Source organism: Saimiri boliviensis, chromosome 10 (assembly GCF_048565385.1).
Source record: "Saimiri boliviensis isolate mSaiBol1 chromosome 10, mSaiBol1.pri, whole genome shotgun sequence".
Classification (NCBI taxonomy): Eukaryota; Metazoa; Chordata; class Mammalia; order Primates; family Cebidae; genus Saimiri; species Saimiri boliviensis.
The window spans coordinates 8,561,463-8,617,913 of NC_133458.1; the positions used below are offsets into that span (position 1 = coordinate 8,561,463).

Consider the following 56,451-nt stretch of genomic DNA (forward strand, 5'->3'; position numbering starts at 1 on the left):
GCTAGAAACTGCTAGCAACTGCACTTCTTCTGCTTAAAGAAAAAAAGAATCCAGTTTCAGTTCAGCAAGCATCTGCTACAGAGCAGGGACGGTGGTCACCCAGCACGGAGCAAAGCCTGAGTCACAAGAATGGTGTTGAGCCCAGAGGAGGAGGAGCAGCATCCCAGGGGGCCTGTCCGGCCTGCTCCGTGAGGCCTGGTCACTCAGCCGAGCTGCGGGTCACCACCCAAAAGAGGCCCACAAAAGCAGCCAGGGAAGTATCCGAGAAGAATCTGAGGTCAGTCAGCCAGTCTACCCTATTCATTTCATGTATCAGAAACTGAACCTCAAGATGGTAAAGACCCTGGCCAAAAACACATGGTCAGACCAGACCCAACCCTTGACCTGTGAATTCGACCCTTGTCCCTTGCTTCCAGTGGAGAGGGACTTCAGAGCAGTTGGTGAAGGCCACCAGCACTTAGGTCCTTTGGCCTGGCCTCTCACCAAGGAAATGGTCACCTGCAGTCCATTCATTCATTAGCAACTCACTGAAGGCCCACAGGTAACCAGTGTCACACAGTGTCACAAAGAAAGGGACGGACCACGATCTACTGTGTGCAAGATGCTTTCAGCTTCTGTTCTTCAAAGACCTTGCCTTAAAGTGGGAATCCTAGAAGCAGAGCCTGAGACAAGGATTCTTGTTCAGGCAGGGAGGGTGAGAATTGTCAGGGAAGGGCTCTAGAGAGGGAAAAGTGACCAGAAGCAGGATGGGGCAGAGGAAGAAGCCAGTGATGTCCCCCCAGGAGAGCAACTTCAGTTTGATCCCCTTGTGTGGTCAGTCATTTGCCAGGGGGCAACCCCCAGGCTAGGCAGCTGTGGGCCATCAACAGCCCGCACTCACGACAGCTGGAAAGTGGATGGGCTGGGGCACTGAGAGCATTGCAGCAGGTGTCTCCACTGTGGGCATGACGGGAAGGTGTGGCTCAGACATTAAGGAGGGCTGGGCGAGGTGGTTCACGCCTGTAATCCCAGCACTTTGAGAGGCCGAGGTGAGTGTATCACCTGAAGTCAGGAATTCAAGATCAGCCTGGCCAACATGGCGAAACTCCATCTCTACCAAAAATACAAAAATTAGCCAGATGTGGTGGTGGGCACCTGTAATCCCAGCTACTCAGGAGACTGAGGTAAGAGAATCGCTTGAACCCAGGAGGCACAGGTTGCAGTGAGCCGAGATAGCACCACTGCACTCCAGCCTGGCTGACAGAATAAGACTCCATCTCAAAAACAAAAAAGATTAAGGAGGCCCTAAGGAGGGTGGAGACAGGAACCAGGGGAGGGTACCCAGACAGCGGGTGGAGGAGCCACGCTGGGCAAGCCGCCTGCTTCTGTGCCCGGGGCTGGCCCTTCCCTTGGTGTTGCCCTCCTGCACTCTGTACTCCGGGAAATTCCTATACAGCCAGGCTGGGCAGGCCCGGTCAGAATAGGCCCCACTGTTGTGTGTGCCAGTCCTGGAGAGTAGGGGTGGCAATGGCTGGTATCTGGGCCCCGGGGAAGGCAGCAGCCTCTTGTCTCTATACCCCACGAGCTTGCCTAAGAGGAAACCCACCTCACTGTCCTCCCTGCAATGGAGGACTCCATGGAATGTCTGAGTCAAAGGCCCTCCTTGGAGAGCAATGGCAAAGTGACCAGGTCTGACAGCAGATGCAGACTGCCTAGGATCTCTGGCTCCTGCAGTTTCTGAATGGAGTCTGGGGTGGGAATTGCAATTGTGCGTTAATACAACTCCCAGGGGACGCCAATGCTCCTGGCCGCCCCTTCCCCCCACCCCCGCCCCTCCACCCCACACTACCTCCACCCGTCCCCATAGCGAGCGTGTGGGGCTTCTGCCTGGAGTCCATTCACCTGTCTTCCCATCTCTGGTTCCCTCTGCTGAGCAAAACCTTTCCGCTCTCAGCATGTGGATTCCAGGCGCAGCTTAGCCCCTCGGCCCTGGGTGTGCACGTGACCGGGCCTTTCAGAACCCTGCACTCCCCGGCCACTGAGACAGGTCTAGTAACAGGCACTGACCTGATTCAGGCCCGCAAAAATAGGACCCTCCACTGTCTCAGATCTGTTAGAGAAAGGACCGGATGCTGCCAGGCAGAGGGCTGAGCTGCCAGCTTCTTCCTGCCCTATAGCCAGAGCCTGGCTGGGTCCGTGTGACCATCGAGCCACTGCACTTTTCATTTACACGAGCTCATCTTTTCCTTTTTTGAAATCTGAGTTGAAGACAGAGCCTGCCTCGCTCCCAGCATCGCCCACCCCCGATGGAGCCACGTTTCAAAGGCACAGTCCCTGAGCTCCTTACACGCAGGACCCTCCTGGCTGACAGAGGCCATGGCAGAAGTCTGAGTCAGGCCACACAGCACAGGGTGGGTCACGGTGCTGAGGCCAGCCCGCCGCACTGCAGCCAGGCCTCCCATTGACAGGAGGGAAGTACCTTACCCGGGTCCCACGGCCACGCGGTGGTGGGCAGGACAGAGGGTCAGGTGTCCAGGGCGCTCTGCGAAAGGCAATCTGCAGTCAGGTCCCGCTGAGGGGAGGCAGGAAGGGGAGCCTCTGTGCCACACTATGCACCTGCATCGTTTACACACCTACTTGTTCGCTTCTCATGACACCATGAGGAAGAGGAGTAGGGAGGGTGACTAACCTCAGGAGAGGCGTGTGCCTGGCCGAGATCTCCCATTGGAGATGGACCATCATGGGGGTCCGATCTCTGACTGGAGCACTCTTAGCAGCCCACTGCTCGGGCACTGAGGGAACACTCTTGAAGCTTCTTGGCAAGTCTGGCCGCACCATGGGCTGAGCAGGCAACAGGGACTGCAGCCTCTATATCTGTTAGTCAGATGCAAAGAGCAGTCACTGCAGAGGCCAGAAGCCAACATTAGCTCATCACTGTGGCTTTGACGTATGTCTTCTAGGCTCTTTGGCCACCAGGTAACCTTGAAGCATAATTCTTCAAGAGATGATGGAGGCAGAAATAGAGGCCACCACCCTGCTCCCCACTAAGCCCCAAATGACCACTCCTTATACCAGCTGATGTCGGGAACATTTATTCAACTCGGTCAGCTCCCGCAGGTGTCAGCAACCTATAGAAACATCCAGTCTGGACCACCACTTCCGTGCAGTCCTGCAGAGGGGGTCCCCGCTGCTCCCACCGCCCCAAGGAGGTAAGAGCTTGAGGCCTCCGACATCCACTTTTGTCTCAGGGGAGCCAGCCCACAGCCCAGTAAAAGGCACCCTCGAGTGAACTCACACAGCCTCTCGCCACACGAACTGCCCATTACCGTCCTCCCCACGAGCTCCAGTGCTTGAGGCACTAGTCAGCTGACAAGTGTTTCCTGAGAGTTAGGAGCCCAGCCATGTGCTAGACTTTGATAGGGCTCAAGAGGAAATGACAGTCCCTTGCCCTCAGGGAGCTCACTGTCTCATTGGGGACTCAAGACACACACAGAGACTGGAGCGTCCGGTGGCGCAGCACGCAGCTGGGAGGTGGGGGCTCACACAGGACCTGTTCGACAGGGAAGGAGGAATATGGGCTGCGTGGTTTGGGAAGCCAGGCCCTGTGGATCAGAAGGGCTTAGTGGGGTACAGGAGGGGAAAGGGGCCACGTCAGAGCAATATAGGGAAGGCACAGAGGCAGGAAAGAGCGCAGCACAGTGACGGGCAGAGGGGGACACAAACTGCACCATTAGCAGAGAAGGGGTGTGTGGAGGCTTCCTCTAGGTTGGCCAAGGATCAGAGCCAGAGTGGAAGCTGCTGGGGCTGGGAGCACCTTCTCATCCTGGGATCCCTCCGCCAAGCCTTGCGCTGTCCCAGGGCGAGCCATACAGTAGGAGGTAAGAACACGTGACCCAAAGTGCATCGAAGACAGCAGGACTCCAGGGCAGGAATCCAAAGGCTGCCCTCCAACCACCCTGACCCAAACCCACCCCAGCCCTGGTCAGTTTCGCCTTTTTGGGGGAAGCAGGTGAGAACTTGTGGGTTCCCTAGGAGGCGGAGGTTGTGGTGAGCTGAGATCGCGCCATTGCACTCCAGCCTGGGCAACAAGAGCATAACTCCATCTCAAAAAAAAAAAAAAAAAAGGAGAACCGTGGATTCCAGGCTGACCGGTTCAGGTGTAAAGATGGGAGGAGTCCTTGCCCTGCTGCCAGCCTGGGCCCTGTTCCCTTCAACTGCACTGCTGCACACTCAGAGAACACACAGAAAGCTCCTCCACTGACCTCTCCCCCTGCCCAGAGCTACAGGGACCAGGATCGAGGCCCCCATCCTCTTCCTCCCCAGCCCACTGGGCTGAACACTTGGCGAGCTGGGAGGCACCACTGACTGGGCTTGGCTGGTAGAAGCAGGATTCTTTCTCCCTGGGACAGACTCAGACCAAACTCGGGTTCCCACAGGTGTCCACAGCAGTCTAGCTTCCCCTGAGACCACACGGTGAAATCAGAGCCCAGCAAGGAGCAAAGGGCTCCTTTGTGGAAGCCAGTGACTAGTCAGGCAGAACAAGAAACACAAAATCAGAGAAAAAAATCTAGCCCAGGGGACCTCAGCCAACGTCTGTGGAAGGGAAATGAGGTTCCAGAAACCTGATGCATTACTCATTAGGTCGGGGAGAAGGGACTGACTAAAAAGGTCCCCTCCTTGGAATTCTTTATTCCCGAACAAAGGAAGGAGGCTTGGCCAGGGGAGGGAGGGGCACTACCTGTACAGTGGCCTTGACTCGGGGCTCAGTGTGTGACAGGTAGCGAATGGGCAGCAGGTGAAGCCCCCGGGGCTGAGGGTCTTAGCCTGGAGTCCAGGGGTGGGTTTCATTCAGGAAGTCCAGTGGCTCCTGAAATTGCTTAGGGTTTTTGAGTCTGCATGAGTTGTCTGTTTTCCTAGAGAAGGTCCGTAACCTTCATCAGATTTTCCAAGGGCTTCGTGTTCCCAGAGTGCTAAGAAGCCCTGCTCAGAAAGGAAAAGGAAGCTGCAGGTTTCATTTACATGTGGCAGAAGGTTTTGCCTCTAGAACCAGGTCTGCCACCAACTTGCTGTGTCAGCTTAGACCAGTCACTTCCTGTCTCTGAACTCTAGCCAAGCGGTGGGCCAGGCAGGAGCAGAGAAGCCAGCTCTCCACACAGGCATCGAACTACCACCAGTGGCAGAGAGTGGCCTATGTCCAGGCAGCCAGGATGAGGTCTGCCCCAGCTGTGGCCCCCACCAGGCCTGGGCAGTTTGTCCACCAGAGCTTGGTATCTGCCTCCAATGCCAGGCTCCAACCAGTCACCTCCACTGGTCACCACGGGGCATCTCTCCAGGAAGGTCTTCGTAGTGGACGTGTCCTCATGCCAGGGTGCAGTGCCAGCCAGGCCCCCGTGGAACCCCATTCCTGGTCTCCACATCCAGATGGGCCCTGCACCTATCGGTCATAAGATCCTCCCACTCCGAATCTGTCCACAGAAACAAAGACATCAGGATCAGGTGTGCTGCCATCACGTGGCCCTGCCCAGCCACCCCTCTGGGGCTAGGAGGGAGTGATCAGCTGGCCTACCCCGAGTCTGTCCTAGGGTTTGAATGAATCCTCTTTGTCTGCTGCTAAGCACTGCAAGGATTATTAATCCCATTTACAGATGAGATACCTTGGGTTCAGGGCATTTTGGTGACTGACTCCAGGTGTCCCAAGCCCCTGTTTAATTTCTTCATCTTTGCCATCAGTGCTAGTCTGCAGCACCTGGAAGTGGTAGGCAGAGGACAGACAGCCTCTGAGGAGCCACAGCCACACAGCACTGAGGAAGCGCAGAGGGGGTAGTAGGGAGGGACCAGTCTCCAGCACTCAGTACAGGACTGAACATGGGGAAGGCTCTGGGGGTGCAGGCCCCCCGAAGTCCCAGCTCCTTTCCTCCCAAACCACTCCCAAGAATGCCATGTCCCCTCCAAACACCCATATCACCCCCAAACCCCCTGTCCCAGCTCCTATCACATGGCCCCACATCCTCCCAGCTCCATTGCCCATGTTTCAGCAGTGGAGCTAAAAGGTCCTAGGATCCAGAATCCAAAACAAAGCCCTGGCTTCCACCCACTGTACAACTAAGTACCGACTGTGGTGTAGGCAAGCTTGGCAAATCTGCTTCCTCATCTGCCAAAAGGCTGAAGAGACCCGTGCCTCTGAGCGCCAGCTTGGAATCAGAGGTCCTGGAGCAGAGTCCTGGCCGCCCCCTTTCTCACTGCCAGACCGTGGCCAGGCCTCTTAGCTGGGAGCCTCATGTTCTCTTGCCCAGATGACCCAAGCACCTCGAGGCTCTAGCTCTTCCCACGTCAGTCTGCCCTCACAATGCCTCTGGTTCTCCTTCTAAAACATAAGTCTGAGATCAGAACACTCATCTCACTAAAAATCTCTGTGTCAGCCGGGCACGGTGGCTCACGCCTAATCCCAGCACTTTGGGAGGCCGAGGTGGGTGGATCACGAGGTCAAGACATCGAGACCATCCTGGTCAACATGGTGAAACCCTGACTCTACTAAAAATACAAAAATTAGCTAGGCATGGTGGTATGTGCCTGTAGTTCCAGCTACTCGGGAGGCTGAGGCAGGAGAATTGCTTGAACTCAGGAGGCGGAGGTTGCAGTGAGCCAAGATCGTGCCATTGCACTCCAGCCTGGGTAACAAGAGCGAAACTCCGTCTCAAACAAACAAAAAAAAAAATCTCAGTGTCCCGGGCCAGGCGCATCTGTAATCCCAGCACTTTGGGAGGCCAAGGTGGGCAGATCACGAGGTTAGGAGTTTGACGCCAGCCTGGCCAGTATGGTGAAACCCCATCTCTACTAAAACTACAAAAATTAGCCAGGAGTGATGGCACACCCCTGTAGTCCCAGCTACTTGGGAGGCTGAGGCAGGAGAATTGCTTGAACCCAGGAGGTGGAGGTTGCAGTGAGGCAAGATCGTGCCACTGCACTCCAGCCTGGGCGACAAAGCAAGACTCCATCTCAAAAAATGAAAGAACAAGAAAAAAACAAAACAAAAAAAACTCAGAATTCTTGCCCCCTGACCGTGAAGTGGGGCAAACCTCCCCTTAGGACACCTGGAGTCAGTCACCAAACTATCAGGACCCCCCTGCAAAAAACACCCTTCTACACAATTGCTCTTCCTAGAACAATTTTATTGTCCCCATGACTGGTTCAAAGCCATCAAACTCCCCTGGGTGACACAGAGAAGCCAGTCACCCTCCTCAGTCTCATCCCAGAGCGCTTTGTAGGCTGGCCCCAACTATCGTCCACATCACACACCAAGTATGAGCAGCCAGTGACACGGCCTGCAGTCCTCATCTGTGTCTCTGGGAGAGCCCAGCGAGGGGCAGTCAGTGGCACATGGGGTGGCAGAATCCACTTAGGCTCTGTGCAGCAGTGACCTCATCCTCTCTCATCCAGTAGCTGCAGTTACAGTCCTAACATCCCAGCGAAGAGGCGCCCCTCATCTATATCCGCACCTTACAGATGAGCAAACTGAGACATGAAGTGAAATGACACTCAAGGACAGCAGAGAGTGTGTACAGGAGCCAGGAGGCCTGGGGGCTGAGGTTGGGCGTGGGGATTGTGGAAAGTGGCCCTCTCCGAGTCTCCTTAGACTCTGACATTCTGGGGATACAGGTCCGGTAAGCCGCTCATTACAGAGAGACCTTCAGACCGGTACCCCCATAACCCCACCTGCCCTCAAGGATCAACACCACCCCACCGCACCACCCGCAGCCCTGAGAGGGACTCTGGCCAGCCCCGCAGGTCTCACCTGCTCTAGGCCGGATGGGCCAGGGAAGGAGCACCGTGGCAGGAGGCCAAAGCAGCTGAGTGCAGCCAGCCGGAGGGTCCAGAGGGAGGAATGCAAGGGGGCGGCCCACACCTTCAAGAGCCCAAGCCAGCCCTGCCCCTCGGCCAGGATCCCATCCAGAGAGGGGGCTGCAGCCCAGGGCCATCTCCAGGGGTCGGGGAGGCACGTGCGGGACAGGAAGCAGCCGTCCGCAGCAGGCCCTGGGCGCATCATAGCACACGGCCTAAGTGGGCGGCCTGGCCCTCCGGCCCGTGGCCGTGGCTGCGCTGGTGGGTCTTGAGCGAGCCCTCGCGCGCGAAGCTCTTGCCGCAGCGGGGGCAGAAGTAGGGCCGCCGCTCCCCGAAGACGCCGGGGCGACGTGGGTGCGGCGCGGGCATGCGCGCGTGGGTGCGCTGGTGGTTGAGCAGGAAGCGCGGCTCGCGGAAGCAGCGGCCGCACTGGGCGCACTGGTGCGGCTTCTCGCCGCTGTGGATGCGCTGGTGCGTGAGCAGGTTCTGCTTGAGGCTGAAGCAGCGGCCGCACTCGGGGCAGGGGAAGGGCCGCTCCCCGGTGTGCGTGCGCTGGTGCACCTCGAGGTTGTGCTTGACGCTGAAGGCCTTGCCGCACTCGGGGCACACGAAGGCGGCCGCGCGGCCCGCCCCGGCGTGCGCCTTCTGGTGCCGCACTAGGCTGGGCTGCTGCGAGAAGGTCTGGCCGCACAGCGGACAGCTGTAGGGCTGCTCCTCCGCCGGGTGGTGGATGACCAGGCCTCGCTCGTCCCCTAGACCCTCCTCCCCGTCCCCGGCAGGGGACCCGCCCCCGGAGGACGCCAGCTCGGTCATGGGCACTTCCAGCTGCAATCACCAGTCCCTAGGGAGACAGAAGCGGAGAGAGGGGTTGAGGGACCCGAGGGTTAGCCAACCCCCAGCCTGGCGGGGGACACTTGCCTCCCACAACCTCACCTTTTGCCCCGTTTTGTTCAAGCTCAAGTTCCCCTGCTGGGAATCGGTGTTGCTTCCTCCATTGCCCTTTACTCACGGCCTATACTCCTTCCAGGCCCTTCTCAAGGGCACCTCCTCCTGGAAGCCTTCCCCAACCCTTCCACCCCAGTCTTACACCGTGTGACACAACCCTGTGGTCCTCACTCATCCGCTGCACGAGAGTCAGTCATGTCACCTTTGTCCCTCAACTCCTAACACCTTAAGGACAGAGCTGCCTTCTTTTAACCCCAGCACCAAGCACCATGTCAGCCACACAAGACACTGGATAGATGCCGATGCATAATATTCGGGGACTCCTAGGATTTTCAGTTACCTTCATCTAAATATGTCCTATCCTTCAACCAGATTCTCAAGGACAGGGGGAGGTAGGGTGGTGCACCCCAAACTTGGAGAGAAGGGTAGGATTATCTGTGACTTAAAGATATGTTTGCAAAGCTTCAAACAAGAAACAAAAACAAAACCCTGTACACCTGAAAGTGACCTCAGTTAAACATTAAAGGCAGCAGCTCTTTGTTTATCAAAACGAGGCATGTGTTCAAAAGGTTTCCAAGTCACTGAACCAGGGTGTGAGCTCCCAGGGGGACTGGTCTCAGCGTGATTCCTCCTGGTATCCTCACAGCAAAGCCAGGCCCAGACCTGGGCAGCACACTCAGTGCCCAGCCAGCCCCCAAACCTGGCTCACTTCATGCTGTTTCTCCTAAGATTCCTCTTAAATTGTTTCCCACTGTCCTCATAAAAGCCCCGAGGAAGGGGCAGAACAGAGTTATGGATCCCCACTTGAAGATGGGGAAACTGAGGCTCAGTGAGGTCAACATACTTGCCAAGGTCACAGAGCAAGGTGAGCCTGGACTAGGCCTTAAGTCTCCTCCCTCACTGTCGAAAGCTCTTTTCAATGTACTAGCTGCTCAACAACTAAACACTCCCCAAAACACACACACACACACACACACACACACACCCCACTGCCACCATCCCAGGTCACAGAGCCATGCATTCCAAAGGGCCACATCTCCTGTGGGAGCCAGGAATCTACTGCTACCACTCCCATGACCCCCCGAAAAATTGGGCTCCTGCAGGGCCCTGAGGCCTGCTTCATCCATTCTCCCCAACCCCATCAGGGAGGCCTGGCTGGATGTTCCACTGGACCTCCCTGAAGGCCTCCCTTCACTTCCAGCCTCAGTCAACCTATCAGCAGAGTGGAGTCTCGGGGCCACCTCCTCTGTCTTCCCTACCCTCGAGGCCAGGGTGGAACTGACACCCTGGGGAAGGAGACAAGTCCTACTTGCAAGAGACCCCACCCACAAATCTTTTCCACAGGCAGCTGCACTGACATCTGCAAAGACAGATCATCAAAGTCCCCTTGGCCAATCTCAGCCTGGCCCTGTCACTGGGCAGCCTCCTCACTCTCCCCTGCCATACCCCTGACTGAGGCCCCGCCTGCACGCCGAGAGGCCCCTCGTCTCTCCCCCAAGTTCTTCCATCCCATGCCACACTCACAGCCCAGCTGAGCCCCTGCTCCTCCGGTCTCCGGTGGCAGCTCTTTGCTCTACAGTCTGCGCTGCTCAACGCAAATACGGTAACTCTCCCGCAGCGACTCCCGCGCCCCTTCTCCCCGCCCCCATAAAGACGGCAAGCCTCCCGAGACGTTGCTCTTATCAGATAACTGCATTAATCGCAAAAGCTGACCCCCACCCCACCTGACCCTACGCACAACCTTGCCAACTTCGGCGGCCGCAGCAACCCCAAAGAAATATGGTAAACTCTGCGTCGCAACCCCACCCCCACGAAAATACGTAGGCCTCCACCCTGCTGCCGCAACCCACCCTGCCAGGCTGCAAGCCCTAGCTCCCAGAGGGAATGAATGCAGCCCACCCACCACCCGTGGCCGCAGCGCCCCCCGCGGAACCACGCAATCCGGGATAAAATACGTAATTAAGTCGCGGCGCTTGCACTCCCGGAAAGGACCTGCGCGGCTCCAGACAAATACGGTAGCGCGCCCGCAGTGACCCGCCCCCGAGGGTCCGCCTCCGGCCTCGGTAAATACGGTAACCTCCAGCCGCGGCCCCAGCGCGGCCCCGCGTGGACTCACATGGCGCCGCCTCCCCAGCCCTCCGTCTCCGCCGCAGCGCCGCAGTCGCCGGCGTCGTCGCAGCCGCACAGCAGCCCCGTGAGGCTGGGAGGTCTAACTCGCCTGCAGCCCGGCTGGCGGAAAAGGGGGCTGCGAGCGCTGCGCCCGCCCGGGCCGGAGCGGCGACTGCGCGGGGGCCGGTTCCGGGTCCTGAATATCCCACGGGTGGGTCTCCCAAAGCCCCGAGATCCGCCGACCCAGACAGACATTTCTCGTTTCAGGATTTCCCGAGGCCCACATTCGGCCGTTATAGCACCCTCCCTATTTCCCTAATCCCAAGGCCAGGCGCACAAACCGCCCACAGCGACCAGAAAGAGGGTCGGTCGGAGGCGCTGGCCTTCCCCTGGGTGACGTGGGAAGAGCGCAGGAGCCGGCGGCGGAGCGGCGCTGGGCGAGGGTTGCAGGGCTGGAGACAACAGTCAAAGGGGCCCGAATCCGGGAGCTGCCCTCGCTGACAGTTTTCCCAGAGTCCGCCTAACTATGTGGTCTCGGTTTTATCACTAGGGTGACCAGAGGGAAAGGAAGAAGACATCGGGCCCTGATTGTTCCCATCTCCTCAGAACGGAGGCCACAGTCAAGACAAAGATATCCCATAAAAGAGCAGCTTGTACCGTCTGGAGTAGCAGCTGGCATGAGAGGGCAGAGCCAAATTATAGCTTCCAGCTGCCATTTAATGATAATGCCCCCTACTCGGACATGACTTTGCCTTTTACAAAGCCCTTTTCCATGTATGATCTCGTGGGAACCTTCCAATAAGCAGGTGCAGTCTAGCTGGTGCAGGTATTATTAATATCCCATTTTATAGATGGGAAAATGAAATGGAAACAGAGTGGTTTCCTCAACACCCACAGCTCTAAGTAGCAGAGCCCAGATGGGGACACGCGTCGTGACCCAGCTTGCACCACTCTGGGACTGAGACCCTCAGACATAAATAGGGTGTGACAACAAGGAAATAAAAACCTGTGAGAAAGTGCCTGGGGGCGTACATTTGACAGACAAAGAAACGGGGGCCTGAAACGAAAAGTGATTTTAAAAGTCACAACAGGTAGAAGAACATTAAATAGGCTTTTTTCTCTGTGGCCTCTCTGTGGCTACCAGGTGGAGAAATGAGATTCTCTCCCCAAGGCCCAGGCAGGGATCCTTGTAGCAGACAGTGGATGTGGCAGCTGGGGCAGCACTGTCCCTGATGGAGGGCGTTGGGAGACTCAGGCCTCCCGATATCATGAGGGTACCCCCCGCAGCTCTGCAGGTGCCCACTGTGCCTTCTGGAGCCTGGGAACTGAAGAATTCCAGCGGGGAGCCCCTACACTGTAAAATCAGTCCCTTCCTCCCAACACCAGGCCTGGAGGCTGGGCCTGCCTGCTTTCACAGCTCACTCGGAGGACCAGTCCGTTCCAGCAGGCCCCACCCGGCTCACCCATGGCATCTGGGGAAACCACTCCTACCCCAGTCCCCACCCCATCCCTTCACTGCCCCTCGAGACACTCGATGCTGGATGTGGGACTTGAGGATTTCCACATCCCAAGAAAATTGGTATTTTTAAATAGAGACCACAGGAAGGGAATACTGGGAAGACAAAGAAACGAGTCCACAGGACAGACATTGAGTTCCCCTGCATCAAGACCAGCACTCCAGGCACTGATGACCACCCCACTCGTGCCTCCACTCTCCAACCCCTGCCATCACCTGCCAGGGCACCCAGAGTTCACCTCCTCTGCAGACCGTAAGAGAAATGGGGACACTTGGTGAAGACCATGTTTTCAAAAGCAAAATCAATAATATGCCTGAGGATGTCTCCCATATTTTTAGCAGCATTTTCTAGGTAAGATGAACCAAAATAGAAAGGAAAAGAACATAGCTAGGGGGTGGGGGTGCCCACAGACACAGGCAGTACCACCTCAAGCCTGCCCTGCCTCAGCGGGGAAGCCAAGGCCCAGGGGCTCACGGAGGCTATTGTCTGCTCTGCCACAGTGGTTTGGGCTTCACTTCTCTAGTTTTGTGCACATACACCCCTGCCCTGTCTCCCCTAAGGTCCCCCCCTCACCCCATTTTTAGGTGCTGCAGTGAGCACGATAGAATACCAGTGTGGAAACACCTGCAAACACAGCCATGCTTCATGCTTCCTCATACGAGCAGTGCAGTGGCTGGCACAGGAATCACCACTGTCCTGACATGTCCATGTGGCAGCTGGACTCTGGACCCTAACAAAGGCCTGGACTGCCCATTACCCAGGCGTCCTGGAGAACAGCAGACCATGGCTCCCGTGTGGGTAGACGTGTAGCTCAGGTGAACCCTGTCCAGACCCTGCACTGTAGTTACCCTGAACAGGGGGACAAACAGATCACCCCCTGGGCCTCCTTGGGGCAGCTCCAGACCCTGGTCCCCACATCCTCCGGCACCTCCTGTGGGGCTGACCTACAACATCAATTCAAACACCCTTACACTCGCAGCAGGCCTGCTTCACACTGGAGTTGGTGAATGCTTTATGTGGGTTAAGCTAAACAAGGGAAAACCCTTTTTTTCCCCTTTCCATGGTCACAATTGCTCTGCAAGGAGCCACTCAAGTTTGTTAAAACAACAATAGCTACCATTTATTGAGTGCTTGCTGCGTGCCAGGCACTATACCATATGCTTTACATAAGTTACTTATCCAAGGACCTCTGGTTTAAATGACAAAGCCAGAACTGAACCCCAGAACTATCTGGCTCTTGCGGGGATGGAGAGCAGAGGGAAGAAAGTGAAGGGAAAAGAAACAATGTTTCTAGCTTCTTATCAATAGGAGCATCATCCTATCACCCCTAGGGCTGTGCTGTTCAGTAGTCCTGTGAGACTATTTAATTTAATTAAAATTGAATAAAGTTCAGTTCCTCAGCCCCACCAGCCACATTTAAATACTCAATAGCCACATGTGGCTAATGGCTATGGAATGGACAGCACAGATATGGAGTGCTGTCATCATCAGGAAATGTTCTCTGTTGAACAGCCTGCCTAGGACACCTCCTTCAAACCCAAGCAAAGGCTGTTTTCGTTTTAGCCTAAGGGATAACCTAAGGGAATTCATTCATTTCCCTCTCTCAGTGCCCCTGCCATGATCCAGGAAGACCAGAACACACTATTTTTGGCCCCAACACTCCTCCTCCTGCCAAAAGGTCAAAGATGTTTCTTTACCAAATTCAAACCATTTAAAATAATAACAAAAGGTTTCAGGGGCATCCCCTACTCCCGACAGTTTCTCTCTGCCAAGTCCCCGAGGGGCCTGCCCTCTCCCTCGGCCTGTGCTATCTCGGGGCTGAGTGGTGGCTTCTAGTCACTGCAGTCTACCCTCCGTCAGGCAGCTCCCCTGGGGCTGGGCAGTGGGACACCAAACCCTCCCAGCGAGTTTGCTACTTAGAGCTGTGGGTGTTGGAGGAAGCCACTGTTTCCATTTTATTTTCCCATCTATAAAATGGGATATTAATGAAGCTGACAGCCTTACCGGACAACTTGAAGCTCCTGTCCCTTGCCAAAAAACAACCATTTTTCTTAGCTCCAGCCTTGCTCCTAACAAAGAAATACAAGGATGATGCAGGCAGTTCCAGAAGCCCCAAAACCACCAAGCTCACCTGGCTCCCCATGCCAGCCACTGCACCGACCGAACAAAGCAGAATGACTGCGTCTGCGGGATGTTTCCACATCTGTGGCCACGTGGCCACAGATCCCCACTGCAGAGCTGCACTTACCTGGCCTTGGACAGGATTCAAAGGTCAGCACTTACCTGGCCATAGACCCCATATCAATCTTTAAAGTCTTGATATACTCATGGCTGTTTTCTGTTCCCTTTGCATGCTCCAGAGTGTTTTGGATTGTAAACCACTAAGATAACAAATCTGACCGCCTTGTCTTGGACTTAATGACAATGCCTCTTCTGAAACATTCTTTGACCCAGGTTTATCATTTTTAAATGAAAGAAAATGAAAACAGGTTGACAGTGCCACCCCATCCTTGCAGAAGGCTGCCATGTGACAGTAGAAGCAGCTTGGGCTAACAGGAAGCCTGAGATCTGCTGTCAATTTGCAACAGGACCTCGTGGACAAGTCACATTATCCCCACTCCCACCCTCCTTTCCCATGTGTTACGGCCCTGCCTGACTCATGGTGAGATTAAATGAGATAATGAATTAGAAAGCCTTGCTAAGAGAACTGGGGATGGGAACCATTTTTTTAAAGAGTTGAACATACAGGTGGTCCCAAGCCCATCTATATGTGCATCAAAATGATTTTCCATGGAAGTGCTTGAGCTCCTCAAAAGTAAGGGTTGTCTTGGGCAGGATCCCAGCATGATGCCTGACCCACAGCAGGCTTGTAGTGAATCAGCCAGGTAGTCCCGACCTGGTCAGTGGGTCATACATTCTCTGCTCTGAGGGATTTGACCGTGTTCCCTTGGTGACCCAAAGCAACCATTTGTGGGAGTCTCAGTTACCTGGGGTCAGTGAGCAGACATTCTCATGAATTGATGCTGGAGAAAAAAGCTGCAATTAGGCCTCATTTTTTAACCCCAAGTCCTACCAGCACAGCTGTTTGACTGATTTGATCATCAAACAGGCCACTTACGGAAAATAACACGTTCTGTTGTAAAGATGCTCCTGCAGGACTGATCTCGTCAGCATCTGCCAGCCCTGCACCCTCAGGCACCTGAATCACAGGACCCAGTGTTTCCACAGATCTGTCCTTGCAGGCAGTATCCCTCTAACCCAGGAATGAAAGATGGGACTCAGTGAGGCCTAAAGTGGATGGGCTTGCTCAACTTGATTTCAGAATGTGGCAAAGGCACTCGGCACTCCCTGGGGCAGTGCAAGATGGAACAGCAGTTCCAGGAGAGTGGCAGGAGTCAGGGGAGCACCTAGGGCTGGTGTCCGGTGGAGAGTGCCCAGGAAACCAAAGCCTGGTTTGGTTTCCTGTGGTCCTAAGCACTGAATGCTCAAGTAGGTGGTAGCAACCCAGAAGCCAGGCTGAACTGTGGCAGCTCCCAGGTTAACACTTCTCTGCATACAGAGAAGGATCTGGGCCTGGGAGAAGTGGGTAAGTGCACGTCTTCCTTTTCCAGAGCCACGTTGGGGTCCTTTCTTCCTCCTACCTCCCAGCTACCCAACCCTGGCACCCCAACACCCATCCCTCCACCCTCTCCAGTTCCCTCCTCTCCTATTGAGGTCACAGCCTAGCCTAGAGCCGTGGGTTCTTCTTCAGCACCAGGGACGCAGCCAACCCCGCTTTGGAAGGGCATGACGGGTGCCCTCTTGGGGGCAGGAGGCTGAGGAGCATATGTGGGAAGAGACAGTAAATTGACTTGAAGGAGAGGGAAAGAGAGAAAACACCCCCAGCAAGAACTGAGCATGGGGAGTGTGTGCTCCTAGCCTGGGGCAAATCGATCTCTGAGCACACACAGACCCAGGCTTCAGCGAAGGTGGTTCGGAAAGGACAGTGAGACCACATGGAATATTCCATCCATGTTCTCTTCTGCAACGCCAGACTGACAAGGATCCAAGCCAGTCAAGTCAGCCAGCCCATTTCAGACATGCCCCAGACAGGAGTAGGAGCAGTGCTTGGCTCTCTCCTACACAGCTACCTCCTCAGGTAGCCAAGCCTCAGTGGAGCCCACCCTGCTCGTGCCCATCTGACCATCACAAACACACCAGTGAGAAGGACATCAAACCACTCACTCCTTCCAAAAATATTTATTGGATGACTACGACGTGCCAGCACTGGCTCTGGTGCTGGGAATACGCTTGGCTCTCCCTTGCCGCGGCCTCTGGCTTCCATCCTTGGTATCACGGAGTCTGTGGCGATTCTCCCACAGGGGCAACCCCCGGCCATCCTGCAGCCTGGGTGGGGCGGTGCCACAGGTGACCAGTCCAGACCCGGGCCACTTCACACCAGGAGCCTCTCCCAGTGTCCCCAACAGACCCCTCACTCGGTGCTTGAAGCCTGAAGTCCAACCTCTGAAGAGGGTGGTCACATCCAGGCCTGCGATGGGAAACTCGATCTTCCCTCCTCCTTAAACCCACGCTGGGACCTTTCCCGGCACCCTCTGGGATGCTTCTGGAACTGTTATCAGGCCTTGAGAGCTTTGAGGAATTCACCAGTCCCTCTGTGGCATCCCCCGCTGCCACCGCCACCACAGGTCCACGGGGGTTCCGCCCACTAGCGCGCCTCTTCCTTGGCGCCGGGCGCAGGGGCCGCGCGGTGCACGCGCTGGTGCTTGACCAGGTGCTGCTTCTGGCTGAAGCCGCGGCCGCAGGCGGGACACAGATAGGGCCGCTCGCCTGTGTGGTTACGCCGGTGCCGCGTCAGGTTGGGCTTCTGGCTGAAGCGGCGGCCGCACTCGGGGCACGGGTAGGGCCGCTCACCTGTGTGGATGCGCTGGTGGATGGTGAGCGCCGACCACCACGAGAAGCTCTTGCCGCACTCGTTGCAGATGAACTGGCGCGGCTCGCCAGGCCTGGCCAGGCCTGCGCGTCCCCGGCCCCACAGTGCGTCTCGGGCCCCCGGGGGCCGTTGGGGGCTCCGCGGCCGCGCGGCCAAGCCCGGAATGACCTTGGCTTGCGGCTGGTCGCCAGGTTTCTCGGCTGGGACGGTGGGCTGGGCGGCGGCATGGGCGCGCTGGTGGGCGCGCAGCGCGGCGCGGCTGCGGCAGCTCTTACCGCAGCTGGGGCAGGGCGCTGCCTGGGCGCCTGGCAGGTGCGTGCGCAGGTGCTTGAGCAGGTGCTGCTTCTGGCGGAAGCCACGGCCGCAGTGCGGGCAGGGGTGCGGACGCTCGCCCGTGTGGTTGCGCAGGTGCCGCGTCAGGTTGGGCTTCTGGCTGAAGCAGCGGCCGCACTCTGGGCACGCGTAAGGTCGCTCCCCCGTGTGGATGCGCTGGTGGATGTTCAGCGACGACCACCAGGTGAAGCTCTTGCCACACTCGTTGCAGATGAACTGGCGCTGCTCGCCCGGCCCCGAGGGGCGGGAGACGGCGGTCCGGGCCCCGGGCTGGCCCCACCAGCCCTGGCAGAGTCCTAGCCAGGCCCACTCGGGGCGCCCCCGCGGCGGCGGCCCAGGCCGCAGGCGACAGGCCCGGCGCGACGCCGCATCCCGGAGCAGCTCGTGCAGGCCGGCGCGGGCACCCTGGCGGTCCCGGGCGTGCGCGCGCTGGTGGATGCGGAGGCCCACCTGGTGGCGGAAGCAGCGCTCGCACTCGGGGCACGAGTGGGTGGCCGGCCGGGAGTGGGTCTTCTGGTGCTTGAGCAGGTGCTGCTTCTGGCTGAAGCGCCGCGCGCACTCGGGGCAGCAGAAGGGCCGCTCGCCCGTGTGGTGCCGCTGGTGGCGCGCCAGGTTTGGCTTCTGGCTGAAGCTCTTGCCGCACTTGCCGCAGAGGTACGGCTTCTCCCCGGTGTGGGTGCGCTGGTGGATCTTCAGGGACGACCACCAGCTGAACCTCTTCCCGCAGTCTAGGCACACGAAATGACCCTCGCTGGCAGAAAGCGCCGGGCACAGGGGGCCAGAGGCTGCCCCGGGAGCCCGGCCTGCCAGCCCCACATCCTGCTCAGCGGGAGGGGCCCACCTGGGACTCCCAGACTCCTCCTGTGCCCCTAGGGCTCGAGACCAACCCAAGGCCTGGCGTGGAGGGAGGCCCGGGTGCTGCTGGAAGATGTTCTCCTTGTCCTTCTCCGCAAGCATGGCCTGCGGCACCAGCGTCTGCAGCAGCCGCTCCGGCTTCTCCTGCTTGACCTTCATCACCAGCCCGGCTCCTGCCAGAGGCAAGCGGGAGAGAGGTCACCACTGCTCCGCGCGCTTGTCGTATGGAGAGAAGGAGTCAGAGAGAGGGAAGTGGTGTAGGAGGGCAGAGAAGGGATGAAAAGCGGGCACGACAAAAGGTAGAAGGAAAAAATTTTTAAATAAACAGAAGAAAACAGGGTCAAAAGAAGAAAAAAGGGTAGGGCAGGCAGAAAGGACAAGGGCAGCTTAAGATATGGAAAGAGAAGTGAAGGAGAAAAACACAAGAAAGAAACCATAAGTGAATCACGTGGCTGCCGAGGCCACAGGATCCCCAAGGCACAGGCTGCCCTGCCTTCTCCACCCTGAGGCCCAGGAAATGCAGCGAAGGTTAAAGAAACCAATCCAGTGAAATTCTCTGGCCCAGTGGACAGGGAGAAAGTGGCCAAGCTGCAAAATACACCATTCTTTTTCTAAGAGGATCGACGTGCTGGGAGCTTTCTAAGTAAAGGCATGCCCAGTCCCTCAGTGGTCAGAGAGACCAAACCCTGGGTCACTGCAGCACCGTCCATACTGGCGGGTCCCCTGCTCCAAGGCAGAAGCCATCGTGGCAGAACACTTCGCCTGCTGGGATCTTGGCTGTTTGGCAACTCAGCTTCCTTCAACAAAACCAAGGACGAGAAAGTAGGCCGGAAAGGCCACAGCACCCAAAAGAGGTGTTGCCTCGCCTAACCCACTTTACTCATGAGCGTCCCACACCTACTGCTCCCAGCCCACACCTTGTGCCATACACAAGTCTACAGAGGCACTTTGTTCTCCCAGCTCACAGAATAGAAGCCATAATAGAAACCATCTGCCACAGACACTGAAGAATGCATACTGTGTGATTCCATTTATGTGAAGAGGAGAAGCTGGCAAAACCCATGAGTTAGAAGTCAGGATACTGGCCCTATTACAGAGGGCACTGTGGGTGGAAGGCGGCATGGGGTCCGAGGTTCTGGTCATGTTTTCCATTGATGTGGGTGCTGGTTACAGGGGAATGTTTGCTTTATAAGAATTTATAGAGCCTGTGATCTATGCACCTTTCCAAAAACGTTTACATGTAATAAAAAGTAGGTGGAATAAAACAGCTGTGAACAAAGAAAAGAGAAAAATCTTTAAACAGATGTCAACATTACAAAGACAACAAAATAAACCCAAAGGAAGAAGAAGAAGAAGGGTACTAATAAAGATAAAAACAGATTATAGATAAGGGACGTGTAGCTGCAAAAATGACTCTGAAAATCCCCAAATACTGTATATGGACTTCATATACATAAATTGAAAATCCATATAAAATAGAAAATTTTACATAAAAATGTAAATTAAAACTGACCCAAGAACAGGTAGAAAATCTGACTACATAAACAACTAAAAGAAATGAAAAGAACATCTCAGAAATGAGTGACAGGCCATATAACTGTACAAACAGGTGCCACTAAAACCTCAAGGGAAGGACTATTTCCACCTTATATAAACCATTGCAGTGAATAGGAGCAAAGGGAAAGAGCAGTCTACAAGGTTAGCATAACTCCAGTATCAAAACAAGAATGGAGGTGGGCAAAAGGTTTATTGTTCTTTGAACACAGACACAAACACAAAGCAAGTTCAGTGGTATTAAAACAATAACACACCCTAACCTTGCTGAGATTTTCCCCAGGAAAGCAAAGATGGCCCAATACAATTTATAACATTACCTCATTAAAAGTGAAAAAACTCACAATAGATGTGAAAAAGTCCTATGATAAAATTCAACATTATTTCTGGAGGGAGGGATCAAAGGAATGAGAAGGGAGGAAAGGAGGAAGAAGGAAGGGAGGGAGGGAGAGAGAGAAGAAATCTCCTAGCAAACTAAGAATAGAGAAAGGAAGTGCGCAAAGAATGTACTGGAGAAATTACAGCAAACATTGTAACCAAAGCAAAAGATTAGAAGCCCATTACAATTAGCAACAAAATGCGATGCCCACAATCCCTAAAACCAGTCAGCTATCCTGCCGAACTAGCCAAGACATAGGGGAAAACAAAGAAAAACGCATGAACATTGGAAAGGAGAGGAAGCTGCCATTTGCTTATGATTATTAACCACCTGGAATGTGCAAGGGAATCCACTGATAAATATAAATAAGAACTCAGCAACATTGCCCAGTACAAAAACATACAAAAATAATATTTTAAAAGACGGCAATACAAGTAACTAGGAACATACCTAATGAACATGCAAAACTTACATAAAGAAAACTATTAAACCTTACTAAAGAGATAAAACTAAATAAAAGGACCAATGTACCATATTCTTAGATGAGGAGCCAAAGATGTTCTTCACTCTGAAATAACATTGAAATTCAGTGTCATCCTATTTAAGTAAATTTTAAAATGTATCATGTATACAAATTACCCAGAAAAATCCTAAAAATGAACAAAGAAGAATTTGGCTTATATGACATTAAAAGCAAAAATGCTACCACCATACACAAACGAATGGCTAGAATCGGCTGGGAGTGGTGGCTCACGCCTGTAATCCCAGCACTTTGGGAGGCCAAGGCAGGTGGATCAACTGAGGTTAGGAGTACGAAACCAGCAGGGCCAACAGGGTGAAACCCCGTCTCTACTAAAAATACAAAAAAATCTGCCAGGCATGGTGGCAGGCACCTGTAATCCCAGCTACTAGGAGGCTGAGGCAGAAGAATCGCTTAAACTCAGGAGGGGTAGATTTCAGCAAGCCAAGATCACAGCATTACACTCTAGACTGGGCAACAAGAGCAAAACTCCGTCTCAAAAAAAAAAAAGAAAGAAAGAAAGAAAAAAAGAGCGAGTGGCTAGAATCCAGATGTCTGGCATGAGCACACAGTGAGGCTGAGCAGCAACGGGGGCTCTTTCCTTGCTGGTGGAAATGCGAAGTGGTGCCACCACTCTGGAAGGCGGTTCAGCAGTTTCTTACAAAGCTAAATATAGGCTTGCCATCCAATCCAGCAGTCACTCGACTAGGTATTTACCCAAAAGAGTTGAAAACCTTTGTCACACAAAAAAACACACATGGAATTTTATAGCTTTATTCCCAACTGCCAGAATTTGGCAGCAAACAAGACGTTCTTCAGTGGGTGAATGGATAACTCTGCATGATGGAATATTAAGTCAGCCATAAAAAGAAATAAGCTATGAAGCCACAAAAAGCCATGGAGGTACCTTACATGCAAACTTCTGGGTGAAAGATACCTACATAAAAGGCTACACACTGTATGACTCCAACTATATGACATTCTGAAAAGGGCAAAACTACAGAGATAACTGAAGGTAGCTGCCAGGAGTTGGGGGGTAGGGGGAGATAAAGAGGTGGAGCACAGGGATTTGGGGGGCAGTGAAATATTCTGTATGATACAGTAATAGTGATACTGGACATTATGCCTTTGTCAAAACCCAGACAAGGTACAAGACCAAGAGAGAACCCTAATGTCAATTATAGACTTTAGGTAATAAAAATGTATCTATATTGGTTCATCAATTATAACAAACGTACCACATGAATGCAAAATGTTAATAATAAAAGAAACTGGAGCTGAGGTATAGGGGACCTCTGCTTTCGTCACAATTTTTCTGTAAACCTACAACTGCTGTAAAATATAAAGTCTAGGTCAGGCACAGTGGCTCATGCCCGTAATCCCAGCACTTTGGGAGGCTAAGGTAGGAGGACTGTTTGCCCACGAGTTGAAGACCAGCCTAAGCAACAGAGCAACACCCTGTCTGTATAAAAAAATATTTTTAATTAGCTGGGTGTGGTGGTGCACACCTGCAGTCCCAGCTACTCTGGAGGTTGAGGTGAGAGGACTGCTTAAGCCCACTACATTCCAGCCTAGGTTAGAGAGTGTGACTGTGTCGAGAGAGAGAGAAAGAAAGAGAGAAAGAGAGAGAGAGAGAGATTCATTTGGGGGAAAAAAGAAAATAAAATCCAACTCTTGACTGACACAGTTGTTTTTGTTATTGGCATGGCTTTCCATGGTGGGCCTGGTGATATAAGCCTGCAAGTCAGATTCCCTTTCACAAAATAGATAAATACATAAATAAAAGTAAAAAAGCTAAATACAATTATTACAATTATGTACAGTACACATAATGGATAGGCCAATGGAACAGAATCATTTAAAACATGATACAAGAGACATTTCAAGTCAATGGAAAAAGGCTATTCATCAACTTAGAACCAACTCTCTCTTTGGGGAAAATATTTAAGTTAGATTCCTAGTGCAAACTGTTTATAAAAATCAGTTCCAGATGGACTTAAGCACCAGCTTTAAAAATGAAAATGGAAGTATTAGAAGAATTAAGAGAATCTGCTTAGAATCCAGAGGTAATTAAAAGCCCTCTTAAATAAGAAACAAAAGATAAAAACTAAATCTAAAACATCTGTATGACAAAAGATACTATAAACACAAGTCCAATAGAAATGGGAATTTAGGCCAGGTGCAGTGGCTCACACCAGTAATCCCAGCACTTTGGGAGGCCAAAACGAGAGGATCACCTGAGGTCAGGAGTTCAAGACCAGCCTGGCCAACATGGTGAAACCCTGTCTCTACTAAAAATACAAAAAAATTAGCCAGGCGTGGTGGCACATGCCTGCAATCCCAGCTACTCAGAGGCTGAGGTAGGAGAATCACTTCAACCAGGGAGTCAGAGGTTACAGTGAGCCAACATCATACCACTAATATCCAGCCTGGGCAACAAAAGCAAAAACAAGAAAAGTGGGGAGGGGAGGGGAGAAGGGAGGGGAGAAGGGAGGGGAGGGGAGGGGAGATTTAGAGGGAATTTAGAGCAGCATTTTCCCACAGAACTTTCTGCAATAGTGGAAACAGTTTACATCTGAGCTCTCGAGCCGCATATGGTTACTGAACACTTGAAATATGACTAGTACAATTAAGAAATGACATTTTTAATTGTGTTTAAGAAATTAATTTTTATTTATTTATTTTTGAGACAGAGTCTCTCTCAGTCACCCAGGCTGGAGTACACTGGCACAATCTCAGCTCACTGTAGCCTCTGCCTCCGGGGTTCAAGTAATTCTCCTGCCTCAGCCTCACGAGTAGCTAGAATTATAGGCACCTGCCACCACATCCAGCTAATTTTGTATTTTTAGTAGAGATGGGGTTTCACCATGTTGGCCAGGCTAGTCTCAAACTCCTGACCTCAGGTGATCCTCCCACCTCAGCCTCCCAAAGCGCTGGGATTACAAGCATGAGCCACCTCGCCTGGCCATACTTTAACTTAAACCTAAACTTAAAGTAGAAGAGTCCTATGTGGCTAGACCACATGCTGGACAGTGCAGGTCTAGGAAAAAATATGTGCAGATATAGAATAGGCCAACGCTTAGTAACCAGACTATAAAACAGACTCCTATACATATGATAAAAAGAGGTTCAACCCCACTAGTCCTCAACAAAATGCAAACCAAAAGTGTAGCATCTTAAAACCCCTCATACGAGCAAAAATTTTAAAAATCAGTAATATCTCTACAATATGTGTGGATACTACACAGGAGAACAGGTATATACATGGGTATTCTGAGAGCATAAACTGAGGCAGAATTTTTGTAGAACAATCTCACAGTGTTTATTAAAGCTAGAAGTGTAGACAGCCTCTGGCCCTTTCCAGCCAGCAATTCCATTCCACATGTTCACCTAAGAAATATTGACATAGGAGTATAAAGAGAAATGGTCCAAGAATGTTCGCTGAAGTGCTCTTTGTAATTAGGACACAATGGAAAATAATTTAATTATCCCAAAATAGTTTAAGAAAAGGATCACTCCCTTCATAATATGGAATACTATGCATCAAATAAAAAGAATGGAAAAGAACTATGTATGCCAATATGAAAAGATTCTCAACACATTTTAAGAGAAAACAAAAATAAACTGAAAAACTGTGTGAATCATCTGATTAAATTCATTAAAAATTTTATGTCTCTCTATATATAGACATGCATGATGCAGGATGAGTCACACCAATGGTTGTGCCATGTCCATCAGGTGGCTGATGGCTGTTCTCCCTCAGCCCTCCCAGCCAGAAAGATGACTATAGGCCAGAAAGCCCCAGGATGCCTGGACAGTGTTGTCACATCCACCTGCCAAAAGGCACCTGGTGGACATACATGACTGGGTTGGGCAGGGTGCGGAGCCCAGCGCTGGTGTCCCTGGAGGCCCAGGAGTTGAGGTGGAGTGTGCCGGAGCTCCAGCAGCCCCAGGCACACTCCCATTTTTTGAGCTCCCGTAGCCTCTGTCATTGTTCCATTCTTTGACATGGCTGTCCCAGCCCTGATCCCCCTCCCTGAAATTCTGCATCAATGGGATGTACTAGTTACTGGCTAAAGACACTGGCTCACGCCTGGCTTCAGAAAAGATAAAGGCATGCAGCCCGAGCAGAGGAGACCCTGGCTCCATATGAGAAGCGCAGGCCACTGGCCGCCCGTGGAGAGTCCTGAAATAACGGCTCCGCTCCTCAGTCATCATGAAAAGGATCGTGTTTTAGGTTTTAATCGTTCAGATAAAATTAAAAGGTGCAAAGTACAGATTATTGCTTAATGAGTGCAGTTTCCCAGGTGATGAAAATGTTCTGGAAATAGATGGCGGTGATGGCTACACAACACTGTGAATGTACTGAGGCCACTGAAGCATACGCTTAAAAATGGTTACAATGGTAAATGTTCTGTTATGTATATTTTGCCACAATAAAAAAACACAAATAAAAATTAAAAGTTGCTTAAAAGAGGTAAGCTGTCAATTGCCTGAAAAATGGGGACCTCCAGATGAGTGGTTCCCTTAGTCTAGCCAGAGGCCAGTCCCACGTGCCTCCATGTCTCCAGGAATCTCGGCTAGAGAGTTTTTCACACTCTTCCCTAAAACCACAGGGTTCCCCAGAAGCTGCCATAGGGAGGAGAGAGGGCCCCAGCAGACCCCACAGCTGACATCAACCAGAGCTACCTCACAGTAACTCAGGATCCTAGGTATGAGTCTATCTGGGGAAAGGGCCTCTGTAACATGCTGTGCGCGTGCACTCTAGGTTCCACTGGAATTTCCAAAACACACACGCAGCTAGAGTGCTTCTGTCACCCCCCTGGCTCCTTGGACGGGGGTGCAGCTACACGACTAGGCTCCCTGAGGGTGTGCGTCCACACACCACACGCCGTGCTTTGCACTGGCCACGTTTCTCTTTCACCCCGCTGCCTGGTTTTTGTCTCAGTCTTGGATCTGCTGATAGGATTTTCCTGGGAGGGGAGCCGGCTCTTCCCCAACGGCAATGAGGCAGGGGCCATGGGGTCTATGGGGCAACTCCCCTGGGAGGGGAGAGGGTGGTAAAGAAACCCGAGTCACACTGTGCTGAAGGTCGGACTCCCAAGGGTGCAGGGCATATTCTGGACTCAACTCTACCGAGGGGCCTAGAGTCCTTTTGCAGCCAGGCCATGGGCCACATGCCACTTACGCCAGGTGCGCCAGGAAGGGCTGCAAGTGCTGCTTCCGGACACCAGGGGCCGCTCCACCCCAGGCTCAGGGATGCTGGGCAGGGGCTCCAGCCAAGAGCACATGATCATGCCGGGAAACTGTCCACTGGCAGCCAGTATTTCATCACAACCAGCTCTAAGCGGCTTAGCCAATAAGGACCCTGAACTTTGAGTGACCCCAGAAAGCGTTACTGGACTGAACTGAAGACAGTGTCCTGACGGATGAGCCACGGGGTTTGTTCCAACCAACTGTTCTACCTAGAGTGCCAGTTTTCCATGTCTAATTAATATGACCCCACAAACTCCCCATTCCAGCACATAAATAACCCTGTTTCCTCAAGGCATGGGTGCCCATGTGTCCCCTTGCCGAACAAGTTAAGGGACCAGGCTTTGCCATTTTTGAGCTCCCATAGCCTCTGCCCCTGTTCCATTCTTTGACATGGCTGTTCAAGCCCTGGTCCCCATCCTGAAATTCTGCATTGGTGGGATGTACTAGCTACCGCTGAAGGCACTGGCTCGCACCTGGCTTCCGAAAAGGTAAAGGCACGCGGCCTGGGCGGAGGCAACCCCTGCTGCCCTGCCTTCTCCCTTCTCCCTTACCTGTGCCGTCGCCAGCCAGGCCACTCTCCATCCCTGGAGGCCTCCGAGCATCAGCGCCGGCTGTGTCCCTTCCCTGCCATCTGCCAGAAAGAAAAGCAGAAGAAAGAGAATGTGCCTGTCGGACAAGGACAAAACTCAGGGTCCCCAGCCCCCCTCCCATCCCAGAGAACACTCTCTTGTCCAAAGAACTTTGCTATCCGTGGCCACATTGGAAATGGGCAGGGGCTCTTTATGTGCGCATACCTGCTGAGAGCCATAATTCCCATTTTACCAAACAGGAAACTGAAGGCACAGAGGGCCCCTGATGTGCCCCGAGTCATGGAGGTGATGAATAGCAGAGTTGGACAAAAACCCAGGGCTAACTCCCACACCAAAGCCTCACACCCCACACCCTCAACATCCGCAGGGCAGCGAGTGACCGACGCCACACCTGAGAAGCAGGAGCCTCGAGTAAGGTTAGAGACACGTCTGTGACACCGCGGTCAGGAATGCACCTGGAGGGCAGAACGGCCCTACACGTTTCCTCAGTCACCGCGCCCGCTTTCAAAGCCCCCATCCATGTTCTAGCACAAACCGTTCCAGAGAGCTTGGGGGCCGGCGTCTCCATACAAGAGCCCATGCCCAGTTCAATTATCTTTTTTTTGTTTTTATGCCCAAGTCTTCTGAGTTTTTCCTGACATGCCTGGAATATGAGCGGGATTGATCACACTGCTATGTGGATGCCCCAGGCCTTTGCCCTGGCTGTCCCCTTGTCCCAGATCCCCGTCTGGCTTACTGGCTCACCCCCTGGCTTCTGTCGGCTCCCGGCTTAAATGTTCCCTTCTCAGAGTGGGAATCCCTGGCACCTTCTTCTTCTTCTTTTTTGAGACGGAGTCTTGCTCTGTCGCCAGGTTGGAGTGCAGTGGTGCAATCTTGGCTCACTGCAACCTCCACCTCCTAGGTTCAAGTGATTCTCCTACCTCAGCTTCCCACGTAGCTGGGACTACAGGCATGCACCACCACACCTAGCTAATTTTTGTATTTTTAGTAGAGACGGGTTTCACCGTATTGGCCACGCTGATCTCAAACTCCTGACCTTGTAATCCACCCACCTCAGCCTCCCAAAGTGCTGGGATTACAGGCATGAGCCACTGCACCTGGCCCCTGGCTTACCAGCGTAACCACCTCCCATTTCCTCTGGAACATTTTTGCCACCTGACATGGCTTGTCTGTTCCCCACCATGGCAAGGCCAGGAGCTCTTCATGCTTGCTGCTGGATCCCCAGGGCCCAGAGCAGAGCCGGGCACACAGAGGGCCAGTAACAAACATGGGTGGCAGGAGTATGCTGCCCCGACTGGTCAGGAGCTTGCAGCCTGAAGACTCAGCTCATCCTCACTGGGGGTGCCCATCTCCTAAGGACAAGGATGTGGCCCCACGCGCCTGTACCCGCTAGCAGAGGAAAAACGTGGCTGCCCACGTAGGTACATGGCTCACGCTTCCTGCTGCCTCAAGGGAGGGGCTCTTCCAGGTTTTAGTCAGCCCATCCTCCCAGGTACCATGGCTCGGCCACCCTCACAGAAACACCCACCCCAGGCACTGAGAGCCTCACAGAGACCCAGCCTCCCTCTCCCACATCTCCTTCAGAGCCCAGACACTGGGGGCACACAAGCAGACTGGGAATCTGGACCCTGACAAGAGAGGTAGGGAAGGAGTGAATATGAGTCTAGAAAACACAAAAAGTCATTATTCCTGGTGCAAAGAGGGGAAGAGAAGAAACACCACCTTTTTTCCAGAGCATTTTGTTTAGAAACTTCTAATTAGTAAGCTCTATCTCTGTCTTTTTGAGATGTATGTAAATCTTCTTTTTTTATTTTTATAGTAAATGTTCCTCAAGTAGAAATAAATGTTTTCAAAAGCTAAATAAGGCCAGGCAAGGTGGGTAATCCCAGCACTTCAGGAGGCTAAGTGGGTAGATCACCTGACATCAGGAATTCGAGACCAGCCTGGCCAACATGGGGAAACCCTGTCTCTACTAAAAATATAAAAAGTAGCCAGGCGTGGTGGCACACACCTGTAATTACAGCTACTCGGGAGGCTGAGGCAGGATAATCACTGGAACCTGGGAGGTGGAGGTTGCAGTCAGCCAAGACTGGGACAGAGTGAGACTCTGTCTCCAAAAAAAAGCAGCAAAATAAGCCTCTGCCAGCGTTACAACTCAGGACTGTCCCACGGTCCTAGGGGCCATTTCTTTGAAATTTAAACATTAAGGAAGATACCGCCCCTACTTCCCAGTCTCCACAGGAGGGTAGGGGCCTAACTTCAGCAGGCACCTGGCTCCAAATCACAAACCTATCTCCTGTCATAAAAATACAAGAAGTTTATTTTTCCTGTGGGTAAAGGCAATTAGCTAACACAGACGGTCACGCCAATTACCAGGTGAATTTAGGACGACCTGCGTGTGATAAACGGTGCTTTCCAGTCCTCTTGCTGGAGGCTGGTTGCTGTTCATCCTGAGAGCGTGTCTGAGTGAGCCACACCTGCCTGGCTCTAGCAGGCAGAGACGCTGGTCTTTGATCTCTCAGGGGATTGTCTGTGATACGCATCACATTCCAGTTTCACACACATTCAATTTTTTAAAAGCTTTTTTTCTCTTCTACTTTTGCAAAGAGCTTTTCTGGGTTGGCAAGAGATTTTGTTTTCAATTCTATTTCCCCAACAGGGGTCTGTAGGCACGCCTACTATGGTTTCTTACAGACACTCTAACCTGGTTGTGGTGCAGAGAAAATGTGAGCAATGGAGAAGGAGGTGCAGGGGGGCCTGGTGGAGCTCTGACAGGTGCTGGGGGGTTCTCCCTCCACGCCACCCTCCTCCTTCTGGGCCACTCTGTGAGCTTCTGCATGTCACGCCTTGGGAAACCTCTCACCAACTGGACTTAACGTCTACCTAAAAAGGCACAGAGGGGCTGGCGGACAGAGAAGCCACCTTGATGAAAGGATAGACTGAGGGTGGCAGAGCCCAGGCCAGAAATCCAGGACAGAGGGATGGGCCTTGGTTTACACAACGTGGGACCCCCAAGCCAAATCAAAGACAGTCCTACTGCACCCACCCTGCCTCCCAAGAGGTATTAGGACCTAACAGCTAACCCACAGTAGCAGGGCTTCCACTGTCCAGCTCTTCCCTCGAGCCTCGGGGCCTGCCTCGGGCCACACCAGGGCTCGAGGGGAAGCAGCCTGTGATTTATGTAAGAACAGAAGCAGAGACGGAAGGAAGAGGACCCCTGAGGGCCCAAGAGGAAGGAGTGTGAAATTCAAGGGGGAGACACAGAGGACAGCAGTAAGGGGGAGCCAAGTCTTTGGGGACTTGCCTCTACTGGTGTGTTCAGGCGGGCTATGTCTGGGAAACGGCACAGGTTTCCTACAGACAAAATCCAGGAAAGCCCTTCATGTGACACATTCCAGCCTGGCCCACCCTAAGCTTCTCTCCTATTCTGCCTCTCACTCTGCTCTGCCCATGGCGGTCCCCTCCTAACCCACCATCGTAACATATCCTCGGCCACCTGGTGACACCCAGGAGCCAGGTGAGCAGGCTGCCCAGCAAAGCGCCCTGGCCAGAAGACACGCGTCAAGGGGCAGATGTGCCATCTGCCACCAGTGCCCACATTGAGTCTTGGAAGGCCACTTCATCCATCCTACAAGTAGACCCCCGACCCCTCCTGGACCACCTTTCCTCTCCACGGTCCCTTGGGCTCTGAGGGGAGCAGGACACACAGAGGTCCCCTTTCCACGCCTGGATCTGGCCCGGCCCTCCCTGCATGGGGTCAGGCTGCAGTTCAGTAAGAGCCCCCCTGGGCAGGCCTCAGCCTGTGCCCAGCTGCCATGACAACTGCGGACCAACCACACAAAGAGGGGATTGAGCTAGCAGCAGGTGGAGAGGCCAGGGCAGGGGAAGGCCACAAAGGAGCTTTGCTTGTGGCAGAAACTTGGGGGTGGGGAGGCCAGGCAGCAGCCGGGGTAGGAGGAAGGCCACAAGCCAGAAAGAGGCATCTCGGGGACCTGTCCTGCTCTCCACGTCAGGAGAGGCCTCCCCATCTCCGCCCTGGAACCTCCCACCAGCCCAGCACAGCTCTCACAGACCCAGCGCCCCAGGTCAGGCAGTCAGCAGCAGACCATGCCGGAGATATCACCCGCTGCCAGTGGAGAGGAAGCAGGATCCGCCACTAGGCGCTAAGGCTTTTTGGGGGCAGCTCCCCAAACCCCAGCCAAAGGCCCAGCATCAGGCCCTCTCAGCCCTGAGTTCCCAGCAGGTCCTCACTTGCTGGGCACTGCTCAGCTGCTCTTCTGTAGGAGAACCTCACAGAAACTGGGCTCCCCAGGCCTGGCCCATGCCCAGCCAATGCCTCCCTGCCCATGCTGCCCCTCTCTGCAGCCTCATCCTTCCCAACTCCACCTGGTCCCCAGAGCCATCCGGCCCTCTCCCCTGGCCCACACCTGACTGCTATGTCCTCAACTAGTTCTGTCTCCCTGTGAGACCCCTCATTCAGGTTAGCCCCAGGGAGCGGGGACTTGCTCCCATGCCTGTCCGCCCCTCACAGGCAGAAGGTAAGTAGTGAGCATTGAATGAATGAGTGAATGAAACAATGGAGGACTCAAGAGGTGGCTCCTCAGGCTCCAGTCTTCTGTCATTAACAACAAATCCCTCAGGACTAGCCAATGGTATTCTCTGCCTCTGATTTCAGTTAATAGCAGTAGATGTTTTTAAATTAAATATATGATCATAGGGACATGAGAAAGTGATGTAAACGCTAAGCCACACACAAACACACCCAGACACAATCATATCAAAATACTGCCAAGTAAACAAAAGTTCAAAGACACAAAATTACATGAGAACACCTGCAAACCTGTCTATGCAAATACAAATAATGTGAGATAGTTTTTTAAACTCACAGACACACCTACAGATCCACAGACACACAAATGTGCCACTGTGAACCAGGTCAGCACAAATCACTGCACAGCACACTTAGGAACACAGAAACACAAAGCCACCCATGACACAAGTATCCTTGCACACCAATGGCCATCCCATCGGGCCCACTTGCTCCAAGGGAAAGAACTCAGAGAGGTAAAAACAGAAGCAACATACGCTCATCGAGCCAGGAAGCTGGGGGCCATGAGTCACTGTTGGATGACCTGCACTGGGGTGGCATAGGTCAGCAGGAGCTGCAGCTGGCTGAAGAGAAGGTAGACCAAGACAGAAAGCCCTAGAAAGAAAATGAGCCTGTGTCCAGCAAGCCTGGTGCAGCCTGAGATCCTCCAGGGCCTGGCCTGTGTGCTCTGGCCCAAGGGGATGCAGCGGGCCTCCCCTCTTCAGCCAGCGTTGGGTGACCCTGGGCCGACACCTGGCTGGCTCCTTGCCCTAGTCTCCCCCTAGAAGCCTACTGCGTGAGGCTGGCACGGATGTCCTTCTCAAGGCCACCCTTCCTGGTCCCTCCCCTCAGGACCCTGTGTCTTAATCAGGAGCCCCAAATCCCAGCCCACCTGTCACTCACCTGCTGCTACCCACTGGCTAGTCTCTGCAGCGCTTTGGGCTCAGGTTCCTGATGGCCCAGGTGAACAGCTACCTGCTCCCAGGGTTTGGGAACACCGCCAGCGGCACGCCTAAGCCCGACGTGCCAGGCATTGTCTGTATAAGCCTCTGCCAGTGGCCCTGCTGCTGCTCACTCTTTCTAAGCCATCAGTCCTTCCAGCCACTTGGGAATCTCAGAGGCCCCAGCGCCACACAGGAGTCTCCATACTCCACCTCGCAGGAGAAGTAGGGTTTGCCACGGCTCTGGTTGTGGCACTGTCTGCAGAGGCCTCCACTTACCAGGGCAGTTCTGCCCGCCCCTCCCAGAGCTCCCAGCCCAGACCAGGTGGGCATCTCCTCCTGGACCTGGAGGCCTCCATCCCTACACCCAGCATCAGGCACCCCGCACCCTCCCACAACGCCCCGCTCCGACCCCATAACCCACCCTGTTCCTCTCCAACTTCCCAGATCCCCCTCAGCACAAGACCACCCCCACTGTGACCTGTTTCCCAGCCCTGACCCTTCCCCTCTTCCTAGCCACCATCTTCAGACCTCAGTCTTCCAAACACCCCAGTCCTCAATCTGGGGAGGGAGCAGGGGAAGGGAGGCAGGGGTAAGGGCAGGACACTGTCCCACCCAAAGAGCAGGCCACAGTGGAAAAAGCTGTCGAGAGGCCCCAGACAGAGACTGGGATTGGGTTTGCTTCTGGTTAGCCACTTGATCCCAGGCAAACCACTTTCCTTCTCTGGCCCTCAGTTACCCCACCTGCAAATGGAAATAACACTTGTGCGTGGTATAGAATTGTTGTATCGAGGGGTGGGGACAAGAACCATGTGAGAGGACTCTGAGAGACATTCCCAAAGTAGAAGACAAATTCTATTTAGGTCACTGCTGTTGCCATCACCTGCTCCCCACGCAGGGTTATGAGAACTGTACGTCAGAGGATGAAGAGCCAGCCCCGTTGCAAGGCTGCAGTTTGCTCCCACCAACATTCCCACACCTGATCCAAATCCAGCCAGGTCACTTGCCTTACCTCCCAGAGGTCCCCAGTTCCACCCCAGCCATGATCCTGAGGTACCTCCTTCCAAGACTTCCTTCACCGGCCGGAGGTGCATACCCTTGCTGGAACCGTCCACCCGCACCTCCCATGCCCCATACCCGTGGCCCCCTCCTTGAAGCCTCTGCTTACCCACCTTCAGAGGTGAGAGCTGTCCTAGGCCCGAAGTCTAACACTCAGGAACCTGTCAGGGGCCAGATCAGAGCTGAAGGCCGAGGACAAACCCAGCTACTAACAATCTTTAATCAGGTGTCACATTTTAATTAATAAACACTTTTCCGTCCCTTGCTGCCTTCAAAGGACTTTGGGAAAGGAAAGTGAGGTGGAGCAGGGACCCCTTCAGGGACCTGCTGCACCCTCTGAATCATGAAAATAAAGGAAAATCTTGAGTTCTCTCCAGGGAAATTCCAGGCACCTAGCTGGTCCTGAGAAGGAAAGGAGCAACCTGATAAGGTAATCATAGTGAAAACAGCAAGGAAGTTAGATCATAGGAGACGTGTGGTTGCCTGTAGAAACTAAAGATAACATCTCAGCATACGGCCCTGAATTGTTTTTCAGAAACCCAGACCCCCACCAAATGGACGTGCTGGCACACAGACCTCAGATAAGGGAGAACAGAGAACTCAGCTCTGCTGATCGCTCCCCACTGCACCCTGACACGCCCATCCTCTCACAGCTCCTGAAGGTGCCATGTTCTGGCACCCTGTGACCAATCTTGGAAGACCCTTGCTCAACTCTCCCCTTCCCAGCCCAGATCAGGGATCGCTTTGACCAGGAAGCCTTTTTGGACACACCAGTCTCGGCCAGGAACCTCTTCTCTGTTTCACCTGTTGCACCCAGGACCATCAACACGGAATCATCATTGTCAGCAATATTTTGTCAGTCTGCAACAAGAAGACTACAGGCACCTTAACACAGGGTCCTTCTCTCTCCCCTGCACCCAGTACAGGACCCACACACAGTAATCCATTAATAAAAACTGTCATAAGGGAACATTTAAATAAAAGAAATTTCAGCACAAAAAAGGTTTGAAGCTCAGAAGCATGAAACCTTCAAGCTGAAAGGAGACAACTGCCATCCAATCTCTTCATTTTATGGATGAACATGGCAACAGTTAGCTGTGAAGCCTCGGGCTGTCTTCCACCTTTAGCCCCACACCCAGCCCCAGCTCAGATCAACTCGCTCATAGGGCTGAAGGAGGCCCCATTTCCCCGCCTTCCACAGGTAGACATCCTCTACATTCTTCACAGAGGGGATGCCCCCACCCCACCCCACTGAGTTCGCGGTTGCTGTGCCCATCTTCCTGGAGAGTTCTCCACCACAATCTACACGCACACACTTCGAACTTCTGCGGTGCTTCCCTCTCACTCACCTCCATCCCCAACCCTTATCCCCGCTCGTTTAATTACACATTTATTGAGCACCTACTATGTGTCTGTCACTCTGCAGCGAGCACTGGGGTTCCTGCCCCCAGAAGCTGATCTATCAGGGAGGCTGACAGGGACAGGGAACTCGGAACAACGGGACAGCCCAGGAGGGGCCGCGCGCGGGCGACCCTCTATTCGTCACCGCGTCCTCCCTCCGTCCTCACTAGCCACCCTCCTGAGCTCGCTGCCTTGGCCTGGGGCCCTCCCCACCCCCGGCCGCGCCCCCTTCCCCTCCACTGTGTGGGGGCAGGGGGGACGCTTGAGACCCGGGGCTCGGGGGTCGCGCGGGCTCGAAGGGGGCGCGCGGGGCTCCGGGCAGCCCAGGCCCCCCGCCCCATCCCTCCGCCCCAGCCCAGGCTGGGCGGAGGCATTACGGGAGGAGCGGGGCCGGGCGCTGGTCCTTCCCTCGCACCGCCCTTCCCCGCCCAAAATGCAGAGGGACTCCGAGGGAGGCGACGGGGAAATAAATACCTTTGACTTTGTGGCTAAGGTTAACGGGAACTGCCACCCCGAGGGCGACTTGGGCACCGGGCTCCAGGCCCTGGCCATTCCCGGGACAGGCGGGGCGGGCACGAGTGTCTGATTGGCTGGCGGGCCTGGCCGTCCCTGGGGCCGCCCAGCCATCCCATTGGCTGCGCCGCTCAGATGACCCTCCCGGCCCTATCGGAGCAGCCCGCGGGGCGGCCCCTTTGTTCTCTGGAGCCAATAGCCGAAGTAGGAGGGCTGACCTCGCCCCCGCGGGCGAGCAAGGCCCGGCCGCTGTGAACGCGCTCGCGGCCGGCCGCGGGGCCGCTGGGAGGAGACCTGGAGAGTCAGGGCCCCGGATGGCCGATGGGATCCCGGCACCCCTACCAGGCCCGCGCGCCCATTGTTACGCCCGCACTAAGCGCACGCTCGCCGAGCTCCACGGCGCGTCGGGGGCTGTTTCTCGCTGCTGCAGACCCGTCAGGGCCCCGACAGAAACCCCGGCTGAGTGTGTGGCTGTCCTCAAGCCGCGACAGCCCCACCGTGGGATGCGATAACTTTTAGGGTTCACTGCGAGGGACCTTAGAAATCGCTACACTCGACCTCTTCGTTTTCTGTGTCGGGGAGGGGGGTCTCACTCTGTCCCCAGTGGCGCGATCATGGCTTAGTGCAGCCTTGAACCCCTGGCTCAAGCAATCCTCCCGCCCAGCTTTTAATTTTTTGTAGAGACGGGGGTCTCGAACTCTTAGGCTTAAGTGACCCTCCCGCCTCGGGTCTCCCAAAGTGTTGGGATTACAGGCCCGTGCCCGGCCCAATCGCTTTGTTTTCTAGCCGAGGAACCGCTGTGAGGTTACGTTACTAGGTCGGGTTACTAGGTAGGGCTCCCAGGAGCGGAATCATCCCCGTCCAGCTGCTAACCCGGTCCAGACTGCCAAGGAGAGACCTTCAGGAAGGAGTCTCTTCTCAACTACCCACCCCGATTGTTAAGGAAATGCCTCACGCTTCTCCCTCAAAGGGGGCGCAGCTGGGTCAACTCCCGCTGGCAGGATCCTCTCCAGGGCTGCTAGAAGCTTCGTTGGGGGCATGAGGAAGATACAGACAGAAGATGGGCCTCTGGGACTTTCTACAAACCGTTGCCGTTTGGCAACCGTTTTCTTCCGTCAACAGCTGATTAAACATTTGCCACAGGCCCGTCTGCGATTTAGCCTCAGTAGCACAGCAGGAACTGGGGACTGAGATTCGATTTTGTCACTAACTTCATGTGTACTTTTTATAAAAGATACTTTTCTGTTTCTGGACTTTGACTTATTCATCTATAAAGCAAGGTTAATAATTTTCTAGTTGCCTGCGTACCTTACTGAGTTGTTACCGTTAATTTGGTTATATTAGCTATAGAAGGATTTGTAAAATACAAAATCATACACATCCTATAAAGAGACCACACATCACTAGCTATCAACACTTTAGAGTCTCATTCTCTTCTTTATTTTTTTTAGTCACCCATTCAATGCACGAAAATAAAGAAACACTTGAGTCCCTTCAAGGGAAATTCCAGGCACCTAGCAAGCCCTGCAACCAGCAATTAGGGAAGTGAATGCATGACCTGCTAAGCAAGAAAGTAATAATAGCTTAAACAATAGTCACCCAATAATAGTCACCAATGTTAGCGTCCTCACAGAAACTGAAGATAACATCTTGACATATGTCCTTGAGTTGTTTTTCAGAAATCAGGACCCCCACCAGTGGGCATCACTTCCACTCTCTGGGCCTGTTTCCTCCTTACAGGGGAGACTTCCTCCCGACTGGCATCCCATGACCAAGGGTATTTCCGAGGTAGAAAAAATGGAGAACCGCTGGGATCCTATCCATTAAGCAAAAAGGGAGGTGGGGCAGGGAGGCTGCATATGCATGTTTTCAAATACGCAGGAAAAAATGTTAGAATACTCCTCAAACTCTTCATGGTGTAAGCAGAAAGGATTTGGGGGGTAGGATGGGGGATGAAGGGAGACTTTCACGTTAAATAGATCTGAATTATTTACTTTTAAAGATAATGTAATACTTTTGTAGTTACAGAAGAAAACAAATAAAAACTGTGGATTCTTCAGAACAGAAGGGCAGCTCCTGCCAGCAGACCCCTCCAACCCAGGCAGTCCTCCCTAGGGACTGCTGTGGCGATGAACCAGGCAGAGCAAAGGCCCAAGAACCACTGGGCCACCCATCAAGGGACTCGGGAAGGAACTCGAACAAGTCCACTCTGTTCCTGCTTTACCAGCCCTCTCAAGGCCACTCGTGTGACCTTTCTGTCCTTTGGACCTCTTTCCCATCCCCTCAACAAGCAGTGGGCAGTGAAGCACTGAGGACACCCACACCCCACTCTCCCCATACCCTAGACTATTTCCTTTAAACAGGATTTTCCAAAAGGTAAGGACCCCTAGTCAGATCCGCTCTCACTCTCATCCTTGCCTCCAGTGCCTCTAATACTAACCTAGTTGCCCATGCAAGGACCTGCCCTGCTCCCTGACCATCATTCCCAGACATCCACCTACTCTTTCCTGGCCATCTCCCCTTCCCTGGAAAACCTGTGTTCCCTTTAAGAGAAAAAAATGTGACCGGGGCTTTGAGACCACGCCCTCTGCTTCCAGGCTTTGACAGATAATTTGCCATCAATGACACAGGTTTTTAAGTGGCCCCATAACCTCACAAACCAAAATGAAGCTTGGAAGCTGTTCTTTCCATCCTATACACTTTAAGCCCCACCCACACAGTTAGCATTTAATATTTTCTTAACCAAGAACAGCAGCACACAGCATTCATCTACTAAACACACAGCAGTCGCCAAGAGCACAGGTTTCAGGAGTTTGGATTTGAATCTGCCTCTGGTGATTGCCAGTTACATGACCGTGCCTCCCGCACAAGGACACATGAGATAATTTAGGTCAATTTCATCAGGTGCCACGCATGTAAACAAACTGTGGTTATTCTATGTGCTCTGTGCTAAATGCTGCACATACATGCAGAAATTACTAAGCAGCAAGAAAAGAGCTTATTCATGCCTGGTAAAAATAGGCACTCAAATTTATATGAAACTACCAACTCAGGGGCGTGTACATAGTGACTGCTCACAGAGAATGGGGGTCCTGCAGGAGGCCAGCCAGGAGGCACTGCGGGACAGAATCAAATCAGCCCCCCTTTCCTGCCTAGTAAATGGCACCTGAAAAGTCTGGCATGACCCTGAGATGGAGCAGAGACCCCTCTTAGGAGCCTGCTGGGTTCTGCCCCCACTTGAAAATCATGAGAATAAACAAAAATGTGAGTCCCTTCAAGGGAAATTCTAGGCACCTAGCTAGCTCAACCAGCAATTGGGGATATCAGTGAATAACCGCTAAGCAAGAAAGTAATAATAGCTTAAACAAGTCACTCAAGTAAGAGCCACAGAATGTTAGCTTCTGCATAGAAACTAAAGATAACATCTTGACATATGTCCTTGTTTTTCAGAAGTCTGGACCCCCACCAGATGGACAATGCCAGCACATAGACCTCAGACAGACTGGAACCAGAAAATGAATAAGGAAGTTCCAGAAATTCCTCAGCCCCTAACTCACTTTGAAACAACCCCACCCCTGCCTTAAATACCCTTGCTTATAAGCCATCAGAGTGTTTGAGCCTTAGCGGCCCATTCTCCTCACCTGGCATGCGCTACAGAAACACCTTGCTTTCTCTGGCAGCAAATCTCTCTGTTGACATTAGGCTTTGCAAACACTGGGCAAGTGGACCCAGGTTGGGTTTGACAACAACTTCAAAGAAGGCTGACTCCCTGGGGTGTGAAGTGTGGAAGCTGAGTGCTGTGTTAGCTGCTCGGAACTGCCTTCCCTCCCAGAGGCTCCTTCATCTGTCCAGCCTCTGAAGGGCTACTGGAGGCAGAGTCCAGGTATAACCGAAGTCTATTTAACACCCAGCACCTCTCAAAAGAGCTCATAGTGCTAGCTGGAGTTTCATGAAGGCCCAGATGATTAGGTGTCCCTCAGACCACCTAAGAGGTCAAGTGGCCAGGAAGAGAAATCTTGGTACCAAGCTGAGCACCTCCCACCCACCACAGTTCTCTACAGCCTCGGCCCACCACCCAGAGAATTAGCCCACCTGCCTGGGTGTGCTCAAGGAAGAGCTAAGGCAGGGTGCCAGAGCTCAGCAAACTGGGCATGAGGCCTGTGGCCAGAGCCCCACCCACGGCCCCCTGTCCTTCTAGGGAGGAGAGCATGCTGCTCCTCACATGTCACAGCTCCCCAGGAAAAAGGAACACTCCCCAGCCACCAGTTCTAAAACCAAATCTTTATTCTCTAGTTTGAAAAGGGGGGTAAATGTTTTTTATTCTAAAACCAAATCTTTATTCTCTAGTTTGAAAAGGGGGGTAAACGGTTGTTCTGTTTAGTTCCAGAGAACAGAACAAGGCCCAATAGGTAGAAATTATAGGAAGGCGGAATTCATTCATTATCAGGAAGAATTTCTAACAATTAGAAAGTCTAACAATTAGAATCATCCAGGGCCTTAGGAGGTGGGGAAGTCCCTGTGACCTAAGTGCTCAAGCAGAGCCCAGGTGTCCATATGCTAGAAATGGTGAAAGGGAAATTCATCGGTAACTTCCCTTCAGCTGGCCCTCCACCACCAATGGGGCAGTCCTTTCCACATGCTGAGCTCTGGAAGGAGTGGAGGGGCTGGGGTGTTCAGACACGAGCCGGAGCCTGGACACAGCGCCACAGACAGCCAGGGGACGGTCTCAGCGCTGGGAGGGGCGACAGACATAGCAAGACAGACCAAGGAGGAAAGGCCTTGGCGTTTTGCTCTTTGGGAAGGAAGAGGATGGGAGTGCTAACAGCAGATGGTGCTCTCCAAGTCTGAGTGCCTATGCAGGGGGCAGGAGGGAGCGGATGGGAGAGGTAAGAGTGGCTCGGCTTCACTTCTTGCTGCTGGCAAAGGCCCAAGTGCTGTCTAACAAGGCCAGCAGGTTTTCCAAGCTGTATGTAGCCCAGAGCATTCATATACAGGACTGTACCACGCCTACTTCCAAAAATGATCTGAAGTAACTTACAGAAAAGACAGGGAAATTAAGGCGTTAACACCAGAGGATGGAGGGTCTTCCTTTCCACTGGGGGCTCCTCTAGCCAGAGGGCTCTAAGGGGCAGATGCTATTGCTACTTTTCCAGGGCACAGGGCAGTCAGGAAGGAACCTTAGCGCACACACACACCAGATGGAGGCCGGCATCCCTGAACTTGGAAGTGGGTTCCCTGGCTGCCAGGATTGACGTCTCTGGCTAACAGGGCCCACCCAGCTCACTCCTCGCCTCTTCTATCCCCTCTGGGATTCCCACTGTACCCTAACCCAGCACGAGGCAGGCAACCCCAGCCCACTTTGACTCCCGCCACGAGGAACCCCAGGCCTGTCTCGGCCTCCCCGGCCCCGCCCACCGTCTCAGACATCGTGCTTCTTCTGGTGGGCCAGGAGCCTCTCCTCTTCGTCGAAGGTCTGGCCACAGATGGCACAGCAGAAGGCGCCGTCCCGGATGTGGCTCTTGCGGTGGGTGATGAGGTTGGACTTCTGGCTGAAGCTGCGGTCGCAGTCGGGGCAGGCGTAGGGCCGCTCGCCCGTGTGGATTCGCCGGTGCGACACCAGGTTGGACTTCTGGCTGAAGGCTTTGCCACAGTCGGGGCAGACGTAAGGCTTCTCGCCGGTGTGGATGCGCCGGTGCGCCGCCAGGTAGGGCTTGTGGCGGAAGGCCTTGCCGCAGTCGGGGCACACGAAGGGCCGGTCGGGGGCGTGGTCGCGCCGGTGCGCCGCCAGGTGGCTGCCCTGGGAGAAGCGGCGGCCGCACTCCTCGCAGGCGAAGGGCCGCTCGCCCGAGTGCACGCGCGAGTGCGCCACCAGGTGTGTCTTCTTGCCGAAGTTCTTCCCGCACTCGGCGCAGGCGAAGGGCCGCTCCCCCGTGTGCTGCCGCTGGTGGGCCCGCAGGAAGCGCTCCAGCCGGAAGCTCCTGCCGCAGTCGTCACAGCTGTAGAGGGACGGGGCCGCCTCGGCCCGGTCCTGCGCGGGCTCTCCCGGGGCGGCAGGCGGCGCCTCCTGGGCGGGTTTCAGCGATGCCGCCGGGGTGGGCTCGGCTGCGCACTCCTGGGGGCCGGCTGACCGCTGGGGGCTCCCCGGGCCGGTGGCGGCCTGAGCCGACCCCTCGGATCGCCTGTGAATCTTGCTGTGAGACAGCAGGTTGGGTTTGTGCCGGAAGCGGCGGCCGCACTCCTTGCACGGGTAGGGCTTCTCGCCGGTGTGGATGCGTCGGTGCGAAGTCAGGTAGGGCTTATTGGTGAAGCGCTTCCCGCACTCGGGGCACTGGTGGGGCCGCTCGCCCGTGTGCACGCGGCGGTGGGCGATCAAGTTGGGCTTGTGCCGGAAGCGCTTGCCACAGCAGGCACACTGGAAGGGGCGGTCGACCGCATCTCCACCGGGCCGGGGGGCGGTCACCGCGGGGCGGCCCCTGGGCCGGGGCCCCAGAGCCTTGGCTGCAGCCTCCTCCAGCGCCTCGGCTACGTGCACCCGCTTGTGGGCAACTAGCTGGTCCCACTGGGCGAAGCTCCGGCCACAGTTGCCACATATGAAGGGCCGGGCCTCCGGGGCGGGAGGATGGCACCGCCGCAGATGAGCTCGAAGCTGCTTTCGTCGCCAGAAGCGTCTCTCACATTTGGGACAAGCGATGGGCCGCTTTGCAGCCGAATGGGCCTGCAGATGCAGAACCAGGGCCACCCAGCCTCGGAAGCTCTGCCCACAGAGATGGCAGGCGAAGCCCAGGTCTGGGGTGGCAGCAGCATGGACCTGGCGGTGCAGTGCTAAGAAGGGGGCATGGCGGAAGCGACGGCCACACTCAGGACAGGGCAAGGGCAGCCGGGCCTGGCACCGGCGGGCGTGAAGCCATAGAGCCACCCAGCCGGGGAAGTGCCTTCGACAGTGGGCACAGCGATGGGCCCTGCCCGGGGCTTGGGCACCAGACTGGGCCACTGATATGCCTTGTTGCCTCAGCCTGCGGGGCTCCTTCTCCAGGGTCTGGGGTGACTCCTGGGAGGGCCCAGAAAGGAGTCGGGGCTGGGCCAGGCCCATGGCCAGGGGGCCCCTGCAACGACGTTCCAGCATCGGTTCTTCCTCGGCTGAGGGTGGAAAAGCACAGTCACTCCAGAGACCAACTCACCCTGCCCGGTTCCTGCCCCATTCCTCCCCTCCCAACCTCAGCCCCAGGCAGGAGCTGCCATCTGTGAATCCCTAGAGCCCTGGGCATGGAGCTACACTACTCTCCCATTTCTTTGTGTGGTATGTATTATTTCAACCTTGGGGTTTTAGATAACATTTCAAGGATAGTTGTCTTATGTCTTTATTGCCCTGGAAACTTCCAGAAGGGAGAGACTCTGAGACTAGAATCCCCCTCATGGCAGCTACCCCAATGTCGGACAGACAGTAAATGCTCCAGTGCTGAATGCACACACATTCCTGCCACAGGACTCACCAGAAAAACGTCACCACTGCTCCCTACAGTGCCTTATGCTTTTCCAAGTGCGTTCCTGCTGTCCTCTCCCTGTGTCTGCTATTTCCTATGCCACACTGAGCTGCGCAGCAACTCTGTGAAGCTGGACAAGCAGACACTGAACTCCCTGTTTCACAGATGAAGCAACTGTGAGGCATCAAAAGATGACAAGACCTGCCCAAGGTGACACAGTGAGCCAACAGCAGAACCAAGACTAGGGAACAGGTCTCTAACTCCAGGCCAGTGTTCTTTCCTCTAAAACACCTGGTTTGCAAAGATCTCAGAAAAAAACAGTTTCTAGAGCCTTTCATTCATAGCCCCACAGGTGAGGCACTTTCAGTGTCTCTATCTGCAGTCTCAGTGGGAGCCTGGAGGACAAGTAAGAACAGTCCTTCTCCGGGAACAGGACTGCTGGTGCTACTCCCAGCAGTCTAATGCCAGACCACTGCCTGTCCAGACTGTGCCCACACTCTGCCCGCCTGCCCTCTTCAACCCACACAAATTAGGACACTGCAGGAAGGAATGCTCTCCCTGAATCCAAGGAACACCCACAGCCTGCTGCCCTCAGGGCCTGATCGCTGGCTCTGCCTCCCTTGGGGTGCTAGAGATTACTGGGGCAAGAGAAAGGGAGGGAAGATGAGATTGTAATCTCAGTCCCCTGCCTGGTCCTGCCCCATGTTCATCTCTTCCACAGCTCAAGGGAGCCCATATTCCTGCACAGGAGCCTCCTCCGCGGAAAGCAGGCTGTGGCGGCTGTTAGGCTCCTAAGGGCCCTTCTGTGCCTGCTCACCAGCTCCAGACACATCCTTCTAAATTCCCTAGAGCCCACTCTCTTCTCAGGGAACACAGAGGTCACTCATTCCCAGTGTCAGACGGTGCACAGGGAAGACCCCTCCCAGGATATGAGAAAGGGCCCTTTCCTTCCGCGGAATGGGGACGCCTGTGCACCCCAGTTGTGGAGTGGTTTGTGAGCACAGCAAAGGCCAGACTCTACCCTGGAGACTGCAGAGCTGGGGATCAGGCTTTCTCCAGCTCCTCCTGGGGATGTTCCTGGGGATACTTCTGCGGCTGCAGCGCCTGCTTCGGCCCACACTCCGGTAGCCCCCAGGTGTCAGAGAAAACTGCAGCAATAAAGACACCCCTACCCCCATGGCAGAGCTCAGACCTCTGACTGCGGAGAGGCCAGCCTTACCTGTGGGGAGGGGAGAGAAAACAGGAGTGAGGCTCTGAGCTCCTCTAGGGCAGGAAGCTTTGTGTCCTCACCAGCCACAATCCCTCCCCCCACAAAGCCACACGCTCCAGCGTAAGCCCCACACCCAGCCTGGCAGAGTGACCTTAATGGACATTGGATTAATAAATGAATGTGCCCCTTCAACAAGGAAGCACACTGCTGTCTTTGGGGATCACTTCCTTCCCTGGTAAGGTCACAGAACGAATTCTCCATTCTGTGGCCAGGGTCTGGGCTTTCCCTGACCGCCAAAGGCCGGCCTATGGTAGGAACTCTGGAATCCCTGCTGGCTCCCCTTCCCCCACCCTCCTCCCGACAGGAATTCCAGGCCTATTTCCCATGGGGCTGCGCAGGGCCAGCTGGTGTGACCAGGACTCGGTCAGAACCCCCTTCCGCATCGTGGCTAGCTGCGGTGGCAGAAGCCCCACACCGCCCTTTTGTACTGGTGCGTGTCCTCCGTCCACGCTCCCGGGCACACGGGTACCACTCCTGCGAGTGAGCCATTTCGGGTCCCACGCACGGCGCAGCTCGCAGATCCTGTGCGCAGGTGCGCTCCCCCACCCCCTCAGATCCAGCAGCGTCCCCCCACCCCACCGCGCACTCACACACGGTCGCGCACACTCACGGTCACGCGCCCCGCAGTGCAGCGGCCCCCCGCGGGCCCGCGAGGACCCCCGCGCCCCTGCCCGGGCCGTACCTCTGCGGCGGGCTGTGCAGGGGCGCAGCGCCCGTCCATGGAGCCCGAAGGCCGGCCTCCGCGGCCCGCTCCCGCTCCTCGCCCCGCCGCGGCGACAGCGGCAGGTTCGAGTTCACAACTGCCAGGCCCGTCCCCAACCTCCCCCCGCCGGGTTCCCAGCGCCACGTGACTACAGGAGCTGAGGAGGGTCAGTCGCCGACTCCCGCGGCCGCGGCCTGGGGGCGGGGCAGGGCGGGGTGGGACGGCCAGGGCCCGGGGGTGGGCCCCCCCTCCCGAGCCGGCCGGGTGACCTTCGCAGCTGCAGCGCCTGGGTGGCCGGCCTCAGAGGGCCCTACTCGGTTGCCATGGCTACCACCAGCGCGGGTCTCTGGGGACCGGCCAGAGCTCAAGTTTCCCGACCCTTTGTCCCTGCGGAGGATGCGCGTCCCCGGGCGACCGCCTGGCCGGCCTCTGGTCACCGGGGCTGGTCGGTCGTCGTTGGCTTATGAGAGGCTCGGAGCCCGTTGGGAGACTTCAAAGAGGGCGCCAGCCGCCCCCGGAGCGTCGTGCCCGGGGCCTTTCCCAGGCCGCTCACCCGGGCCACAGTGGGGACGCTCTCGGGCGCTGCAGGCCCGGGACGGCGGTGGCGCACCTGGAAGTCCCAAACTTCCAAAGTGGAGCACGAAAAGGCCCGATCCTACGAACTTTGAAGAGGCCTCTCTTCCCTCTTTTCCAGAAATTAAGAAAGAGCAGAAGTTGCCGGACTTCCTCTGGCTACGGGCCAGGCGGAGCCACGGCCGAGGTGGGAGGTGGCCGTTGGCGCATGTGGGGCATTCGCTTGGAAACGCGCAGCAGCCTGTGCGGCGTCTGTGTGGCAGGTGCGAGCCTGTGCCCGTGACTCACCCACTAGCAGGTGGCCCTGGCTTTCCAAACTATACACTTCCTGGGGTTTCCAGAGTAGTACAATTTCGTGTACTCTCATGCTTTTCAACACAGGCAATTTTTGAATTGCCGTAAAACATTTTTTAAAATCTGTCGCATAAATGGGATATAGGGGAACATAAAACTCAGCTTTACCTCCTAGAGTCAATTACAGTTAATATTTTGGTATGTTGCCTGCGGTGTTTGTCTCTGCATATCCATGGTATGGCTGGCATAATTGGGGTAATGCCTGGCAAAATTGTATTCTGCCTTCTTCACTTCACACGGTCCTATGAATTTTCTTCTATTTTATTAGGTATTCTTTTATAACATGATTCTTTGTGGCTACATAAAAGTAGACTGTTTTTAAATATTCTGTGTATGGCCATATGGGTTCATCTTTCGTTGCACGTGCCGGCTTTAAAAATTCTGGAAGTGGGAAGCTGATGTGTCAAAGGCAAAGCATATTTTTTAAAGGTTTTCTCAATTATCTTCCAGGAAAACTTATTCGTTTTCCGTTTTTAAATTGAATTTTAAAAATAAAACAGTCTGTGATGTCAAGTATATGAAAAATGACCATTTCCATATACTTGACATCACAGACTGTTTTTTGTTTTAATTTACTTTAAAATGGTTATTTCTCATCTTCTGTACTTTGTTAGAGTATTAGTTCGCTGGATTGTTTTTTCACATGGTTATTTTTTGCCAGTTTTATTTTCTCTTCTGTTAATTTGTTTATGTCCATTTGCCCACTTTTCTGTTTGCCCATTTTAAAAGTTAGGGAGTTGGCTTTATTGTTTGAGGGGCAGTCATCAAGTACAGGTATGAAAGAATTGTCATGTTTGTTGCAGACGTGTTTACTCCATTTGTACTTTAACTTGTTAACTTTTTTTTGAGATAGGGTCTCACTCCGTTGCCCAAGCTGAAGTGCAGTAGCACAATCATGGCTCTCTGAAGCCTGGACTTCCTGAGCTTAAGCAATCCTCCCCACCTCAGCCTCCGAGTAACTGGGACTACCAGGTCACACCACCACATCCAGCTAATTATTTTATTTTTTTTCTTTCGGAGAGATAGTGTCTCACTGTGTTGCCCAAGCTGGTCTCAAATTCCTGGGCTCCACTGATCCTCCCGCCTCAGCCTCCCAAAGTGTTGGGATTGCAGATGTGAGCCACTGCGTCCGAACTACCTTTTCAATTGTAGGTGTGAGATCGTTTTAGCCTATGTGCTGCCAAAGCGAGCATGAGAATGTTTTGTTTTAATGTGCCAAAACTGACCAGTCTTCCTTTACAGTTTCTGCCTGTAGAGTTATGTTTAGAGAGGCCACCTCCAACCTAAAACTATATTTAATGTTTGTAGTTTTATCGCAGGAAATAAATTTTGGTAACTGGTAGTGTAAGTACTTCCCCTACACACAGACTCTGGGTTTTTTTTGTTCATCGTAACTTCTTAGCTAGAATCACTTCATTTATTCTTCCAAATGGATGTGGAACAGCTGTCCCTCTCAGAGGCCTGCAGGAAATGAGGAGGGGGCGAGCATGGACATAAAGGAAAATCTTGAATTCCCTCAAGGGAAATTCCAGGCACCCAGCTAGCAGCGTAATAAACAAGAAGGTAAGGATAGCTTAAAACAAGGAAGTTAGAGTCACAAAATGTTTGGTTCCCTATAGAAACTAAAGACAACATCTTTTTTTTTTTTTTTTTGAGACAGAGTCTCGCTCTGTCACCAGGCACCAGGCTAGTGTGCATTGCAGCGATCTTGGCTGACTGCAACCTTCGCCTCCCAGGTTCAAGCAATTCTCCTGCCTCAGCCTTTCAAGTAGCTGGGACTCCAGGCACGTGCCACCATGCCCAGATAATTTTTGTATTATTATTATTTTTTTTTTAGTAGAGATGGAGTTTCACCATGTTGGCCAGAATGGTCTTGATCTCTTGACCTCGTGATATGCCAGCCTCAGCCTCCCAAAGAGCTGGGATTACAGGCATGAGGCACCACGCCCGGCCCACATAACTTTTAAGTCTCCTCCTTTATGCCACCCTTTGAGGCCAGACCAGGCATCACCTCCATGTATCAATTCATGATTTTGCCCATAACTTCTCCTTTCCTGAAATTTACCCCTGCCTTTAAAAATCCTTGCTTGTAAGCCATTGAGGAGGTCAGGTCTTAAGTATGAGCTGCCCCATTCTCCTGGCTTGGTGCCCTGCAAATAAATGTGCTCTTTTCTCCAGTTGCAAAATCTCAGTGTTGGAATTTCCTCTTACTGCACTGGGCAAGTAGACCCCACTTCAGTTTTGTGACAAAATGAACTTTAGAATTTCTTGTCAATATTTTAAAAGCCTGATTGTCTTTAAGATTCATGTCTCTTCACTCTATTTATTCAGGTCTTCTTTTACCTATCCTAGTCAAGCTGACTAATTTATATATTCACTACTTAACTTTTATACTTTTGTTGTTGTTGTTGTTGTTGTTGTTGAGGCAGTGTCTTGCTCTGTCAACTAGGCTGGAGTGCAATGAATGGCCTGATATCGGCTCACTGCAACCTCCACCTCCCAGGTTCAAGGGATTCTCCTGCCTCAGCCTCCTGAATAGCTGGGATTACAGACACACACCACTATGCCTGGCTAATTTTTGTATTTTTAGTCGAGCCAGGGTTTCACCATGTTGGCCAGGCTAGTCTCGAACTCCTGACCTCAGGTGATCGACCCGCCTCGGCCACCCAAAGTGCTGGGATTGCAGATGTGAGCCACCACGCCCGGCCCAACTCTTATAACTTTATAAAATAAAATTCACAAATATGAAAAAAAAAACTTTGTCATATCATATAGTTTGTGGGTTCTGAAAATATGGTCATAGCATATCATAGAACATAGGCCAAGTTTAGTAGTTATGGAAGAATGATTTTTTTCTACCAACAGTGTGATAAGATGCTCCAGTTATTACCTACTTAGTAATAATAGTTAACATTTAGGGAGGCTTTACTTTGTGTCAGGCTTGGTGATAAACTCTTCACATACATATCTCATTAATCCAGTCAACAACCCTATGCAATACTCTTCTGGTCCTTATTTTACAAATGAAACAGCCGAGCCTCTGAAATGTTCAAGAACTTACCCAAGGCCACTTGGCTGGACAGTGGCTGATCTGAACCCAGTAGCGCCCCTCTGCCCTCACTGTTAACCACTAAAGTTGCATGTATGCTGGCCCGGGCACAGAGGGGCCATGGGGTTCCCCCAGGGTTAATGAGTGAGTTTGGACATCTAATGCTTCTCCATTTCTACAACTCGACTTGATTCCTACCTTCCTGCAAGAGCCTTGAAAGGAGAATTCCCTCCTAGACTCACAAAGTATCTTCTTCTTGTCTATAATCTATCTTTCATAGCAGAAAGATTCTTCATTTAAACAAGGTCCTAACCTCCCTCATTCCCCAGCCTCCAGTAGAAGAAATGTCTCTTCTCCCAGTCGGGAGTTAACCACCTGCCGTAACTTCCTCTTTCTGCGTAGCTAGAGGAAACTGAGTGTGACCGTGCCTTAGTGCCACAGAAAGAAAATGAGCGGCAAAGGAGCTGTGGAGGGATTCCTGAGCCTTCGTGCCAGCTGGAAACTTAAGGCCTTGGTATTTGGGACTTCACCCTTCAAAATGTCTTAGAGGATGGCCCAGCGACCAGCCAAATGGCCCAGTGGCCTGGCCCAGTGGAGAAGGTCTCAGCTTTTGACAAGCCAGCTGGAGAAAGGGCTGGACAGGAAGGGGCCCACGAACAGCAGATAGTGATAGGGCGCCCTGGGGAGACCCAGTTTCCCTCCAACAGTGCCTGGCTCCCATTATCGGATTAGATGCAAAGTAGGCTGGCATGCCAAGGGGTGAGGGGAACAGCGTCTCCGGAAATCCTCTGTGAAGACACCCAAGTATTGTTGAGAAGCACCCCTGTATCTGGAAGATGGAAAACTGCACCCACTGCATGCAGACATGCGGTTCCAGTTCTCCCCACAGGACTTGCTCATACATCCAGCAAATATTTAATCTGTGCCCACCACCTGCCACTGTGCCAGGTGCCGGGCCTCATCATGAGTCAGGCAGAGGTGGTCCATGCAGTTTTTCCACAATGTGAGATGGTGCTGAGAAAACTTTCAACTCTCGTTTAACTATGGAACTATCTCTTGGTTTAGTACCTACTACAAAATAAAACCAAGCACTTGTTGATAATTTCTGAGTGGGTGATTGTGGAAAAGCCGGAGAAGACTGGGGATCAAGCAGGAGAGATAGAATAATGAAACTTCCCTTATCTATCATCACTGTTGCCTCCTGCCTCTGACAGCATCCCTACGGCAAATATGCAAGACTCATGCAGCTCATTTCCAGGGGGTTGCAGCTTGGCGGGGGAAGCAGAAGGTACATCCCTCACTGACCCTGATGGGGGGCAGATTTGCTGGCAGCAGTCACAAGTACATGCTATACACACTCCCTGTCCTTTGACCCTTCCTAGCTGGAGGGCACCAAGAGAATGCAGTGTGGGAGGCAGTATGAGGGGTTGCTGAGCTGAAGGCAGTGAAAAGCTAAATAAATGGAAGAAAGCGCTCTGCCCTCCACTTGCCCTAATGCAGGATATAATTTAGAAGGATAAAAGGTGTCCGCTCCCTCTCTCTACAGGGAAAACAAGTTAACCACTGAAGACAACTTTAGACTGTCATGGGCCTGGAGCTGGAACCAGAGGAATCGACATGAAGGTGCTTTCCTAACTGTTTATCTGCCAGTTACTTACCTTTCTACAAGTTCCCCGCCTTAGACACTCAAAGTCCTTTTCGTTTGTCTGTCACTTCTCTAAAACTTGGCTTTTCTTTGTTGAAGGTGCTGTGCAAGCTGGAATTCAAAGCTACCTCTCCGAGAACTGCTCAATTCCTGTGTGTCTCCCATGCAGATGTGAAATATACATGTGAATCAACTTCCGCTGGTTTTTCTCTTGTTAATCTGTCTTTTGTAACAGGAGTTAGCTCCAGCCACAGACCTAGGGGGGTGAGGAAAAACCCCTACAGTGACCTCGACAGGCATCGAAGAAGGCCCTCTCACTTTCCAAGCTTTCCCATCTCAGGTGGAAGGAGGCTGCTAAGTCATGTGGCAATTCTTCGGGAAAAGATCAGAGTGCTTCTACTTCTGCAGTTCTAAAAATATCTTTAAGTGCATGAACACATCCATAATGCATGGCAGGGACACAGGCTGTAAGAGAAGCCCTGGGCTGAGATCAAATGTCAATCCCCAAATTCCACCACAAAAGATGCTTTCCTGCTGCATAGCTGCTTCCCAGAGTCTCCTGCTAAAAGAAAAAGAATCCAGCTGGTAAAACGAGCATCAGGTAGAAGGCTCAGATTTCCTGCAGAGGAAACTGGTATATATGTGTGCCCCATAACGGTGAGGCCTGCTTCCCACCCTTATCCCCCCCTTCTCACCCCTGCACCATGGTCTCCCTCACCGGGACGCTGCAGCATCGGCCAGCCCATCCTCCTGCCTCCGCTCTGGCCCCATAAAGTTCTGTCGCCACTTAACCAGCTTGACCCTTTAAACATGAATCAGATCAAGCAACTCCCTTGCTGGGGAACTCCAGGGCCTCCCACTGACATTTAGACTAACATCCCAGCCGTTCCTCCAGACTTTGATACACCTGCCAGACACTGCCCCAGCGGACGTCACTCATTCCCACCTTAAGGCCTTTGGAGCTGCTGCTGCATCTGCCTACAGGACCCCTGCTCCAGGACTGCGTGGGCGTCCGTTCTGGGCTGTATTCACATTTTGACTTAAGTCTCCTCTCCTCAAAACACACTTCCCAACAAATCCCTCTAAAGCAGCTTGGCACCTAGATGAGATTCCTAGGACTGTTCTAACAAATGACCCCCAGCTCCACCTGAAACAACTGGCATTTATTCTCTTACAGGGCTGGAAGTCAGAAGCCCAAAATGTTTCCATGAGCCAAGGTGAAGTGTCGGCAGGGCCCTACTCTCGCCAAAGCCTCTAGGGGAGAATCCTTCCTTGCTGGTTCAGGCTGGAAGAGCTGCTTCCCTGTCATTCCCGGGCTCAAGGCCCCTCCCCCGTCTCCCAAGCCTGCAGGGTAGCGTCTTGTCACTTGTCACTTTGCCAGCATGTGCTGCAGCCGAATCTCCCCCTGCACCCCAACCAACTCAAAGACACGTGCCATTGCCCAGATAGCCAGGAGAATTGTAAGAGCAAATACAAATCAAAAAGAAGAAAAATAGGTTTTCTTTCTCCCTGGTGAAAAAAGGCAGAGACGCTCCTCACCAACACCCCCTTTCCTGGGCACACTTAATTAGAAAACTCATGATTATGAATTTTTCTCTGCCCATGTGAGATGCATGTAAATCTTTGTTTTATTTCGTATTTTTATTTTTTTTTTAAAGACAGAGTCTTTGCCACCCAGGATGGAGTACAGTGATGTTCGCTGCAGCCTCAAACTCCTGGGTTCAAGTGGTTCTCCTGCTTCAGCCTCCCAAGTGGCTGGGAATACAAGCGTGCACCACCACACCCGGCTAATTTTTAAATTTTTTTCTGTAGAGACAAGGTCTCGTTACGTTGCCCAGGATAGTTTCACCATGTTGGCCAAGCTGGTCATGAACTCTACCTCAGGTGATCCGCCTGTCTCAGCCTCCCAAAGTACTAGGATTACAGGTGTGAGCCACCATGCCCAGCCACGTGTTTACTACATAATAATGTTCTATTAAATTACCATATTCTAGAAATAATATACTAAAATTAAATTTTAATATAATAAATCTTAGTATATATTACATATACTATATTATGTGTAATAGGAAAATATACAATATATTATTGATATATTCAATGATAGATTTAAATTAATTTTAAAAAGAACGCTCAAAAAGTATTTAATTTCACAGCATCTAAACTACCCTAAATGCCTCCCACTGGCTGAAATGCCACTCATTGTCTATGCCCTGAGCTGGTTTACAGTTCTAACAAATACGCATATGGCATATAAAATCAGTGCAACAGATTGGCATGATTTCTGGTTAGAATGAAATTAGAAGTTCTTTTTGCTTTTAAATAATTTTTAAAGCCAGTCAAATTTTGCAGTGGAGGGTTGTATACCAACTTTAGTGACACTAATGTGAATCAGTCCTGGTAACTCACTACCAGCCAAGCAGTGCTGAGGATGAAACCACAAATCAACAGGGGATGATGTAAGTAGGTAAGAAAAAAATTCCACAGCCTGTTACTTGAAAAACTATAGAATCCTGTGAGTTTAAAGAGTAATGGACATAGGTTGTGCTCAACGTCTCCATCTAGTGGTAGTTTTTTTGTTGGTTCTTGTTTTTTTTGTTTTTGTTTTTGTTTTTTTTTTGAGGAAGTCTCACTTGCCTTGCCCTGGGGTGCAGTGGTGCAATCACAGCTCACTGTAGCCTCCAACTCCTGGGCTGAAATCCTCCTGCCTCAGCCTCCCAAGTAGCATGCACCACTATGCCCAGATAAGCTTTTTGTTTTTTGGGTTTTTTTCTCCCCAGAGATGGAGGTCTCACTATGTTGCCAAGGCTGGTCTCAAACTCCTGATCTCAAGTAATCCTCCCGCCTCTGCCTCCCAAAGTGCTGGAATTATAGGTATGAGCTACAAGCCCTGTTTATAGCAGTATTCATCCATTCACGAGGGCAGAGTCCTCACGAGCTAAACACCTCCCATTAGGCCCTAACTCCCAACACAGTTGCATTGGGAATTAAATTTCCAACATATGAATTTTAGAGGACACAGACCATAGCTGGGTTTAAACATATGAATTTGGGAAGGATATCGTTATGGGCTAAATTATGTCCTCGCCCCGAAAATTGTGTGTATATATATACATGTATGTATTTTAATGTAGTATTTGTCTGTCTTCCTCCCGGGTGCCACATGCCTGCCTGCATCCAACCCCACCGTTGGCTGTTTTCCCCTGCAGTGCCCGACTTACTATCTGCTTTCTTGTTGATTACTCCTCTCTTCTCTAAGTAAGACAAAGTACAACACACCACAGTCTTAGTCCATTTGTGTTGCCACAACAGAATACCTGAGACTGGGTAATTTATAAGGAGCAGAAGTTTATTTCTCTTGGTTCTGGAGGCTGGGAAGTCCAAGGCTGAAGGTCCAACATCTGGTGAGGGTCTTCTTGCTGCCTTACCCCATAGTGTAAGGGCCAAGAGAGAGCAAGACAGAGACAGAGATTGAACTTGCAGCCTCAAACCCTTATTTATTTATTTATTTATTCATTCATTCATTCATTCTTTTTTTTTTTTTTTTTTTTTTTGAGACAGGGTCTTACTTTGTCATCCAGGTTGGAGTACAGTGGCATGATCTCAGCTCACTAAGCCTTGAGCTCCTGCGGTTCAAGGGATCCTCTTGCCTCAGCCCCCCAAGTAGCTGGGACTACCACTAGGCCCAGCTAGTGTTTTTGTATTTTTTGTAGAGATAGGGTTTCACCATGTTGCCCAGGCTGGTCTCAAACTCCTAGGTTCAAGTGATCTGCCTGCCTTCCTTCCCAAAGTGTTGGGATTACAGGCTTGAGCCACCGCTTTATAATAGAATTAATCTATTCATGAACAGGGACCCCTTGTGATCTTAACACCTCCCACTAGGCCCCACCTCCCAACACTGTTGCACTGGGGATTAAGTTTCCAAAACATAGGCTGGGAACACTGGCTCACGCCTGTAATCCCAGCACTTTGGGATGCCAAGGCAGACGGATCACTTGAGGCCAGGAGTTTGAGACAAGCCTGGTCAACATAGTGAAACCCTAACTCTACTAAAAATACGAAGATTAGCGGGGCGTGGTGGTGTGTGCCTATAATCCCAGCTACTCGAGAGGCTGAGGCAGGAGAATTGCTTGAACCTGGGAGACAAAGGTTGCAGTGAACCAAGATCACGCCACCAGTGCACTCCAGCCTGGGTGACAGAGCAAGACTGCCTCAAAAATAAAATAAAATAAAATTAAAAAGTTTCCAAAGCATGCTTTCTGGGGAGCACATTGAAACCACAGCACTCTCCCTGGCTCTGGCTTCTCCCTGGACCCACCAACTCATCTTCTTCCTTCTTTCCCTCTGCCCTCTGTCTGCTACTACATTCACTCTACACTGAGACAGCTCTTGCTAAAGTCACCCCTGGCATCGCTAGGTTCAGTGCTTCCTGGCATCACCTTCCTAAACCTCTGGCCACACACTGCCAGCCCTGCCTCCTCCTCCCAACATCTCCTTCCCCACCTCTGTGACACCACATGCTCCTGACCTGCCACTGAGCGCCTATCAGCTCATCTTCATCCACTTATCCCTCTTACTCCGTATTGGATCTCCTCCCAGTGAGGCCCTAGCCTCTTCCCTCCTCACTCTCCTGCCGCCAGGGCCAGCTACTTCCTGCTCCAATCCCCAATCTCATCTCTGCTCCGATTCACCCTGCATGCAGAGAACACAATTTCCCATCTGCAGCCAGACCTCCATGAGCCCTGCTCACTCAGCATCTCCACTTGCATGTCCCACAGACACCTCACGCTTCTCTCCTCACTGCCCTCCTGAGTCTCCCCTCCCTGAGGATCATCACCAGGTCTATAGCTGTTCAAGCCAGAAACCTGGGATTCACTCCTGCTACCCCTCTCTGTGAACCTCGACCCCAACATTGACCCATCACCAAACTCTGGTGCTTTAGTCCCGACTCTTTTCCGCATCTTCACTGCCCCATTTTGTCCCAGCCACATCTGTCTCTCAGCTGGACAATTACAGTTGTCTCCTGCTGAGATTTGTTCCCTCTTATCTACTCTCCACACCGCAGCCAGAGTGAGCTTTCAGAAATGTTATTGGGACCAGGCACAGTGGCTCACACCTATAATCGCAGCAGTTTGGAAGGCCGAGGTAGGAGGATCACTTGAGCTCAGAAGTTCAAGACCAGCCTGGGCAAACTGTGGGTGGGGGACCCCACAGGTCCTGAGGTAGGAGTCAGAAGCCTCAGCCTGTTCCCATATAAATAATGAAGAAGAAAATAATTAGAGATATAACCATAGTAGTTATTCATAGGTAATCTTAGTTATTCATAGGTTACCATTAAGATAGCTCCCCCCCCGACACACACACGTATACTCAGCATAATCTTTTACTAAAGCCTCTCAGGTTACAAAGTGTGAACCTAGTGACCCTAAGACAAGATGCTTTAAGCCCTCTGTCACACCCGCGTAAGGGCTGCTGGAGGGTGCTTTGGCTATGCGGCAGTGCCAGCACTGGGAAAGCGTCTGCCGTTTGGCAAGCTGTGGAAGGAGACGTCGGAGATGTCGCCTTCCCGGGAGGAGTGAGGAGAAAATTCCACTACCCCAAGCTCTTGCGGGGGGCCTGACGGCTGTCAGGGAAACCCACAGACATCTGGGGAGTTAATTGTCTCTATGTGGTGCTGTGCTTCAGCGGTCACGTTCCATGTCTACTTTCATGTTCCACTTCTGCACCTGGTTCCTCTTTTTCTTAGAAGATAGAATCATAAAAGTAACATAAATCTTAATGTCTTTGTTCTGTCTCGACAAGTATGGAAAAGTGCTGACGCATTATGCGCCTTCCCTCATCTTGAAAGTCCTGGGCCCCCATCCCTATGACACGTGATGTACTTGACCCTACCACTGACCACCAATGCCTCACCCTGTCTACCCTGCCCCCGCTTTGTACTCAATAAGTCAGAGTGTGTGGACACTCGGGGGCCACTGCCGGACTCCGTGCTTTGGTTGGCAGTGGACCCCTGGGCCCAAACTCTCTTTCTTTTGATCTCAGTGTCTTGCGTCTTTATTTCCACAGTT

At 53.0% G+C, this 56,451-nt stretch overlaps 3 protein-coding genes and 2 long non-coding RNA genes across 15 annotated transcripts; 1 reads left to right on the forward strand and 4 right to left on the reverse strand.

Moving 5' to 3' along the window:
• Positions 1 to 3,055: 3,055 nt before the first annotated feature.
• Positions 3,056 to 5,627, reverse strand: LOC141580007 (uncharacterized). Its single transcript, XR_012511994.1, has 2 exons — positions 5,546 to 5,627; positions 3,056 to 5,444 (listed from the first exon to the last, which is right to left on the reverse strand). It is a non-coding gene; the product is annotated as an uncharacterized LOC141580007 (long non-coding RNA).
• A 2,312-nt stretch (positions 5,628 to 7,939) lies between these two features.
• On the reverse strand, positions 7,940 to 26,840 carry LOC101046001 (uncharacterized). 10 transcript variants are annotated; one of them, XM_074378927.1, is made up of 2 exons: positions 26,768 to 26,840; positions 7,940 to 8,659 (listed from the first exon to the last, which is right to left on the reverse strand). In XM_074378927.1, exon 2 carries the CDS (start codon positions 8,629 to 8,631, stop codon positions 8,020 to 8,022), a length of 612 nt encoding a protein of 203 aa, XP_074235028.1. In that variant the 5' UTR covers positions 8,632 to 8,659; positions 26,768 to 26,840; the 3' UTR covers positions 7,940 to 8,019. The 10 variants fall into 10 exon arrangements, with proteins under 10 accessions (XP_074235028.1, XP_039328533.1, XP_074235029.1 ...); XM_039472599.2 differs by lacking the exon at positions 26,768 to 26,840 and adding an exon at positions 10,880 to 11,269; XM_074378928.1 differs by lacking the exon at positions 26,768 to 26,840 and adding an exon at positions 10,756 to 10,827.
• Positions 16,614 to 26,841, reverse strand: ZNF775 (zinc finger protein 775). The gene is made up of 2 exons (XM_039472593.2): positions 26,768 to 26,841; positions 16,614 to 18,680 (listed from the first exon to the last, which is right to left on the reverse strand). Exons 1-2 carry the CDS (start codon positions 26,796 to 26,798, stop codon positions 17,095 to 17,097), a joined length of 1,617 nt encoding a protein of 538 aa, XP_039328527.2. The 5' UTR covers positions 26,799 to 26,841; the 3' UTR covers positions 16,614 to 17,094.
• A 12,733-nt stretch (positions 26,842 to 39,574) lies between these two features.
• REPIN1 (replication initiator 1) lies at positions 39,575 to 44,823 on the reverse strand. 2 transcript variants are annotated; one of them, XM_039472591.2, is made up of 3 exons: positions 44,742 to 44,821; positions 43,811 to 44,008; positions 39,575 to 42,445 (listed from the first exon to the last, which is right to left on the reverse strand). In XM_039472591.2, exons 2-3 carry the CDS (start codon positions 43,965 to 43,967, stop codon positions 40,728 to 40,730), a joined length of 1,875 nt encoding a protein of 624 aa, XP_039328525.1. In that variant the 5' UTR covers positions 43,968 to 44,008; positions 44,742 to 44,821; the 3' UTR covers positions 39,575 to 40,727. The 2 variants fall into 2 exon arrangements, with proteins under 2 accessions (XP_039328525.1, XP_039328526.1); XM_039472592.2 differs by lacking the exon at positions 43,811 to 44,008 and having other exon boundaries at positions 44,742 to 44,823.
• A 5,265-nt stretch (positions 44,824 to 50,088) lies between these two features.
• LOC141580008 (uncharacterized) lies at positions 50,089 to 50,576 on the forward strand. The gene is made up of 2 exons (XR_012511995.1): positions 50,089 to 50,361; positions 50,483 to 50,576. It is a non-coding gene; the product is annotated as an uncharacterized LOC141580008 (long non-coding RNA).
• Positions 50,577 to 56,451: the final 5,875 nt, after the last annotated feature.

What these genes read in the sequence shown, in the direction of transcription:
- LOC101046001 (XM_074378927.1), bottom strand. Translation starts at nt 8,631, where the DNA reads ATGACCGAGCTGGCGTCCTCCGGGGGCGGGTCCCCTGCCGGGGACGGG.
- ZNF775 (XM_039472593.2), bottom strand. Translation starts at nt 26,798, where the DNA reads ATGGAGAGTGGCCTGGCTGGCGACGGCACAG. An exon ending in CCTGGCTGGCGACGGCACAG is followed by an intron (nt 18,681 to 26,767) that starts GTAAGGGAGAAG and finishes TGCCTCTGGCAG; the next exon opens with GAGCCGGGCTGGTGATGAAG.
- REPIN1 (XM_039472591.2), bottom strand. Translation starts at nt 43,967, where the DNA reads ATGGGGGTAGGGGTGTCTTTATTGCTGCAGTTTTCTCTGACACCTGGG. An exon ending in CCAGCTCTGCAGTCTCCAGG is followed by an intron (nt 42,446 to 43,810) that starts GTAGAGTCTGGC and finishes TTCCACCCTCAG; the next exon opens with CCGAGGAAGAACCGATGCTG.